Source organism: Mytilus californianus, unplaced genomic scaffold (genome assembly GCF_021869535.1).
Source record: "Mytilus californianus isolate M0D057914Y unplaced genomic scaffold, xbMytCali1.0.p SCAF_1, whole genome shotgun sequence".
NCBI lineage: Eukaryota > Metazoa > Mollusca > Bivalvia > Mytilida > Mytilidae > Mytilus > Mytilus californianus.
The window spans coordinates 54,004,312-54,068,652 of record NW_026262581.1 but is presented as its reverse complement, the minus strand read 5'-3'; the positions used below and the strand labels follow the sequence as shown (position 1 = coordinate 54,068,652).

Here is a 64,341-nt window from a genome sequence, read left to right as displayed (position 1 = left end):
GAGTATCTGTAGAAAACAAATTGAAATGTCAACTTTCGACGCAACATACTCTCTTTAAATCTGAAGTTCCCGCCTTTATTCCGTTCGACCCCAGTTTGTATTAGAATACTTTAGAATTTGGTCTCGTCCTGAATTTTCATGACATATTTGAAAATTAAACTCATTAAGGAATGACTAATATTTTTTTCTGTCTATGAAGAAATAACATAAAAAAAAATGTGGTGCACACTGAATAACCCGCATAGCGTGTTATTAACAAGTGTGCACGACATTTTTGAGGTTATTTCGAAGAGACAGAAAAAATATTACAGTCGTTCCTTATAATTTAATTTAAAATTCCATTTTTAAGCAGTAAATCATGAAAAGACGTTGATGACGTCACGGTCACATGACAAAATTATGTCTATGAGCTGATAAACAACAAACTTTCAGCCAATCAGAAGGCGTGTTACATGTACATCCAGAATTTAATTAGTCATAGATACAATTAGGATTAACGCCAAACGTGAGTTTCGTCTACAAAAGACTCATCAGTAATACCGGCGTCACACATCAGCGTATAGCACCGACGTACGCCGGGCGTGGTAAAAAACAATGTACGCTGCCAATACGCTATTAATTTTGGACGCTTTCAACTTGTCAATCATATCTGTATATTGTGTGCACAACGAGCTTTAAGCGTGTTAAGGGCGTACGAAAAGCGTACATAAGCGTTTATCGGGCGTTCAAGTAACGTATATTTGCATATGTCTTGCGTTTGTCTAACGTAGATGAAATGCACGACACGAAGAAAAAACGTCCAAGTCGTACCTGGGACGATTATCCGTGCTTTTGGCGTGTCTGGAACGTGTAATTATGGGATGTTTGTACAACTTTAGGATACACATGGTCTTGTGTTCCCACCTTTTTCATAACAATTCATTTCGAAATGCTAACAAAAGGAAGAGGCAGAGGTAAACCAGTATGTGGTCGTGGCCTGGGTATTGGAATGAGGAGAACGTCGGGAACAAGAAAGAGGGTGCAAAAAGAGAATACTGGGGACCAGAATCAAGAAGTCAGTCTACCAAATCTTTAAATTTAGTCCAGAAAACGTACCAAGTGATCCCGTCAGTCCTGATTACCCACCTTTCATACAGGAAAACGAACAGTCATCCGGAACTGACAATGAACATGATGAAGACCCTCCAGTACAAACAGTTGTAAAATCTGGAAAACCGAATCCACACGCAGATAAGCGAGATTGCAGTATCAAGGATCCTGAAGTGGAAAATGATCTTGTTACATGGTATAGAGATAAAAATAACCCATTCTTATGAGACATGAAACATTTCGACTTTGAAAATAAAGACAAAAACAGAATCATCTTGTTACCAAGGCAGCTGAACCTGGGTTAAACAGTGAGTTTTTTTTTCTAATTCACTTAAAGATAGAAAAAGTAAATAGCCTAATTAATATCAAATATAAATTTAAATATAACAAGTTGATTTTGATTTAATGGCAGAAAATGAAGAAATGCAGGCAGTAGAGATAACTGTCAGCAAGTTTTGTTAAATGTCAGAATACATTTTTGATACGCCACAGGTGCGTTTTATACGTTCACGGAGCGCTGTAACAACGCCAGGCGTATGTTACAAACACGCTCCGCATACGTCCGAGTAAAGGTCGAACGATCTTGATGCGTGTACAACGTGCCCTAAACGTGTCTCAAACTTGTCTGTAGCGTTTTTCAACGCGCTTGTAACGTATGTATTACGTGCGTGTAGCGAACAGGTACTAGTATACGCTTGACAAACGCTAGAGCTAAATGAAAATTTTTATGTTGCTTAAAAAATTTCCTGGAGTTGTAGCGTTCACCAGGCGTTACCTTTGCATTTCGACGTACTCCAAACCTATGCAATGCGCGTCTAACGATTACTAAGCGTTCTTCTTGCGTGCACCTAACGTATACGAACTTAGTCAATTTTCTCAGTACGTCTGGTGCACGTCGGTCTATACGCCAATGTGTGACGCCGGCATAACGCTCGAATAAAAAAAAATAAAAAGGCCAACTGAACGTTAAGCAAACAACAATTAATAAACTATTTGAGTTATTAGGATCCAGACAATTAATTGCCAGATACCTCATAGTAATCAGTCTATCCGTCCGCCTGTAATAAAAATTAAAACCCCTGTGAGATTTAATGAAATTTGTCTTTATAATTCACTATTACTAGAACGTTTGTCTCTTTCATAATATCCACTCTTTTTTGCAAAACTAGTACGTACAAAAATCGTTTCCGCTCCTTAGAATTATTCTTCGCCACTGAACTTTGTTTCGCGAAATAAGCGTGAACAAACTGCTGGCAAGTTATGCTGATGCATCACTAGTGTTGTTGGAATTCAGTTATAATAAAATGAAATCTTTATGTTATTTGTTGTGTTGCGTAAATGGTAGAAAACCATGGTTAAATGATTGGTAACATTAGACTGACTTATTATAATGGTAAAGTAGCTGACTAAATTATATTATATGTATTTCATTTTATTCGAAAGGCTGCTACACCTATATACACACTTATCTTATTCGTGTGTTGTTTTATTTATTTGAAGTTCTTGAGAGAGAATCAACAATTTTCTTATAAAGATTATGAACATATGACATTATTTCAAATGTGAAAAACTAAACAGGAAGATATAGCCTATTAACGACAAACTAGATGTTGTTGGAAACGGTCACATTAAATAGTATCTTAATTTTTTTGTTCCGTAACAATAAGTAATCTCAATGTAATAAGATAATTATTCTACTTGTAACATATTCATGTGTTGCGAATAATAATGTGTTCATATACCTTAACGTCATATCAATATCAATCAAACTGTATATATACCTTATCACAGTAATCGTTGGAACATCAACAATTATGTCTTATTCAGTATTCTTTTACGTTCGAACGATTAAAACACCGAATTAATATTCAACCGACTTGACTACTGTGTTGTAGAACCATTTGTTTTACTAGAAGATTTTATTTTATGAAGTATTATGTCGTTGGATTTTGATTTCTACGTTGATTCAACAACATCATTCGTTCTTGGAATGATTGAAACCTGTTGTGAAGATCGTCAAGTCGAAAATTACCTTGAAATTAAAAAGAAACGTATCTATTTAGTTTTTCAGATTAGAATTATACTTGGAATAATTTTCAATATCATAGGATTTATAGTTGTCACTGCTGCAAACAAGGACAACTACAAAGAAAGTAATGCTGCTTTAGGACTCTTTATTCTCATAATTTCGTTCACACTGATTTATTATGGAGGCTTTTTATGTCTAACATGCCTGTTGCATCAAGTTTTACAACAAGATGGCGACGAAAAAGAGACGGGTTTGAGGGTAATGATAATCTATAGAGTACTTGAAATAGAGTTTGATCTATTCATTTTGTTCTACAGTCTTATTCTATCAGAATGGGAAATGACAGACTTCGCAATAGCAACAACCTTGCTTGCAACTTTAGATATTGGTGCGTCGATTACCGCATTAATGAAAAACTGTTACGACTCAAAAAACCGCATTTTCTCTATCATATTAATCATCATCTTTGTATTTTCTCTATTACTTTGTTGGTTTGGTTGTTTTTGGGTTTTTTGTAATAAAGGACGGGAATTACCGACTGATGTAGAAAGAACAGCACAAGTGGCAAGACCAGCACAAGAAGAATCTCCGGCACTAGTAGCATCTCTGGCACAAGCACCAGAAGGCAGGACACAATTACAAGAAAGCCAGGCACAAGCAACAGAAAACCATACACAGCCAACAGGAAGCCAGGAAAATGCCAATGAAAGTTTGTGTGCAAATGCGTGTAAAATATCTACAAGCTTTTGGTCCCGAACTGTAGTGGTGCAGCCTACTTCACTGGCTACCATTATAATAGGCCATTTGGATAGTCAACCAGAAACCGGCCAAGGTATAAACATTGTACACAAATGTAAGGATAAAAAAAGTCCCAAAGAAATTTATAAAAAACTAAATGAAGAACTTGAGATGGTTAATGAAGCCGCATTTTCAAAAGTTGTAATCTCCTTTGGCCTAAATGTTGGGGACACCGACATTGACATTGTTATGTTTTATATGACCAAGACAATTGAAAAAGTGAAAAATAAATTCTTTCGAGCAGAAGTCGGTATTTGCAGAAGCAAACCTCCACCTGAAAAAGGTCAAATGTATAACGATTTAAACACTTTTATTCAAAAATTATGCAAAGAAGACAAACATTGTGACATAGACACATCTAAATTTGACAGTAACGATGTACATGGTGTCAATGAAGAAGTTTTGGACAAGTTAACCTTGCGTATTCAAAACTTTATTCAACGAAGCTGTGTCAGGTCTGAAAATACATAAAACCTCGAATAAAATCAACGGCATGCATGATTTCTTATATTCAAAAGGAGTATTATTTTTACCTCTCTTATTTGTTCTTTGCTTTTATCTCTAGATTGTTTTATTTGTATTGTAGCCAATGAGGTAATCAAGATATTCATTTCCGAGTGAAGTTGTCTGTTACGCCTCGAACATTTTCTGGCAAATTTTTATGCATAAGATATTACTTTATATACTTTTTGACTTAATAACATTAAAAAAAATCTATTATTTTCTGTCTTTTATTGCGATTCGAAGCGGATATATTCCACAGCCTTTCCGAATGTAATTTTCGATTATTTATATTACCGTTTCATCCCCCCCCCCCCCTATTTATTTTCCTCCCAAAAAATTAAGAACTCATGGTCAAGGTAGCCTTGGTTCAGGCACAAAATGAGTTGGGATTTTACTATCGGAAGAAAGATTATTTCAGCCTGGGTTCAGGCACAAAATGAGTTGGGATTTAACCATCGGAAGAAAGATTATTTTAATTGAATTATACGATATATCACGCTTGTAACCTTTCTTCGTCTTTCGTTATGAATGTTTCCATCGACATCAAATGATTAGTTAATGTAGAATACGTGGACAACTTTTCCCCAAAATTAAACGGAATATAATATTTTAGTGTAACGAAAAAAAAACTAAATTTGCAAAGAAAACAGCCCTTGATGTATGGTGAAATGAAAATAATGCATTTTTTTTTTTTATTATTCATTAGTATGTTGTATCTGTAAGACTGTGAACTTGTATGTTAATTCAAAATTAATTAAAATCAGTTTCATTTGAAAATAATTATACTAGAACACCCTACAAGTTGTGAAACGTACACGCGATAGAATGCGACAAGAGTAACATTGCTATCTATAAAAAAAAGAAGATTAAAGTCGTCCTTTTTGTCGAAAAATACAATAGTTGAATTTTTGCCAGCAAAATCAATAACAATCATATGGATTAATTTGTAAGTAATTTTAATTTCCCTTTCTGAAATATTCCATGAAAGAAGATTCTTAACAGTAAATAATTTAACTTGCAATTACAGGTTCGCAGTAAGTAACCATAGAAACCGTAGGAAACAATTATGATATAAAATAGTGAGATGTTTTATGATTGCTAATAAATCAACTATCTAAAGCTACTAAATAAAATGGATTAGGCAACTATAGGTTACCGTAAGGCCTTCGACAATGAGAAAACCCTATACCATTTAGTCCGCTAAAAAGGCCCTGACATGAGTAACATTTTTAAAAATCGACGGCCTGATTTATGGCAATACAATAAACGTTAACCAAATATAACAGACAGCAACCAACGACAACCACTGAATTACAGGCTACTTACTTGGGATAAGCACATATAGAATTGGCGGTGTTGGATATGTTTGCGAGTGCTTAACCTGGGAGAGAGGTGTAACATCACAACACAAAAAATATTGTAAAAAACAGTTGGGAGTGGCCTAGCTCATCAGATTGGCACGAAACACAAAAACAACTAACATGAAGACAAAAAAACACAAAGAATCTATATAAGAATACTCGTCGTAACTGAAATCTAGTTAAAAGCCAAGAACAATAAATCATAAATCATGTTCTATAATATTGTATCAACCAGTACATATCCAACGAATTAAGTGGAAAGATGTCACAAACAGTCTGAGATAATCCTTACCTTGTACAATGCCTAATTAAAAGTACATAATGTTGACAGGATGAAGAACCATAAGTTTTCGTAAATGTATAGCAAAAAGCCAATACATATGTAGTTGTGTTTTAGTTTATTAAAAACAAAATCAATGTATGAGAGATATCTACTGATTAGACACATCACGAAAAATTATCGTGAAAGAATAAGTAACGGTGGTCAAGCATTGCGATCGGACCATGAAAGATCTGGTATCGGATCGTGAATGTAATTAAGTGTAACACTTATTACAAAATCTGTAAAACAAATCGGCTGTAGTTTCAAAAGGTGGAACAAATCAGAAAAAAGAAATATGTCTGTCAAAACGATTCAACTTCCTTAATAATATTGTACACTATTAAAAAAGAAAAAATGCAGTACTTTTTAAGAAAACACAAAAGGCGACACATAATCCTATGAGAATCATTAAGAAAAAAATCACGTTTTGTTTCTATAATGGTCACATTCCGATATATCATGATATATTTGCAACTTTATCTTTAGTGTGTCAGAGAGTCCAGTAAGATAAAAAAAAAAGAACTTACCAACTTCACCCGCGTATGGAGTATACATTTCTCAACTCATACGATATTAAGGAGCTTACAGCTGCTACTCAGAATTTGTAAAACGTCATCAAGGTCTGAGCAAAAAATTAATGAGCCAGGGTTTTATGGAAATAACGTTTTGTCCTTTTTCTCAAAAAGTTCAATGGAAAGTACTAAGACCTAATAGATAAATACTCAGGGTCTACTTCACAAATAATACAGGATAGTCTTAAGTTAAAGATTCTAGGTCCTGACTTTGTAGAATTTTATCTACTTTGCAGTTTAACCTTTATTGGACTTTGTACTATTATGTTCCATTTGGTCGTATGACTCTTGGCGTGGTTCGGTATAAGTGCATCCAGTTTCAAGTTTTTGGCTTTTGGCGTTCTTTAAGCGAATAGGACCAGAGATGCGATTCGGACATATGAGGTTTTATAGTGTTGTTTTCATTTTGTATACCCTTGTATTTATATTTTACTTATTTTGTATTTTAACGGGAAAGTGTATATGTCATAATGCTTTACTATACTGACTGAAATATAAACTACAAAAAAAAAATTTACTTGCGTCTTTGTTTGATTTAAATGTAAGTATGTTTGAATGTTTAATTCAGTTGTGTTGTATCTCTGCTATGTATGTTTACACAGTTTTGGCTGCTGGATCCCAGTTATGGCCACGTTAACCAATTATGTCTGTTTGGGTTGCCCACCCTATTTGGCAATATTACGGAACATTAAACAACTGTCATACAAGTGGGCGTTTTAGTTAGCTAGAAAATCAGGTTTAACCCACCATTTTCTCATGAAAATGCCTGTGCCAAGTCTGGAATATGACAGTTGTTTTCCTGCGGGTTTTGTTAAACAAAGTTTTTCCCCCAATTTTTACAAAAATCAAAAAGGATCTTCGTTTTAGAGATATGACTGTACATACAAATTAATGGAAATCAGATGAGACAATCTTTAAATTTTCATACGACATAAAACTTGTGCAGGACGGACAGACGGACTTGTATTGTTATAATGCAACTAATCGGTGTAGTATTATAAAAAAATCAGATCAAATGACATTAAACTATCAAAGCCTTTTTCGCAAACAAAAGTGAAGCGGAATAAGTCATGCAAATGCAATCTTTTGCTGTAACAATTACAAATATATATTATGATGTGTTTAAGAAAGGATTTGATCGTTTTCGTGGATTTTTGTAATAACGAATAAGCCGCAACAGATCTTTCACGATTCTTTTCATGATCATTAAAAAGCCGTACCCGATCTTTCACGATCCAAAATATCAAAATTTTACAAATATTCCAATTTTTGCAAAGTTTCTGATTAAACTAAAACTAAATAACATTAAGAATTATTTAAACAGTAATATGGAACGATATTTTTAAAATTCAAAATTCAAAATATGAAAATATGTTTGTTTACATTTTAATTTCTTTGAAATTTCGAGGAGCAATCTGCCTTTTGTAGTTTTGTAAAAACGGTGTACTTTTAAACCTTGATTTTTCTCGGATACTGATCATTATTTTGAACCATTTTGACAGACAGTTTTTTTACTGACGTTGCATGTGTCTTCTCGATAAGATTTCAATCACGATCCTATACCAGATCTTTCACGATCCAATCGCAATAATTGACCAACGTTACTTATTCTTTCACGATCATTTTTCTCGATATACCGAATGACAGGCGTGCACATAACCTATAACAAAGATTTATATTCATTTAAAGTAAAGGTATATGGTAAATAACATACATATATATACCATATACTGAGCCCATATCAGATCAATGTTTAAATCTTTGCTTTAGGTTATGTGGCTAATGAGTGGATATCAACAATTAGTTAAATTCGTGTTTATATTTTAACACGCAAATGGTATTCTTTGACCCTCAAAAGAATAAATAACAGAACTGATTTCTAACTTATATTACTCCTTTCCTGTAGAATTTTATATTTTATGTTAAATTTGCACGATTTCCACATAGATATAACAACTACAGTGTAGTTGTTTTTTTTTTTTTTTTATTTATTTGTTGTTTTTTTATGTTATTCGCTAGACAGCGAAGATACGATGTAGCATATATGTATAATTTTGATTATACTTGGAATACTTCCACTAGACATTTGCGGAAACTAGGTCTATACCTAGAATTACACTTTAGACTTAAGATTACAGGTGACAAAAACAAGGGGTCATCTCAAAAAAACAAAAGCAAACCAACAATACAGATACAAAATAGCAAATGGTGTCTTCTATAAAAAAAAAAGGATGTAAGCAACACGTTAAAATTTCATGTGTCCGAAGCGCTTTTCTGGATTTATCATCAGGACCGCACAAAGCCGAATATTTGAAGACAAGGATTTATAAGGACCGAAGGTGTAGATAGATGTATGATATATATAATATCAGCAGGAGCAATAGACTTTCCCCGCGAATCAGGGTACTTTTAATGCAATGGTTAGTATACGAAAACCAGCAAAAATATTGTTCAAAGGATACTCTACAAACTGTTTCATTTAAAACAGTATTGTTGGTGTCGTTTTTTTTTTGCACGATTACAAGTTAACTTTTTATCCACAACTGTTGCCTTGCCGACTTAATTAGATTGTGATTTTTTTAACAATTTATTCTCGCCTGCTACACTTTTGCATTTTTTATCCCTAACAATCAATTGAATAGATTTGCGTATAAACTTTGTGTTGAAATGAACAACGTCGCAGTGAGAAATCACGGGCTGTTCCGGGGGTTGGAACACCCCTTTTCTTGCAGATCAATGCTTTTGAATAGGGACATATGGTCGGACCCCCCTTTATCTTTGGTTGGAATCCCCTTTTGAAAATGGCTGGATCGACCCCTGTGTCGTCAGTGCATTCTATATTACAATTCCATGAAAATAGTACCAGTCTCGGAACAGGGGTTAAAGCTCATGTTTCGAGCATACAAGTCACACCCATGTTCATGAGGGATAATTATCGACACCGGGAAATAACCTTCCATACTTAATGATTCCCAAGATCTCTATTATAATAATTGCATAAAAGAAAAACAACTTGGAACTCGTTTGTCATTTTTTGTTTGTAGTTGTTGAAAACATAGATAGCAAAGTTTTAACTATTTGAGTACACCTATTCTTACATTTCAACTGAGTCTGGCGAACAGTCTAAAATATATTTTCGACATAAAGAAGTTCGTTGATAACTGTTTTTTTGGGGTTTTTTTCTCGAATAGTTGTGATATTTTTTCTATTGAAACCAAAAACGTAGACAAAAGTGTTTGTCTTATTCAGGAAAAAAATTTAAAAAATCAAATTTATGCCGAACGTCAAGTGATATTTCATGAAGAATACATAGCTCAAAAACACCTGTCCGCAGTATTTCCTCATTCTCTTTAAAACAAAAACAAAAAGAGAGAAAGTATGTCTTAGCATAAACATGCTAACATGCTCCATGGTTGATTGCACCTTTCCTAACACAAAGTATTGCTGACTTTTTTTCAGCAATTGTCCCAATCTAGCTACTGCAACGACGATTGCGACATTTTGTGTGTCTCATATTAAATTTATTTTTAAAATAATGTTAGTTCATTCTATTATATTTCGTACTTTTCAACCTAGATAACACCGTATACAATAATTAATGTTAACACATTGCTGCAAATATATTAGAAAAAAATCGTTGTTTAACTACAGAAAAAATCACTATCGTTACATTGTTTTGGATCGACGGTTTATTTTTACAGTTTGAGAAAGCCCAAGATTTAAATTCTACCTGTAAGTGTAATTGTAATCCTAATCGTAGGTGTATGACAGTTTCCGCAAATGTCTAATACCATTAGCTTTATACTTGTTGATGTGGCTTACAAGGACAAGTACCGGTACATTGAAACTAATGATGTTTTAGGATTCATGTATTTTCGTGGATTTGGGAAAATTATATCTTCGTGGATAAATTATTTCATGGTTTCGACAAATTTTGCATACACGTCTATATGACTTGTACTTCGTTGAACACTGAAGCTCATGGTTCGCCCATACCATTAAAATCCACGAAAAGTAGTTTCCCGCAAATAATAATGAATCCACAGTAATAAAAATTAAGTCCCAGACTTCACTGTTGTCAGTAAAAAGTAATTAATAATATGGTGATATAATTGTCCTTGCATATCGTCTGTTAATGTCAGCGTCAGGTCCATCACTTGCAAGTCCTATAACTCTGGGATGAAAAACCATAAACTTTCAAAATCGAAATAGTCCTGATTCACCAAAACCTACAACAGCATAAAGCTTGTAGTAAATTGATCCAAGATCAGGTGGCTGACATGTAGAATACTACCTTTTATTAATCTGACCATCAAAGTCCCATAACTGCGGATTGACATTTTTTGTTTAATCAAACGGTATCTCTGTAATGACGCCACCAATGAATGTTTAAATCAAAAGGAAGCTTACTTCTGTCAATCCTAATGTTGCATTCAAATTTTGTGGGAATTGTTTAAAGTGAAATTGAATTTTTGTAGGAAGTTTTTATGGACAAAAGTACGGTATGCCATAATATGTCCCATCTAAGACGGGCTTATAATACCACACTTATGAGTAGATGTACAAAGGAGATAAATATCACCTTTCCCATTATTCCCATTAATTAACAACCCGATTAACCACATCTCACTTAAGAGTATGATACAGCGAAGCACTTCAAAGCTTTTTAGAAAAGCTAAAACTGGTAAAGTCTTTGATTTGACCCGACCGGGATTCGAACCAACGAGGCGATCACGCTTCCCCGAAACCACTGATATGGTAAAGAATGATTGAGGAAGAACACAAAAAGCACCAACATAACTTGATAGCTTTATTTACAAAATCGCTTTATTATTATACAGCAGATCTACAGTAGAACTTTCCGACTAGAAAATGAATTAAATACTTGGCACTGGACGTTACATAAATAACATTAAATTTATTCAACATACCTATTAATTATCTCAAATTTTAATAGTTTAAATTCAAGAATTTTCTTAACACATTCTATCAATGAATTAAAGTAAATTCAATATACATACGTCTTTGATAAATGGACTTTTTTCAATAGACAAGGAGCTATAACTCAAACTTAAATCCTAGTAAAGACTAATTAGAATAAGCATGCATTTTTCGAATATGGGGCGTTTATTTATTTCATTATTATTTTTTTATGTATATTCTATTTCAACCATTTGACAATTTGGGTGTACATCATGAAACCGTTTAGCATTTTGGGACATGCCTTCTGCCTGACTGATCCCAGACAGGTCCAAGTATGTCCAAGCTGAAATCAAGCCACGCTGTCATGGTTTTAATCTAGCGTACCGTTAAACTGTACCTACTCCCATGGGATAGTGCGTATATAAATTCTAATTCAAATTCTTAATTTACCCTCAGACACATTGAGTGTACAAGAGGATATTCTCACTAGAAAACAGACTGAGCAATTAACTGATCTCACTTAATTCATGTATTTCAACTGGTCAAAAGAAAACATACCCGCATCTGCATAATAAATCTAAAATAATGGCGATATCATAAAATTGTACAGTAATTAATAAATTTTATTTGTATTATTTGTAGATTTCACAAATATTAGCGCATTTTTCCCGTGGTTCTACAGTGAGAATAATTAACTTTGTTTTAGATGTCCCGAAAGGGGATGTGGAGCCGATTTATTTGCTTGCTTGCTCTCATAATAGAAACAGGAAGATGGAATGGAATTCCTAGAGATGAAAGACAGTGTCATCTCTGCTCCTTGTCAATTGGAAATAAATTTCACTATCTATTTGAGTGCTAGTCTGTTATTGTTTAAAAAAAAATAATTTGCATCTTGTTACACGTGTATATGTGTTTGAGTGTTTCAAAATGAAGTATTGTATTACTTTAGTTGAATCTTCTCCTTATAATATAGCCATCACTGCCAATCCCTATTTAAATTTTTGAGTGAAACAAAAATATTAAGAGGTTATTTCTATTTTTGGAATAACCCTCCTATCCAAATTGAAATAAACCCCCTTGCCAAAATATAAAAACAAAACAAAAATGAGAGAGGAAATTGTAGAATGGTGTTATGTGGTAAAATGTATAGAATGTACGTAAAAAGCTGCGAAAAAATGCAGTTTTGTACTTGAAATTTTTAATAAACAGAATTTCGAGAAATCAGAAGTAAGGGCATACGATACATAATTTTTCTTAAAATTTTGACACAAAGTCAATTTTGATATGCACTACTAGAAATTAAAAAAATATATATATCTCTGAATATAGATCAAACAATTAAAATATGATTGTATTCCGAATAAAACGCTAACGTTAGAGTGATTCCCCAAAAAATATGGCAAAAGGAACAACAGTTAATTAAATTTCCTTTCCTTTTGTTTAGTTCCCATTTCTTGATTGTGATGATCCATGACTCCTTCATGTAATGTCTCATATGGTTCACAATTGGTTCGATATTTATATACATGTTTGTAGTAACGTCTCAGGTAAAAATGTATTTTTTCAGTTTATTCTTATGTTGGTGTGTGGGGAGAGTTGGAGTGCTCACAAACCTGTTTAATCCAGCTACATTCATTTTGTGCAATTCCCAAGTAAAGAGCCTGTTATTCAGTGGTTGTCGTAGGTTGCTAACTGCCATATCTTTTTTTTTTCGTATATTGATTTTAGTATAAATAAGGCATTTGGTTTATATTCTTTTGAATTGTTTCACATTTTGAAAGCTTACTTTGTGGTATGGATTTTCCTCATTGTTGAAGGCCCTTCGCTAACTTTTAGTTGTTCACATACTCGGTTTACTTTTTTTTTGAGGGGGGGGGGGGTCTCTTGTGGATAGAAGTTTCATTTGCAATCTTACAAAAGCTATTATTGGGGTAAGTATTTTTTCTTGGACTGATTTTCATTAAATCTTTTTTCTTCTTATACGTTAACAACAGACTAGTTGAACCCCGCAACATGTCAATGTATATGAATAAAGGGAGACGTTGGTTGGTATACGCCGATCATACAGCATTCCAATAACACGAAAAAACAAATGACATCTGGAAGTGAACGTACGCACTTCAACAATAACATAGACATGCGTACAATATATTATATCCAGTACTAAATCGACCAAATTTTAATAAAAAAGAAAAGAAAAGAAAAGAATAACAGAGCCTATCAAAGATCAGTCATCAACACCAAATTCCCATAACTGACAAAAACACATTAAGATATGCCAAAAGACAATCATGTACGTGGTAACTGACTGGAACAGGGACATGAACGTTCCTGGATTCAAGTGTTCTATTTCAATTCCGATGCAACTGGTTTGGCATTATCTACCTGCTTTAAATTAAGTAACATACCTTTGTACATTGTATTAAATTCTATTTTTATAATTACACATCTTTTGTTGAAACGATATAAAAAAAATAAAACAATTATAGGAACAAAATTTGAAATCTAGATTTAAATTTGTGTATTTGATCAGCTTGAATGAGACAATATATAAAATAAACAAAGGAAAATTGCATAAACCTCTTGAACTAACAATTTACCTGACCAAAAGTTTACCTGTCAATTATCAGATAATTATAACCGAAATAAGACACATATTTGTGTAAACATACGACAAAGTGTTCTTCAAAGACTTCGATTGTTTGTAAACTAAATCGTCTTCGATTTACTAAGTAAATCACCCTTTATTGTTGAAAGTAAAAGATTGTATAAATATGTTAGGCCATATGAGATGAACACGATCGGGATATATAAGATAATCAAAAAATTTCAAAATGTAGATATAAAATCGATTGTTTCAAGAGGTAATTAAATGTAAGTACATATTAGATTTTTTTTTTAAGAAAACGGTTAAGAGGTTATAACTGTTATCTGTTTGATTTACGAGAATTTTCTCATTGATATTATACAATTTTCACATTTAATAATGGATTGCACCAATTATGTACATTCAATTCATAGTCGATCATACATGATTTACTACAGTGAACTGCATTTAATCCTTCATATACTTACTCATATACATATTTTTCACTGCGAAAGAGCTGTGATGTTATGAAATCGCTGTATATTAGGAAAGTTTACAGTTTCAGGAGCAACATGAGATTTGTAACCTTAAGTTTATATATTCCGTCTGAATTACTTGTTAGATTTTTCCTGTGCAAGTGCTTTTGTTTTCCTCGTTTCCGAAAGGAATAAAAACATTTGGTGTATTCGTCATTGTAAAAGCAATCTGACATTCTCTGGAAGACAAACATTAAAAGATGTAGCTAGAGACAATCACTGACCTTGTTCCCAACTTAAAACAGGAAAATGAACATAAATAGGAATTAATCTAGTTATCTTGAGAACTTGGTCATTCCTTTTATTCTCGGTCAGTTACAAATGATATATCGGAAGAATGTAACCTCAATATTATATATGTCGTACATAGTATATAGTATAAAAATAAGAAGAGTGGTATGATTGCCCATTATATGAGAAAACTATCATATAGGGGGCCAAGCACATACAGCTTGTGCTGGGGTTTAAACATGCGTGTAACTGCTCTTTTTGGACAGTGCTGTAACAGTACAACACTAGAAAAAAAACCTGTTTAAGTCCGTTGAAAAGAGCTCGACTTTCTAGAACGGGACTTGGCAACCCCCAAAAAATGACAAAACATACGAAGTACCGATCCTAGACTAGCACTAAGTTTTTCTTATGCAATAAAGTAATACAAATTAATATTTTTTTATTTTTACCATGCAGTTAATCAGTATCATTATCACTGCTGATAGTCTTGAAATCTTCGCCAATGTTATCTGTGAAGCATGCAAAGCGTCTATCTCAAACGACACTTCATTCTATAGGTTATTTCAGTTAATGTCAATGTTCCAACTGGCCCGAGAATTCAGTTATTTCGTAGTGCATTTCTTTTAGACAATAAATTAAAATTAAAAAAATCGCACCTGCTCCTCCTCAAAAAGTTTTTTTACAGTGTAGTGTACTACTTTTGGGACAAATAGTATCAAAATTATAGAAAAGTTTACCAGCTCTAACTCAAAATATGGACAATTCTATGTTGAGGGGGTCTATAATTCAGTTTGACAGCTTCAGGCATACTAATTTTGACCTTTTTTAACTGGACCAAATCACTACTTTACATAAAAATTCATCACCCCAATTTTATTAACATGTAATTTCATCCCCCTACTTAATATTTCATGCATAAAATATAAGGAAATAAATTTGGAAAGTGTTTGAAAAAAATTGGCAAGTTATACACTGTCCACACTAGGGACTATATTACTGTGTCCTCGGACCAACTTCCAGAGGTAGACAGTGTTGACAGTGTTGAAAGTGTTGACTGTTATTTAGTATCAACATTTATATGAGTATTTTTTTCAAATTTTATTTCACCACTGGATAACGGAAATGCAACTTTACGTACTAAATTTCAGTGGCATCTGAAGTTTGTATCGTAATGAGGCTCGTAATTCTGTTTTTTACTCACATGTTTGTCCATTTTTATAAATTGAGTGTGCAATATTTACCGAAAATCGGTTATACTATTTTTTTTGTACTTTGACTTACACATAATAGTTATTTCTAACCTGTAGCTTAGTGCATTCTGTAATTTTATAGACATCATCGCCGAAGTTTTTCTCTATCGTTATCGGAGACACGTGCAAAGAATATAAGAAGAGTTTTCTTGGTTGGACGTACCAAATAACGTGAACATCAGGGTTTCATATTTTGATTAAACTAAAGTGAATAAAAAAATCTCTTCACTTTGTGTACTAATAATCACCAGAACTGGAAGTAGCAAGAAAGGACGTCATTATTTAATTATGATTGATTGATTGTTTGTTGCTTAACGTCCAGTGGCAAATATATTTAATTATGTTGCAACACTATACGAATTGAATTCATAGATTTAACAATAGACATTTCATGTAAAAAACACAGCGGTAAATGTAAATAAATATCCGCCTCAAGAAACCTGTGCTATAAAAAGATTTTGTGCAATAGATAAACTTTTGATAAAAAAATGTTGACGAACCAAATTACAAAAAAAAAATACGCCACAAAATTAAGTTCCGAAAAAGTTACTTGTACGAAAATAAGGCTCTCCCAAAATGCACTCGTTTTACATTTTCATCAAAATTGACATCTATAACAAATTTCATCCCTGTGTAGTAGTTTTGTTTCACTCTTTTTAATTAATTAAAAGTAATTTTTCAAAGTGGTGTTAATTTGTAATCATTTGCAAATGTGATAATTTAGCCTGTGAATTAAGTCTCATTATTGATATAAATAAATGATCAAACACACAAAGTTCATTTTAATAAAAAGATGTGTTAACATTTTATCTCGTCGTCAAGGAACAGTCATAAAGGCGTTAATATTGAGTACTTTGTTGCAGTTATTATATGAAACAATGGTTGAAAGATTTTAAATGGTTTTATTGTATTGTTATCCGAACAATGTCACATAATTTAGTTAGTAGTAAACAAATACAGTAGGTTCACATAAAGATTAGATAATTGCTGGTCAGGAGTTTTTAAAATATCACAATAACCTGTAATCATTAGTTTGGGATAAAAGAATTGTTCGTGACAAAAAATGTCAATAATATTAAAATTGCTTTAGCGTAATATCATTTAGTATGATGTCTAACAGTTTGAACATTTAATTTCCCTATTGCCTAATAAATTTTCCTTTTTCATTTAATTTAATTTGAGATAGAAATAACTGATCAACTAAACAAATTTCAAAATTTAAATTAAGGGATCATCACTAGATTCCAGCAACAACAAAAACAGGAAATGTCGTCTGCTTTTTAATCATGTATCCTGTACGTATTACTGTCTGCTTGTTTATGCTACATTGGCTAGAGGTATAGGGGAGGGTTGAGATCTCACAAAACATGTTTAACCCCGCTGCAATTTTTGCGCCTGTCCCAAGTCAGGAGCCTCTGGCCTTTGTTAGTCTTGTACATTGTATGTGTTTTTAATTTTAGTTCATTTATATGTTTCGGAGTTTAGTGTGACGTCCATTTTCACTGAACTAGTACACATTTTTGTTTACGGGCCAGCTGAAGCCCGCCTCCGGGCGCGGGATTTTTCTCGCTGTGTTGAAGACCCATTGGTGGCCTTGGGCTATTTTGTGCTCTTTGGTCGGGTTGTTGTCTCTTTGACACATTCCCCATTTTCATTCTCAATTTTATCCTATTGAAACGATCTGTTGACTAATGAAGATTGCTCCCTTCACAGACGACTACTGATATGTTCCAATAGTCGGAGCCGCAATCCCGTCCACTTTTCTTCGATTGTGACATCACTAAATGAGACTTTTTGTCGAATTTGTACTCACAATGATTAACACGACGGGTGTCACTAGTGGAGCAGGATCTGCTTACCCTACGGTAGCACACGAGTTCACCCCAGTTTTTGGTAGGATTTGTGTTACTCAGAGTTATGTTTCTATGCAGTGTTTTTCTAACTTTTTGTTTTCATCGTCTTTCGTTTTTTTCCATGGTGTTGTCATTTTTTCTCGACTTATGACTTTGACTTCCCTTTGGTATTGTTCACCCTTGTTTTATATTTACAGCCCCTTAAAATGTGAAGATTGTATGCTGAATAGAATTTCATAACTCAAGGTGCAAAGAGACAGACATGAAAGTAAAACAACTAGCATTTTATGTAATCAAGATGAAGTTACTTATGCAAACCAATTAACTCTTTCTTGCTATAGGAAAGTATGAACTTACTTTGAAAAAAATACTGGCCGTTTTGCAAAGACTGAAAAAAAAAGCTGAAGCTATTCAAATTCCTGTGTCACAAAAAAATAACAACCTCTAGTTGTTTCAATAACCGAATACGGTAAAACATATTAAAATATAAAGTTTCTATATATATTTTTCTTTTACTTTTTGAAACGTTACCTTAATGGTCACACTAAGAATGTTCAGCAAACAAAAAAGTTATTTAAAATGTGTGCTCATAAAAAAGAAATTTGATAGTAAAAAATCTTTAAATTATTTTGTAAAAATAGACCACTTTTCGGTATCTGAGATTATTATCCGAATTATATCAATTTTGTCATGTATAATTTATATTAAGCACGGACTTATAATGTTATATATCAAATTGCACAGAATAAGAAGAGGGCGATTTCGAGGACAAACAGGAAAGGGAGAAATGTAACATGTACATTCTATTGTGTCCTACTGAAAATGTTTGACAAGCAGAGTTTAATAAAAATGTCAGAATAATTCATGATCATGATGTGTGTTGTCACCCAAACTATTCAATAATCAGACTAAACTATGTTTAATTTTAACTATGTATCATGATTTGTCGACTATTAATGTAGTATTTTATCAGATATACCCTTTAGTTCTTCTCTTATCACTTACTTTAATAATGGGATCTTTTTGTCAAATTTAAATCTTCACGACAAATCAATGTTCGTTCACTATAATGCAACTTTAAAACTTTAAATTTGACACAATGAGCATCATGCTTAACTTAATGTTTCAAAATGGAGTTTATATCTTCTGAGATTTTCTCATGTCAACATGTAAGTAAATTCGAATTTATTTTACTTTAAATTGTATTCTGTTATACATTCAATTTAAAATGCATTACATGAATGTACACTGGGCGTGCAATTTGTATTAAAATAACTATAATTTTAATAGCTATAAGATCTTCAAAATTGACTTTCAAATTGGTATGTAACAGGTGGTGCAAATTGATGCTTTTTTCAAATTATTTTTTAATAAAGCTCATTATTGATTTACTAAAAATTAAACTGAAGGTAAAATTAAAGCGATGGTTATAAAAACTGTTTTCTGATATGGACATTCCACATTTATTCAGTAACAAAAATGGGCTCAGCATACTTTATTTATAGTCAGTATTACATATATGACGTAGAATCAACTGAAGTAATTGGTGTTTTGTGGGGTTTGATTTTAAACAAAATATATTTTGATCTGAAAGAACATTAGACTAACAACAACTGCATCAAGTTAGTGATAGGTTCAGCATATAAGTATTTTGTTAATAATACAGATGTGGGGTAAATATATGATTGGGCACTTAAAGTAATCTTTCATTTTTTTAATCAAAAGCGTTCGATATAAATGCTGGTAACAACCGAGGGGGTCTGGAATAGCGCAGTAGCATGCTCGCATCGAGTGCGGTAGGTCATTGGCTTAACCTCGGATCAAACCGCAGACTTGAATCGTGATATTTGATATTACCAACTTAGCAAGCGACATTTAAGAGTAAGAGCAATGAATGGTTGACTTGAATTCAGAATAGCATGTCGGGGTATGATGTCATATCTTTAAGCTAGCACGTTAAAAATCTGGTTCAGCGTATCGTCAAGTTGGAAGCAGGTGTCATAATCATATCAAATAAACATGTTCTCTTCCTTATTTCTATGATATATTTGACATTGGATGTGAAACACCAATCCATGCATTACCACTGACTGGTAATCACCAAACGAGAGCACCATTATCTCATTTCTGACAGCATGATCTATATATAACATTGAAAGGTGTAAATTTCACTCGTATATCTACTTAAACTTACTATAGGTAATATTTCAAGAAACATTTGGTGGCAAAACGACTGATATTATCAATTCACAAGTTCTTCCATCGCCCTCATGAATTGCTTTATCGTCATGATATCACAGTTGCTAATCTCACTAGTCCTCTGTAAAAGATCCCACGAGTCCACAGATGTAAAAATAGAAAGGTACGGAAGATACCAAGGGACATTCTTAACTCATTAGACGAAGAGAAGCTGACAACGCCATAGCAAAAAAACAAAGAACGAAGAAAAGACAAAGTCCACAGAACACTTCATAGAAAACTAAACTGACCAACACTAACCCCACCAAAACCGGGGATGGTCCCAAGTGCTCCAGAAGGGTAAGCAAATCCTGCTGCACGTGTGTCGCCCGTCACAAATTCGGTGATCAGATAGTTCTCATTTGTTGATGTAAATCAGACATTATTTAGGTTTGTAATTAACCTGATTTTGACTTTTATTACTAGATGCGAGTTATATGGTAATGGGTCCATGCTTTTCTTCTTCGGAGTTGGTGCTATTTCGTCTGTTTTTAATTTCCATTGTGTGTTTGCTGTATACCTTGACCAATGAGACTACCTGGACATTGAATTAACATGTTAACTTTGTTTTCAACTCCCTCAGATAAAATTTGACCTGGGGCGATTTTGTTAACATAAATTTTTTTACGTGTTCAAAAATTTGGCTTCTCAAACGTTAAACACCAACAATCAATCCAATGGTTAAGACAATATATGTATGTAAGTTCCCATAGATACCAAATGATTTACACCTTTGTTGATTATAGTAGTCTGTATGGTGACCTATAGATTGAGTTTGAATTATACCTATAAACCCTTCGAAAGAGTTTTGCAAGGGTTCTTTTACGTACATGCCGAGAGCTTAAAAAATGTTTCTATCCCAACACGGACATCGAATATTACTACTAGGGGGTGTTTAACGCCATTGACTACCCATGAGGTACATTGAATATAAAGTCCCTATCCAAATGTATTACATATGGTGTGTAGCATTCTTTTTTTTCATTGGTTATTACGATCACGAGAGGCCTTGTTTCTATTTTTAAGTATATGGACGATGTTTCTTTTTATATATATATATTGACGGTCAATATTAAAAATCTTTCAAAATACAATGTAGAATACAGAGAAAAAACATTGAAGTCCATTTCCATTATACACTATTTACATAAAGTTACGAGGTCAATACGTTATATATGGACCTGTTCAGATTATATTGACCGAGGACGATGTCCGAGTGTCAATATAATCTAACAGGTCCATATATAACGTATTGACTGAGTGAAAGTTCTTAATTTATATATATATGGACCTGATATTACAATATGTAATATAAAGATTAAGAACTTTCACTCAGTCAATACGTTATATATGGACTTGTTAGATTATATTGACACTCGGACATCGTCCTCGGTCAATATAATCTGAACAGGTTCATATGTAACGCATTGACCTTGTCCATATTAACAAGGCTGTTGTGCATCTAGGCATGCACAATTTTGAGTATTTATTTAAAAAAATAATGTATGAGAAGAGGCCATCCAAAACCAAAATTATGTGGGACGTTGAACTATGTAATTTCCTTCGAGTATAAATGATTTCATTTTGGTTAGAGACGTCCTTCGATAACAAAATTACAAAAACGTATACAATTTACAATATTGTCTTCAAGAGCAATATTCAGCACTGAATATTTTTTTTTATATTTAATTGATATATTCAAAATTGTTGATAATTTGTGTGAGAATATATTATTGTAATATAGACTCTTTAATATTCAAATATTAGTAATCATTAACAATTTTCAGATTTTAACCTTGTGAGTGAAACACAAGCAGGGAAAATGGTCCTACCTCTTTGAAAGGAAGAATACGTTGCACGGAATCGAAATATTTCCATACTGTACTTGATATGCACAAAACAACAACATGAAAATATATTTTACTTTTCATGTTGAAAAGTTGTTACAGTCTAACGTAGAGAATAACTCCTAAAAACCTTGGTCTTGGGAAATAGATTTACCGCCCCACCCCATTTTTGTGTTCCTTTTTATATTCGTTAAACCTTGGTTCATCAAAACCAATTGCTTCCCCCTCGGGCACACACACACAAACACTTGCATACACATACACTTACACATAACCTGCACTTGCTATTGCAAGACATATAGAAAGTTCATGAAACATTTTGACGTGAATCAAATGTTCTTTTGATATGCTTGTATTACTTGAATTACTATACGCCATCATGACAAATTATTTTTCCATTTCAGTTTATAAATAGATAGGTTGCGTTTTCTTCTTCAGACTGCGATATTCTTTATTTACTTTGTCGAACCACGAAGCAAACGCCATCCTAGGACTTTGCTTTTTTTCTCTATTTTGAATGCGAATGTCTTTAATTTTTACATTTTTCTCAAATATACTACCTACAAATCATTTCCAATTATTACAAGTAGATGTTAAAGGGAAACATTTATTATAAACTGATACAATCATATTTTTTTGATGAAATTAAATATTTGTAGTGCTATCTAGTGAAATGTACAAAATCATGGATATCACAATAATTCTAAAGCGTTCATTGTAGTTTAAAGGTAACGGTAAAGAGATTTGTAAAAAGTATTATTTATTGTAATGCACTTCTGAAACTCTTTTGTATTGCGATATTCGCAATGAAATTTTGAAAAAAAAAAGCAATAAGCTGAAGCAGTCACAAAATATATAAATAGAAGAAAAGATTATGTGGTGTATTCATCAATGACACAACCAAACGACACTTAATACCAAATTTACATCTATTTCAGGTACGTGGCAACTGTAAGGAAATCCAAACCTGAAAGATGTGAGCCGCTAAATCGACAGATGACGGTTCGGATTCTCAGACACGAATATCTCCCGTCTCTTCATCGACAAAAAACGGAAAAACTTCCACAGACACGTCTTCGAGATGAAATTAATTTGACGCTTGAAACTGTCCTTAAAGAGGACATCAAACCTTTGGAGTCAACAAAGAAACAGTTTCTTATATGCATGAATGCGCTTCATGGGAATTTGAAAACAAACCCGTTCAAACTTGAAATGAAAGAAAGTCCAATTTATTGTGGAGATATTCCACCATGGAAACCTTTAGATCCGACAATACCTTCGTATTTAGTGCCTTTAAAAGTCGGTAAAATGGAAGGGCGTCAACTTGAAGCGGGATATGCAGTGTTCCCGATGCCAAAGGAGAAAACAGAATTGAGTGTAAAGGTTTATAATTTAGAGCTCAGATCAGAAGATCGACTTCATCTTTGTCCTAGAAAAACTGTTATGTCGGTTTTTAAGGTATTTTCGTGGGCAATACAGAAATTAAATCGACACTATACTTCAATGACCTTTGAGACTTCCGCTACAGGACGAAATAGTGCGATGATGGACCTTGATTTAAAGCTCGAATTTAGAGACGACGTGCCACATTTACTCCTGATTTTACCAGAAGGTCAGCTTGTCGAAATTATCCCTGCAATAGCTGTGACAAAGCGCGGCCCATTTTACATTACACGTCCATTTGAAAATGATATTAATCCAAACTCGGATATGCGATGGCGGATAAATTACTCGATGAATGAGGAAGCCATTATGCGCGCCATTGCAACAGGAGATAAGCTACACAGATTAAATGCTGCTAAGCTGCTTGCCTACATTTGTAGGAAGGAATGGCAATTAAGATATATTACATCTTATCACATTAAAACGGTTCTTCTGCACGAGTCAGACTTTGAAATTGATTCCACTCCGCGTTGGCAAAGATTTTCCATGGATGATTGTTTAAAAACTTTAATTCGACGTCTTCAAGATTACGTTAGACGAAGAGAACTTCCACACTTTTTCGATGAAGATATTAACTTATTTGAGCATATTCCTCTCCGTGCATTCACATTTATGAGGAATGCTTTAGATAGATTACTTCGAGAGGATGAGGAATTAGCCAGAGTTGTTCAAAGAACACGACTTCCAAAAATTGTGTATTAATCATTATTTGTTAAACTATTTATTTATTTATTTCATTGCCAGTTTTAACTCTATTAAGGTAGATGCATTTTGTTTTATTGTTATCATCATTGCATTGGTTTTCAAGCAGAGCAGCCGATAAAAAATACATTATTATGCCATTTCAACAAACTTCCATCTAGGAAAGAACACATTTAGGAGACACGTTTTGAAATGTTATTTGCGATTGTTTTCTCCACAAAATTTTCATCTTTTTCTGAATATATTCACAATTTTCATTCAAAATATTGTGATGGCTTATAGAATTTGAATGAGACAACGAGACGAAAGAAATTGAAATTTAGATATACGGTATTATATACATGTGTATATATATATATAGGAAGAAATTAATTCTTGTAAAAATTTAAACAATATCACGAGAATACTACTCCAAATCTTTTTCATAGAGACATAGAGATTTATATGCTTTCCGAACGAGAAAAAAATACCTCATTGACTTCCATTTTTTTCTGCTTCGGGAAACTTTTCACATATTAAAAGTGTTTTCCGAATGGAAAGTTTCCCCGTGTGGAAGTGGATGTCAAGTGGTAGTTTGAACTTATAAATGTGCTATGGGTTAGTTATTGTGTTGTAGATGATTGGTATTAAGGTGATTATTGAGAATAAATCATTTATTATTTTTATTAAAAATAAAAAAGCTTGTTTTGAAATGTCCTTAATTTATTGCAGCATAGTATTACCAGAGCAATTCAGTATGTTCATGTTTAATACCATTTTTTCATTCATGAACGCAGTCCACTGATTTTTTTTTCTTCTGAAACATGAATACAACACACCCGATATTAAAGTTTGATGTAGTTATCTATTTTGTTTTTGTGGTCCCTTTATTTTCAAATCGACAAGAGGCAACTCTAAAATAAAATAAAAACACAAACAAACTAACAGGCCATCTCCTAAGGAGACAATAAAAGAAGATTTGTGCAAATTCTGAAAATATTAGCTTATTTCGACAAAAATGACTCCAAATTTATGCAAAAAGAAATATCATTACAGATCCAAACCAAACGTATTGGAAGTCAAATAAAAAATGTTTATTAATACTAAAAACAAATAATCCTAAACTGGTCATCTTCAATTTGCAACATTTTGGTTTGCACTAACATAAATTATAGCTGAGCATTTGGTCAAACTGTGTTACTTTTAACAAAGATCCTGTCAAAAATGACAGGAACATGACCAGCAGCTCCAAGGAGACAGTATCTTACGTTGACCATTTTAAGTAATGTGTGGTAACGAAATCCCTGACTTAATAATTTACCAGTAATACATAGATTACGCTCAATGAAATCTAATTACAGTGTTGAATTGGTAAGCTTTTAGAATAAGTGTCGTTAAAGGATTGATAAGTTTACCCGGATCGTATATAAATTTCCGGGCACGGTTAACAACATCGCCGTAAAATTTAGGATGTGCTATTCCGTCTGAAATAAGTCTTTTACAGGTACAGCCAAAAATTTGCAAACCAAATCTTAGTATCTATGGAAGAATTTAGTAAATGTTTTAAGTAAATTGTGGTAACGAAATCCCTGGCTTAATAATTTACCAGTAAAACATAGATTACGCTCATTGAAATCCAAAACGTCACTACAGATACGGACATAACGAACGAGTTGGGATATATAAACACCGTAAGATGGTGCCAGAGGAACACCACCGTCAAAAAAAGGAAAATTAACAATAGGGAAAGAAAAATCATCCCTTTTGTCATAAATTTTTGTGTAGAGTTTCTGGTGTAAAACTGAAATATCTAAATCTAGGAAAGGACACTTATTGCTATTAAAGGTTACTTCAGTTGGAAAAATAAAAAATCAAACCATATCATTTAAAAAAAAAAAAAGAAATATTCTTCCATTCTCGGGCAATGCAATTTCTAGATTCTACAATGAGATTTTATTCGCTTAAAACACCAGATAATGCTCCTCTATAGGTTTCTCAACCGGTAATATATCCAATGGATACCCACGTAGACAAGTGTGTTTGTTGTATCTTAAATAACCGGGTTTTTTTTATTCAAATATGTCATGAATAATTAAAAGTATCATGAACATGCATATCCGACTTTACGTTAGCATGTTAAAAATCAAACAACAACAAAAATGAATTCATTTTTTTCAAACATAAATCTCACCATAAAACATATATTTATAAATATTGTAACAAGTAAAATACATTAACTACATCCGGGTATATTACGTTTATGATCACATGCATTTAAAAGTGGATTCCATCCTGTCGTTTGAGGGCACTGCATTTCAAAGTTCTGTCCATTGGAACACTGTATGAACTTTGTACAGTCTGATGGATGTACCATATAAAGGGCGGTCCCTTGCTGACATGGATTAGAGCTGGTTACAAGTTGATGTTCTACAAGTATAAGTAATGCATTAAATTTTCTTTATATGAAATACATTTTGCATACACTTTTATACTTGTTACCTTTAGTGAGCACTTTTTTATACCAATTTAAAATGGAACTGTCATATAATTCATTTTCGCCTTCTTCTATGTACTCGTGTAGAATGGAAACGCCAAAACCCCGACATACAGATTTCTCGAAATATAGATCCCGACAAGCAAAGAGATGAAAGTTATGCTCAGCCTAAGTTTAACAGCCACCCTCCTACTTCAGTTGTGGTAATAGAAAATTAAAACATTATTCATACACGATTTAGAGATATGTGCAGTTCTTTAAATGCGGATCACCAATGCTAATCCCGCTTGCAGCTGTGACTATCCCGTTCAAGATTGTATGTATTATGTTGTCGAGTGTCCCTTCCAAAATAAAGCAAGAGACATTGTTTTATTATCAATAGAAAGATATGTCATATCGATCGAGCTGTGACGGAGACTTTATATCCGAGCAAGATGTTGAAATATTGGATTCTGTACAACTATTTATCAGAAAAACACAAAGATTCCGACCATCCGATCAACTTCTCACTTACTCCAGTTTGCAAATTTTTGTTGTCTTTTCTGTTTTCATATTGTATTGCACTTCTGTATTTTTTTGTGTTGGCATTAAATGCTAGATGCAAAAGGCTGACGCAAATATGATAAACAAATTCTTAAAATTTAAAAAAACCCACAAGTTTCAGATATCTGACAGACCAAATTGCACTGTGAACATCTGAAGGTTGTCATTTGATATATTATAATATCTTTTGATTTTCGAATTCAAGGGGTATATAACTGGATTTATAGAATTATCTCCCTTCTAAGGTAAAGTAAAAATATATAAGTGTTGATTAGAAAGTATTACTTTCAGATGATTTGATTTTAAAATTAAACTTTTGTGCTCAATTCGGCATATCTTAAATATTCTCATCATCAATTACCTTGATCATCCTGAATGATATCACTGCAAGACATTTTCTGACACGGGACCATAATAACACTTGATATCTTGCAATCATTCTCTGAACATCTTCTTGTTTTAACTCTATGTGTTGTGCCAATGTCACATGAAGCTGAACATTCTTCATCGTACCAGTCGGACCATGAAGTACAAATAATATCACAAGTTTCTGCACAAAGAAAGATAAATCGATTGGACTGAAGGTTTAAAAATTAACCAAACAAGATTACATGCGTTGTCGTGCTAAGCGTAGTATTATGAATACCAACCCGTAATTTAAAGTATCATAAAACTGGAAGTAGGTGTCTTAAGATCCGACAAGCTATTGACTAAATATGAAATTATTCTGTTTCTGTTTCGTTGGAGGAAAGTGTGACGAAAGTTTTAAATTCGTTCAATATATTGAAACATTTTAAGTATCGGCAAACAATAAGTAGGTGTCTGACAAATCCAAAGCATACTCACATAATACAATTCATCACTGTCAAGCTGCTGACCAAATATTTAGTCATTCTGTTTAGTATGTACCTGAGAAAATGGGGTGGGGGGATGTGTTTGATGAATGGACGGACAAGGTGAATTACTCTTATAATTTATCAATTTCAGTGTAAAGTTTTTTGACGGAAATTTACTATAATCCTAATCGGATTTAAGAACGCACCAAACGGGCCCCCTATTTTAAAGATAAAGATAGTTATATCTTAAGCATCAATGAACAAGACAACAATATACCTCAATGTAAAAGTCATTTCGATGTCAGAGTTTGCTAAAACCTTCAATTAAAAACTTTTAATACAAAATTAACATAAAATGAATGATTTCTCGACGAAGGCATTTTGTTATTGTATCATCTTTTAACTGGAATCATGATCCGACCTTTATTCATGTAAATTACTATATAAAAATAAGGTGATGTGGTATGATTGCATATCAATCAAAGTTCAAATAAAGTGGATATAAGCAATTATAAGCAACCGTACGACCTTCATCAATGAGAAAAACCCATACCGTATTGTTGGCTATAAAAGGCCCCGACATGAAAAATATGAAACAATTCAATTGAGAAAACTAACGGCCTAATTTATAACAAAACTATTTACGAAAAACAAATATGACAAACATCAACCAACGACAACCACTGAACTACATGCTCCTGACTTGGGACAGGCACATAAAGAATGTGGCTGAGTTAAACATGTTTGTGAGCGCTCAACCCACCCCTAACATGGGACAGTGGTGTAACAGCACAACATAAGAACAACTATAAAAATTAGTTGAAAATTCCTAACTCATCAGATAGATTCAAAGCAGAAAAACAACAAACAAAAACACAGACCAGACATGACAGGGTATTTATCCATCCCTCATCCCCTAACAACAACAAAACGAACACTAAGTACAGGTCTGAGAGTACTCTCAGTTACTGACAACTAGTTCAAAGCCAATAACAACTAATAAAAAAAATTATGTATCTAAGACTAAAATATCAATTAGTACACATCCAACATCCAATGGATTTAGTGTAAAGACGTCATTAACAGTCAGAAAAAAACATGACCTTGTGCAATGCCAAAATAAAGGTATCGACAGATTGTAGAACTGTTAAAGTGAATACGTGTATAACAATACTATTTAGTATGATTTTGATTTACTGATTAAAAAAATCAATATTTGTACCAAAAAATACAATATTCAAAGATCTAATTACAGTGTTGAATTGGTAAGCTTTTAGAATAAGTTTATTTAAAGGATTGATAAGTTTACCCGGATCGTTTATAAATTTCCGGGCACGGTAGACAACATCACCGTAAAATTTAGGATGTGCTATTCCGTCTGAAATAAGTCTTTTACAGGTACAGCCAAAATTTGCAAACCAAATCATTGTATCTATGGTTTTAAGTAAATTGTGGTAACGAAATCCCTGACTTAATAATTTACCAGTAATACATAGATTACGCTCATTGAAATTCAAAACGTCACTACAGACCCGGGCATAACGAACGAGTTGGGATATATAAATACCGTAAGATGGTGCCAAAGGAACATCACCGTCCAAAAAAGGAAAATTAACAATAGGGAAAGAAAAATCATCCCTTTTTTTCGTAAATTTTTGTGTAGTTTCTGGTGTAAAACTGAATTCTCTAAATCTAGGAAAGGACACTTATTTTAAAACTTTGCAAGTCATATTTTGTTACTTAAAGATCATTTACCGATACATGAATATTTTGAAGAAAAAAATCCCCCAAAAAATGAAAACATTAAATGCATAACACATATAATTTCATGAGCTATTGGTCAAAGTGACACTTTAAACAACCGACGAGAGAAATCGTATTGTTTATATGGAGGAATATAAAAAAAGATGCATGGAATTCATCCAATAAATTTTGCTCTAACTAAAATACACGCATTTATTTACATAAAAAGTATCAATTCGATTCACAAAAACAACAGTACCTGGACATGTTGTGTTGCGGCATTGTTTCGATATGGTTTCATAACCAGGACACACATCCTTATCGGCGTTGCATATTCTGGTTCTATTTTTTATAACAGTTCCAGAATCACATGAAGTTGAACATGAACTTTCCAGCCAATCACTCCAGTTACCGCAAATTACATCACAATCAATTTGTTCTATTAAAAATAATAATATAGAGGTTACAAATTAAATGTTTACTGTTTGAAGTTTCTAAATGTATCAGAAATTAGCTTGCTGCTTCAGGGTTTTTGACTTACATCCCATTTAGGATCGATGTTTAAATGGAGCTATCATAATTTGGTTGGTCGTTATGGTCTATCTGTTTCACAGATGACCAGGGATATGTCCAATTTTTCGTAGCTACAATTGTGTCCTCTTTTTATCGTCAATATTCAATGCAACGTATCACCATATTTGTTTGACATGAGCAACACGACGCCTACCTCTAGTGAAACAGCAACTGCTTAATAAAGTTCAACCTTTATTTTTTTAATGGGTTCGTGTTACCTTTCCTTAAGTTTTTTGTGTAGCTTTTTCCTTTAGTTTCATTTTATTTTTCAACGTATCTGCTATTTACACCACAGGGTCGATGCCACTGCTGGTGGACGTTTCGTCCCCGAGGGTATCACCAGCCCAGTAGTCAGCACTTCGGTGTTTGCATGAATATCAATTATATGGTCATTTTTATAAATTTCCTGTTTACAAAATTTATTTTTCGAATTACTAAGAAGTTTCTTATCCCAGGCATAGATTACCTTAGCCGTATTTGGCATAACTTTTTGGAATTTTGGGTCCTCAATGCTCTTCAACTTTGTACTTCTTTGGTTTTATAACTATTTTGATCTGAGAGTCACTAATGAGTCTTAAGTAGACGAAACGCGCGTCTGGCGTATTAAATTATAAGCCTGATACCTTTGATAACTATTTACACCACTGGGTCGATGCCACTGCTGGTGGACGTTTCGTTTCCGAGGGTATCACCAGTCCAGTAGTCAGCACTTCGGTGTTGGCAATGAATATCAATTATATGGTCATTTTTATAAATTTCCTGTTTACAAAATTATGAATGTTTCGAATAACTAAGGAGTTTCTTATCCCAGGCATAGATTACCTTAGCCGTATTTGGCATAACTTTTCGGAATTTTGGGTCCTCAATGATCTTCAACTTTGTACCTCTTTGGCTTTATAACTATTTTGATCTGAGCGTCACTGATGAGTCTTATGTAGACGAAACGCGCGTCTGTCGTATTAAATTATAAGCCTGGTACCTTTGATAACTATTATTTCATTCATATGTAGAGACAATCTTTATTATTTCTGTACTATCGCATTCGGTCACATACTGGTTTTAGAATTTACAAGAACGGATGGTTTATAAATTTTGTTAAGTCCTAGGGTTTCACGACCGAACTTTCACAAAAATGTACCACATGCTTATGTTAAATGCGTTATTCACATCCGATATAACCGCCAACATGTTTAACAGGATTAACTCGGTGGGTGTGACTAGTTGTATTTTAGACACTTCCGGAGGACATGAATTGTTTGTCTTATTGTCTTTATTTATATTATGATCATGGTGAAGACAGTCTTTCTTCAACTGATGCTAGTTTATTGCCTCCTTTAAATCATCCTACTATTTTATCAACTATCGCATTCACTTTAGCTTTTCAATCGTGCCCGAGTCGACTTAATTTTATATAACTTCTAAACAAATGCAGTTAGTGTATTGTATATAAAACGGTAATAATACATGTATATAATATGGTTTATCATACAGTATCTTTAACTTAAATGTACAGGTGTTTATTTTAAATCCTTGTTTACCTGAACATTGTAGTTCTGTACAATTTTCAGCTTTCGTTTCTTCATTTGTACAAATAGAAAGATTACATGTCCTATTACTTGTCGTGAGTTTGGTACCATTACCACATGTAACTGAACAGCTTCCATCCCCCCATTTTGACCATGCTGAACATTCATCTGTACACAGATCTTAAAGTGCAAGACAATATAAAATAGTTTGTTACTCAAGAAAAAGCGAAGTTAAGTATACGGCAAAGAGAATGCATCTTTAATACACTTTAAAAACACATCAAAGATACCAAGCTTATGATTTTGTACTCCAGACGAGTTGTATCTTCATAAATCTCATACGTGGCACTCAAATCAAGATAGTTGAAAGGTCAAATAAATATTGAAGACATTGAAGAAATTTGAAATCCTAATATTCCGATAAGGCAGTTAATTACTTGAGTCGCAAAACCATAGAGTTTCAAGTGTATTTACCATTATATGCACAGTCAATCTACAAGTACATACATTTACAGAATTAAACTAGTTATTTGAGTACTCAACATTCCCCTTTTCATATTTAATTTACATTTTCAGCAGAACAATGATTGATTGACTGTCGCTTTCTTGACATCCAGTGACAAATATTTCATTCATATTCTGAACGAGAACAAATGAAGTTTATTAATACAAAAGACAGGTTCTGCAAGGTGAGTCGGCCGGAAAACAGCTAGAAAATGCGAGTATTTTGGATAAGCAGACATTTTGCCGTGCAACAGGCTAGTAAAATTCAGTTCAGTATTTCACTGCATGTACCTTTTTAAAAAGATTGTCATAAATAATCACCAGTCAGAAATACTGTCAACAGTTAAAATATATTAGATCACTGCTCTCTTCTTACATGATTACATCCGTTGGAAATCTTCGAATCTGACATAAATATTTTGGAGTGAACTCAATAAACAATTATCTGCTATAGCCATCGCGGGATTATGCAGAGTATGAAAGTTTATATCAGAAAATACACATGTATAATATTTATGTTTCAAAATTTTACTTACCTGGACAGGAACTTAACGTACAACTATCCAACTGCTGACCGACTACTTCACAATCATCCTGGGAACAAAGTCTCCTCCTTGTTTTAGCTTGAGTCCCAACGCCACAGGAAGCTGAACATTCGCCCATTAATGACCATGTTGACCATTTCGAACATATCAAATCACATTTTTCTGTAATTGAGTAAAACTATTACAAATATGCAAAAAAGTAACCTCGTTGGTAGTTGTGTTAATCAGGTTATCTCTAATGTGTTTTCATTTGGATAATTTTACATCTTATTGTTTGTTATTTAAAGAATTTCGTTTTGTTGGCAGATCTTTGATAGTCTCTATTTAAATTATTCACAATGTTTAAATGCATGACATATATCATAAAGACATCTGTCTGTTGTTAAAGACAGCATGTTGACCTTCAATTGTCTTTGGTTACTTGTGTCGTTTGACCTTCAATTGTCTTTGGTTGCTTTTGTCGTTTGAACTTCGATTGTCTTTAGTTACTTATGTCGTTTGACCTTCGATTGTCTTTGGTTACAAATGTACTTGTGTCGTTTGACCTTCAATTTTCTTTGGTTGCTTGTGTCGTTAGAACTTCGATTGTCTTTGGTTACTTGTGTTGTTTGAACTTCGATTGTCTTTGGTTACTTGTGTTGTTCGGTTGCTATCTAATAGACATGTGTCCAAATTCTCTGGCTTTATTCATATAAAATGATATTCCTTATTGGTAATTTAAATTAATTAATAAGGTTTACTGTTAAGGCATACATAACATGTTTTAACTTCGTATGATTAAGAAGCAATTAACTGGGAAATGCATTGAAACAAAAACAGATGAAATCAACAATTGATTAGGATATACAAATTTAGTTCTATTCAAAATGAAGATGTTGGTAATATTTATATCAAAGGGCCTCTAGCAAGTAAAAATATATCTACGAATTTGTGTAGTTTTATCATACTCCAGATTCTGCTCTTCATGCCAAAAAGTTTGTTTAGGTTTTTAAATTAATATGTATGTTAATCTGACAATAAACTGTTATTGAATAGTTGTTTTGCTTTTGTAAGTACCTAAGTACTAATGAAAAACCGCTTAAATTGAAGACTTTCAGTTTTGCCTTGTATTTATTTGTCCATTATATGCCTAACATACGTTACAAAAAAAATAACAATCGTTAACACAGAAGTCTGAGGTTACATAAAGAGAGAGAAGATACAAAAAATAAAACAAAAATACCGAACTCCAAGGTAAATTCAAAAAGGGGAAAGTCCATAAAAACTGACAATCAAGCACATCAAGCCGAAGAAAAGAAACAACACAAGGACTGAATGAATAAGACAAACAGGCAAGCATCAGTGAAATTTGAGACAAAAGTCTACATGCCCCACTTGCATTATATTTGCATAGTTAGAGTAACATGAAATCGGAGTCATTTTTGGCACATGATTTTAAAAGTTTACATAATGATTAATATGTGAATTAGTTTTTGTGACCACAATTTCATGGTAAACTACCTTAACCAAAAAACTTTTACCAAATACCGGACGAACGAACGGATGGACGGCACAGACCGAACAAATATTATCCGTCATTACTACCGAAAATGGGGCTTAAAACACAAAACAAAAATTTGAAGTTTGAGCAATATGAACCCCTCCAAAAAGTGGAGTCGAGATTCAATTTATAATTAAAGGAACTTCAAAATGTAAATTTTACCGTCACAACTTTGTGTATTGCAAAGAGAGGTTGTAGTTTCTGTGGGTTGACATTCAGGATGATCACATTGTCTAACTCTCGTCCAGATTAAAGTTCCACCACCACACATGACAGAACAGTCGAAACTCCTCCAGCCAGTCCAGAGAGAGCAATACTTGTTGCAAGTTGCTGAAAATGAAAATCATTAATTTAAGTATAGATGAATGAATAAGGTTGTGCAAGCTGTAAATCAACAACTTAAGTCAAAATATATATCGGCATAAATTTCATAATACGTCAATTTAAGTCTAGACGTTTCTATTTTGAACTGCGATTTTTTTATTTTTTAATTTCAACATAATCGATCATTCTCTTTCTTTTATGCTTTAAATAGTTTTCATGTAACAACAAGGTCGAGAATACTAAGAATTACTCTTTAATAATTGCTTATTGGAGACAAAAACAAATAATCCATACTTTATTTTAGTATCTGATGTATCTCGCATATATTTAATGCTTTTGTAAGTTAACGTTAGTAACGTTTTAATATTCTGGTAAATTAGTAATTCAAAACTCACAAGTCGAAGAGATACTGATTAACCCAATTAAATATGTAAAGTTTTCTACAAATTAAGTAAGATCATTCATTGCCCGTCAAATAGCTTTATGAACAGACCAACAACAAATCAGACAATCAAATAAAGCATATGAAAATAATAAAAAGCAAAAAACAAAACAATAAAAAGTAAGAAAGAAAACAAGAAAGAAAAATATAATTTACTCCTTTGTCTTGAGAATAACTGAAAAAGTATCATGAACTTTGGATATACGATAAAACTTTGGAAGAAATAAAAGACAAAAATTAAATCCGAACTAAATTAATATACTAAGAACTCGGATCAAACTATGGACACCTTGCTCTGTATAAAAGTTCATTTCAGAAAGTTTGAACCGTATACACATGTTCAACAACACCATTTATTGAGGAAAATCCCCGTGTACAATCGGGAATATTATTAGTTACATAGTGTGTTAGTGACCTAATACGATATATACGGGGTCAGTAAATTCCATATGGGGTGAGAGCGAATACGATATATACGGGGTCAGTAAATTCCATATGGAGTGAGAGTGAAGCTCGAATCCCATATGGAATTTACTGACCCCGTATATATCGTATTAGGTCACTAGCACACTATGTAACGAATTTATCTTACCGACTATCTTTATTTGTTGAATTTAGACTAGAGTTGTCTCATTTGCAATCATACCACATCCTCTTATGTTTATATTTAAGTGTTCAAGTGTTCAATTTTAAGAACCTTCTTCCATTGGTCTGCACAAATCAAAATTAATGTCAACAATAACAATTTAATATCAACAACCTTGATATAACAATATTAAACATCACTTTCAATACATTCAAATAAGCAAATAGTGCCAAAGTCATAACTCCACTACTAACTGTGTATTGAAATAAGCCCCGCCTCCCTACTAACCTAATATGAAATATACACGGTCTCCATGCGGTCGCTTTTAACCAATCATATTCCTAGAAATGTATAGGAGGTAAAATAAAACTGTTTATGGTTGTATAATCCCTCGAAAGTAGATACAAAATTTTGAGTTTAACAGTCGGTTTACAGCTATTCATTTAATTATTTTGCTACACTTCCCTTTTATGCTAGACCTTTGTACGTTTTATTTTACTTAGGCTTATTTGTTATTTTCCTTCTTCATCTTATTTACATGTATATCTTTATAACAAATAATATGCATTTAGTCCATACTCTTTAATTACACGAGACTTCTATATCCCCATTGTTATTAGAATGTCTGTTGTTTTAACATACCAGGACAAGGCTTTTGGTTTAAACATGGCAAAGATTTTTTCTCCATGCTTTGACAATCATCATAGATGCATGTCCTATTTCTATGTTGTATTAATGATCCCTCGTCACAAGTTTGGCTACATCGGCCATGATACCAGTCTGACCATGCACTGCATGTTGAGTCGCATGTTTCTATAAATATATGAAATTTTCAAATCTTATTAAATTTGACCTCACATATACACAAATTTGATTATGGTACATCATATATTATATTGAATTATTCAAATCTATTCCCCGCGATATATCCTTTGTGTGCTGATGCGGCGTAAAGCATTCATCAATCAATCAAACCTATTCCCCAACAAAATTAATGTGTTTGTTACAAGTCTAGTATTATTCCTCTTTCTGATGAAAAAAAATGGTTCAAAGTTAAATACATAATTTAAACAGCAAGCCATTAATTCCTTTGAATTCTTGTACTTTTATTTATAGGTTTTTTTTATTAACATTTATTAAAGTTACAGTCAAAGGCTTTACGGTGATCTTATTGTCGTGCTCTTTAGTTTATGATTGCGAATTTTTTCATATACATGTAGCAAATACAGCTCTAATATACCTTCACATGTTTTACGTTTACAGATTTCCTCATATGAATCTTCCGCCTTGCATTCTGGTATGTTACATGTCCTATTTCTTGTTCGAATTTGTTTGCCAACATCACATGACTCCGAACAGTCGCCGTCTAACCAGTTACTCCAAACAGAACACGCAATAGTATCGTTACATTCTACAATACAATTTTCAAGTATATGACTATGATCAGATACTATAGCAAAATGTAGATTAATTGCTTGAAGCTATTCAGGTCACAAAAACCAGAATAATAAACTGACTGGAAGAATTTTACAATTGTACATGTATTTACGACCTGTTTGTTGTTCAAAAAGTTTCAAATGAATTCGAGCATAACAATTTGAAACAAATGGTGTTCTTAATGACGATTTTTTTGTCTTCAAACAAAACAAACAAAAAAATAGGAAAATAAAACAATTGGTTTTTGGTGAGGAGGAAAAACCTTACCAGTGCCAAAACAAGTTACCATTTTCTCTTAGTAAACTGAAAACAAATCATAGTTAAAAAATTGAAAACAACACGTTTAATAATTTTATGCGTCTGAAGCGCTTTTCTGGATTTACCTTCATCAAGAACGCTCAAAGCCAAACATTTGAAATCCGAGGATGTATAAGTACCGAAACAGTTAAGTAGTTAAGTGATTGTTTCTGTAATTCTCATATTTTTTTTAAAAAACATTTAAATTATGTCATTGGCGTTTAATTTTTTCACTCACCAATACATATGAAATTATTACATGTTGCGGAATAAATATCTTCTTCGAGACAATCTGGAAATGTACACTTTCTTGTTCGTTGTCGAATTCTAGTTCCACCATTACAAGACTTCGAACAAGGTAACCATGTCCATGTTCCCCATTGTGTACATGTTGAACCACAAGTTTCTATAATGAAAGACAAAATTTAGAATAGAATACTAATTCATTGTTTAAGATGAAAATGTAATCAAAATAATTTCAAATGAAGTCGTAAATAAAGGCAACAGTAGTATACCGGTGTTCAAAAGTCATAAATCGATTGAGAGAAAACAAATCCGGGTTACAAACTAAAACCGAGGGAAACACATCAACTATAAGTGGAAAACAAAGGAACAACAGGAACACTGAAGTGCAACAAAAACAAACGCCAACATACATGGAAACGAACTATTTGATAACAACTGCCATATTCCTGACTTGGTACAGGACATTTAAAGAAAAAAATGGTGGGTTGAACCTGGTTTTATGGCTAGCCAAACCTCCCACTTTTATGACAATGTTAAAATATATCGCTAAAAGATGTTTAATGTGTGAATTATATTGTAAATTCAAAATATTTTGCGATGTGTTTATTTTTCAGGAATATGTTTCGCAAAAATAAAAACTCGTAGCATTATTTGTATGCAGCATTTCTTAAAATCGTAATATTTAATGGAGCATTTTTGACCATTGTTCAGTAATCGCAATAATAAATGCTCGTAAACATTTCTGAATTTACAGTAGTTGTCCTCCTTCTAAATATTGAAGTAGTTGCTCCTTACTAGAAAAAAAATTAATAATAAATGGGAAGTAAATATTCATACCTGTACATGTACGTGTTTTGCATTCACCTATGCTGTCTTCTGTATCATTACAAGACGGAAGAGCACATATCCGCATCCGTCTTTGTTTTGCGGTACCATAGTCGCATGTTGCGGAACAAGTCAATCCTCTCCAAGACGACCATGGTGTGCAAGCATCATTACAACCTAAGGAACCAAATACATACAAACAATGCTAAAAAATATATTCGCTACTTCGTTTCAAAATTACAGACTTTTTAAAAAGTTAATATAAATTAATAGTATATAAATAACAGATCTAAAAAAATAAAACAGAAAAAATGAGGGGTCCGTGTCCTTGTTATTGAGATATAAGCCATTGAAAATTTGGCAGGAGATGAATCTCTCTACATTTCTCCTACTTTTAACATTGATACCTTTTTTCTTACAAAAACAATGAATAACAAGAATTTTATAAGATTTTGAAAATAGCTTTTCAAACTATGACCATGTGAGAGAAAACGAACGATTCGGACGCACCAGATTTATAAAGTGTTATTAACATTCCTGAGTTACTAAGCGTAAACCGATAGATACATTTGTTAACAGTTTTTGTAGTGTTATTATTGAATCACCTTAGTCATAGAGTTTGGACCTAAAAGTATGGAAAGACAAGATAAGCACTTTGAAAATGTTGTATTGATGGCAGATTTTTCATAGGTTCTATTTAATCTATTTCACATCATTTTTAGTCTTCGATTGATTTAGAGCTCAACATAAAAAGTAAAATAACAAAAATACCGAACTACAAGGAAAATTCAAAACGGAAAGTTCCTTATCAAATGGCAAAATCAAAAGCTCAAACACATCAAACGAATGGAAAACAATGGAATAAATTATATTATAGACACCTATTGTTGAAGCCTATCTGATGACCTATAGAAGTATTTTGGTTGTTTGTGTTTTAGCTTGCTGTCGCATTGGCGTATACCATATATCTCCTTTTGTTGATGTAACAAGTATTATTTTAGGGATTATTCAATAGACTTTGTTACTTATCAAAAGGCACAACTCGCATATTGATGTATTATAATTTATTCAAAAGTTGAAATTTTCACACACAAAAAAAAACCACCTAGTAAATGTCTATAATAGTCATCTAAAATGCTGAGTAGAAAAACTTTACCACTGAACATTTGCAGTTTCTGATAATAAAATAATTGAAAGATAACCGTGTCCAACTGAACTACTTCAGATCGACATAATGATTAAGAATTCTTCTTAGAAATTCTGACACGGTCAACAATTTTCACTTCATGAAATTATTAATAAATATGTATTCATTTACACTATTTAACAGTGTTAATACATGTGTAGAAAACCGTGCAATTTGACAAAAACAGCAACATTTGTATATAAAGATATAAATGATCCATTAAACAAAGTAAGCAACAAACAAACACAATTATGATCTACAACACTGTGAATTATACTCACAAAATAGTCTACAATTCATATTTTCCGATTACGTCTGTACATGTAGTGTTTAAATTTTTGGAAAATTAGATGTGTCAATGGTGAAGTTACATCGTAAAGTGCGTACCCCTTATCCGTTATCTTTCGTCAATCTTATTTGTTCTAGATTGTTCTCGAGGCTTGTGAGGGTGTGTACGTGAATGAGGAAGGCTGTCTTATTTACGTATACCATACACTTTCTTTTGTTAACAGTAATTAAATTGAGTTAAGAAGTCATGAACTTGTTTGTCCCATTTACGCATATCGCACATTTCTTTTAATCATTATACGTCTATTTGGTGTTCTTTTTGCAAAACCAATTCACAGTTGAATTACATCTACACATCAACAATTCTCGATATGTAGTTATGGAAAACATACTTACAGACACCAAGATTACAATGAGATGATGCATACTCTATTGATGCTCCTAAACACTGCAGTTTTGGTGAACATTCTCTCGTCCTGTTCCGTCTTTGTTCACCATTACCACAAATTGAAGAACATGGACCAAAATCAGACCATTGTGACCATGAATCACATGAGCATCCAACACATGGTTGTGTATTACATGGTTTACTCGCTTGGTCTTTTTCAATACAACCAATTGACCCCTGACATTGCCTCGTTCTGGTCGCAGTAAGTGTACCTCCACCACACATTAGTGTACATTTTCCTTCATTCCAACCACTCCAAGAAGAACATATTTTTTCGCATCCTGTAAATTTAAATATTGTTTCAATATTTCAACACATTCAATATCAATTGTTCTTAACTTTTTTCATTGAAATGCTTTGATGACGGCATGTACCAAATTTCACATTGAAGTTATAAAGGAGTCACAAAAATATTAGAAATTAAATATTTATCGACAGTAGGTAAACGGTGTTTACTCAGTTCCTTCAAAAAGTTTTTGCTTAATTTGCAAAAATGATAAAAAAAAGTTTACACTAATGAAAATGATAACTTGCATGTGTATGGTGACTTCATTTCAGGTATTACACCACTGCAATGTGTCAAAACATTAAAAGGAATTAATACAATATTATCATGATTTTTTTGACACATGGTTCAGAATGAAGTTTTGTTAAGGTTTATGACCCCTTCTGTAGCCATGTGAATTACGAATTTTCAAACTGCAATAGTATCAAAACAGCAAAGATACTGAATATTAGAGAAGAGCCATTTTGTACATATACAAAGGGGAAACTTCGTGCAATGCATTATTATTTTGCATTAAATAGAAAAAGGGGATTTTGTGGCAAATAAAACCAAGATTTTTGTAGAAAATCCACAGACTTTAATACAGAGATTTTTATTATAAAATTTTAAACATAGATTACTCACTTGTTTTTCTATGATGTGCTAGCGTTTATTGTTTACAAAAAGTCCAAAACAACCTTTAAATTCCAAAAAACCTCGTGCTGAGTCACTAAAGTCGAGTGCACCCTAGAAGGTGTACTTGAATTGGTCCATATTTATATTTGTTTAACCAATATCAAAATTTATAAACTTGTTTTTACGGAAATCATTTCTAGCACTGCATGCAATAATCTTTTATCTATCAAGCACCAAATTGTCAAATATGAGAGTACAAGGGGAAAGGCTATGGATTTTCTATAAAATTTCCATATGTTAAGCATTAAATCAACACAAGGGTACATAATCCTTAATTCGATAGAATTGCCAATACCACCAACAACACAATTAATCACTGAAGAACAAGCATGTTACAACTACAGAGTAGAGAGTACAACCTTCATCAATTGGCAAACTCCATTTCGTACAGTAAGTTATAGAAGCCCGTGGTGACAAAATTGAAATAGTATTAAGCTAATTACATGAAACGTAAAAAATAAATAGAACAACAGACAGTAACCAACGACAGCCAATAGACTCCTGGCTTGGGATTGGAACATACATACGGAATGTGGAGGAGTATGAAATTGATCAACCCTGTAGCTGTCCTAAAACAGTTTTGCAACAGCACAAAATTAAAACATACAGTAAAAATACGTTGACAAAGACTTGATTCATCGGATACTGTGGTATTTTTAACAAATTGCATAATGACACAAATTTCCGATCAAAAAGCAGTCACATTTGCGAAAAGCTATTTCAAAGCCCAATTTAAAATCTACCATGTTTAACAAGACTAAAGACTGTTTTTTTTTTCACCGAGAATTGATATAATTTATCTGTGGTAATGTAATAAATTGCATTTAAAAAATTGCTCTATTCATTAGTTTCAGACTGTCGTGTGCTATAGAAAAAAACAAGAAAAATGTAAATATTCAACAAAAGTCTAAAATGCACAATCTTTATTTACAATTTTTCATTCTTTATTATATATTTAATTCAAAAGCTTTATTGAATAGGAGGAAATGACCTGTTATAACAGTAAAGGTGTAAATCATGACAGGCCCGAGGAATCCAACAAAGAAATGCATCAGATTATATCAAAATATCTACAAGGCGATTTTATTTTGTAAGGTTTTAAAGTAAAAATTAATTAATCGGTGCAGTTGACGTCATTTCTGCTTAAAAAGATACATATCATTAATGAACATCTGTTGTTACTGTTTTGATACTTGTTTACTATCTGTTTATTTACTTCGCATAATAGTTACATATCAATAACAACCAGTTTACATTAAAAGTAATGCGATTTCTTTTATTTTGTCATTCTGTGTTGGTTACAAGTTTATCGTTCCTGTTAGATACTATTTGTTTTTAGTTGGGGAAAAATAATACCTAGTGCTGTGCACACTTCTATTATAAGTTCGAATTGTTCATGTTTATCCCCGTATTTTTATTTCATTTTTGGGGTGACAAAACATGAAAAATGATCTGTTAATTAAACTCAAACATATAAAATTAAAATTATGTATTGTACATACTTGTATTATGTACAGTGTATGTGAGTAAATTGATTTGCAAATCGGCGAAGTTACAAGACTCGGCCACATATGCAAATATACGACCGTTTAAAGTAATATTTAAAAAAGTAACCAAACTTTGCGAGCAAGGAAGAAAGACAGCCATATTTGTTCCGAATCACATTTTTTTTCACAGGGTCATTTTCCAAGAAATACTTGAGCTGTTGCTTTCAGTTTTGCTACAGTGCTGTATATGAATTTTGAACAACCTGGTTGGTATTGCATTATACATACTAGGAGACGTTACCATGACATCGTACATGTACCTAGCCTTGTTTCATTTGCATTTCTTTTGATTCCGAATATTGTATTTCCGATGGTTGTGAATTTTGAATCGTATGCTTAGATTTACGTACATATAATTCTGACCATGTAAGAATAGTGTTTGTATTCTAGAAGACAGATTAGTAAAAACAACTATGTTTTTTTCTGAATCCTATTTAGTACATGGAATTATATTACTATAAAAATAAGAAGATGTGGTAGACTATAGGTCAACATATTGCAAATTTATGTTTTCAAATAAATATTGTTTACGTTGAATGTTGAATGTTTAAACTGAAATTTGTACATTATGATCATATTTCAAGTGCGCAGTATGCCCTGAATAGAAGTCAATTGCAACTAAAGTACCAGTAATTATTTCGACTTAAATTGACACTTTACTAATGAAGTTATCAAATATAGAGATTTTATCATGAAAGCAGGAAAGCCTCACAGCCTTACAACATCTGCTACAATGATCTTTATGCTCTCACCTCGTACAGGACCAGCGGCAAACATGTTAAGTAACGATGTAATGTATATTTAATTACCGCAGAATTTCATTCATCTTACCTTTTCAAACGTCTTGTACAATAGTTGATGTAAGGAACAAAAAGATTATGAAACAAGATGCAACATTTACCTTGTAAAATAACACTATAGGCGACACTATACTGTACTACATAATGTAACAACAAGTCATAAGACACTTTCTATCTATTTTTACTTGTGTGGCCTAGATAAGCGACAGTAATGTATATTCATTATTTATTTTTGTTTGTTTTGTTTATTTTTATTAACTTTTAGTTTTGGTAAATTAAATTCCAATACCTTTGGAAATACACAAAATTGACAATCGTCGATTCTTGATAATTTGGTGTAGTTTTAAGTACATTGTTAATTGCTCATTGAACAATAAAAAAGAAAGGATATAGGGTATCCATCCATGACACAAAATCAGTATATGCACAGCAAAGGAACAGCGATTTTATTGCTGTTATTCATCTCACAATCACCGTGTGGTCTTTAACATGGAGCAATAAAACACTTACTGCAAGTTTAAGACGGTCCCTAGTACCGGTTTGAGTGGAATTCTTTTTTTTTAATTTTATAGTGGTGTAAAAGCGTTGACCGAAGTACATTTTGTATGAAGGTCGGAAGCGCCTCCTTTTAAAAATGTACGCACGATCAACGCTTTAACAACCCTATGAAATTATAAAAAGAAGCATTCAATTCTCACAATTACATTTGTATGTTATAACCATGAAATTAAGGGTTATATCGATCTTTTTGTTTATTTGTCTATGCATTGTTTTAACATTGTCACGGATAGCACGTGTTGTCATAGCTGTTGTATTTTATATAAAAATATATGGAAGTGCCTGGTGATTGTTGTCAGCCAATCAAAATTACGGATTCTAATGAAACATACATGTAATGTAATTATATACTAGAGTTAGTGCGCGACAAAAATTCTCATTTTTCGAAGATTTAAATGCTATAACTTTGGGACGACAAAAGTAAAAACTGTCAAAAAGCATACAGACCCTCGGACTACAATTCCCAATGATTTAGTAAAATTTGAAGTAAATCGCTCACGCTCAATATATATTTTTTCTATACTGGAGGTAATGCATAACATGTTTACGCCAACGAACGGACGTACGGACAACATTATACATTTATTTTTTACTATTATGTATCAGTTGATGACGGGTACATACAAATCTAAATTGTTTAATAAACCCATTTATCAAAATTTTGACAGAACATATGTAAAATAGAAGAAAACAGAATTCAATAAAAAAAAACATACATAATTGTCCGTTGGTAAACTACGAAAAAACATTTAATTGACTTTTGCTACTTTTTCCTTCTGTCATGAAAATTTTTAAAAGTGACGAACCTCCTCTGGTTTCTAACATAAATTTTATTTTCACAAATCAGTATGATAACTTATTCCAGCAGAATGGCGTAAGATGAGGGTAGGAATGGACTTTACCGTCAGGCGTCAAACGGTCATTTTCGGCTACTGTTAGCGTCAAATAAGTTAAAATTTTATCGTGATTTGTCAAAATATCCTTATCGTGATTCGTCAGAGGTCTCAAATAATTATCCGTTACCGTTATTGTTGGAAAGGATTTAACGTCATTCGTCAAAATCAATGGATTTTTTTTTATCGTCATAAAGAAAATGTACATTTTATCGTCACGCACCAAAAATTACCGTTAATGTCATTTGGCAAGATTTTTTACCGTTATGCGTCATGGAGGTACCCCCATTACGACCCTCTAAGATTTAGCAACAATTACGAGTCGACGTAGAAATAAATTAGGTACGTAAAATATAGTCTAACTGAGGGGAGAAAAAAACGACCGAATGAACTCTGAGACTTTTGTCATAAATCATATATGAATTGTACTATATGTTGTTTAGTCTTTAGTTTTATATGTTGTGGTTTGTAGACTTGTTTGTCTTTTTATCGTTTTCAGTTTTTTGCCATGGTATTGTCAGTTTGTCTTCGACTTATAAGTTTGAATACCCTTTGGTATCGTTCACCTCTCTCTCCCTACCTGTTTTTTCCACCGATCTCCCCATCTTTCATTAGCAATACTTAAGAAACAGGTTGGTTGGCGTCAATAATATTTACTGACAGAAGTAATTTTAAATGATTTGCATTGTTAAGATACATTTATTTGAAAAAAATTATACATAAGGGTATAGAAAAAACAGATGAGTTCTGTGGTATTTTTACTAGACTTAGTCTGTTTAACTGAACTGCGGTAGAGCAAACGTCTATTTTCTGGCACATTATGATAACTAACTATAGTTAAGTCTTTATTAAAAATTATTAGAGTGCACATTTTGCATACATGAATTGTTATTAGACTTAGAAAGTAAAAAGATCGGTGTATGTATACCTCTAAGATGCATTGTATAAGCAGTACACAAAACCAAATGGGGTGTCTATTTCTACAAATCACTGCTAATATGTTAAGGTCTTTAATTCTGTGACACTAACTCATTATTCCAGATTTGTCCTTTTTTTTTGGTAAAATCAAACTAGTTTGAGTACTACAAGTATGTAGTTACGTGTAGCAGTAACTCATATTATCACCGCTTGTTCTCAATTAACCCCATGTTATGAAAGGACAACATATTTTTCCTATCATACTTACCACATTCTTGAGTATTACAGACTTGATATTGTGTAGCCTTTTTAATGCAGATGGTGGCATGTGTTGTGTCTGTATCGTCATCGTCACATTTTCTGACCCGATTCCTTGATTTTACACCACCCCCACAATGAGCAGAGCATGGTGTGTATTCTGACCACTCTTCCCACTCTGAACACATGCAGTTGTTTGATCTATATTGAAGTAAAAACATATGTAACTTTCGGGTAAGCCAAATTTGGCGCAAGTTTTTAAGAATTGTGTAATTATTGACGAGGGCCTCCAATTGTGTTAATTCGAGTGGCACCTATGTATACGTTACGCTCGTCTGACGTACGCAATTAAAAGTCTGGTACCATCGATGATTCTTCATTAAACCAATTCAGGAAATGGAAATTAACTCATCGTTTAGTTTTATAGTGGACTTTGAACATCCGTTACTTAATCCTTTCAGTATAAATTGTTAAAGATTGATGCTTCCGACTTATAAAGCTTATAAACACCGAAACTGCATGGAAAAAGGTTTCATTTAAATTAAAAAATAACAAGAGACATGGTGCATTATTCCATTACATAAAATCCCACCATGCTCTTGACAAGAAAAGCAAAAGAACATCGCTTTTACACGTTGATGTTTTTTCCGCTGTTTAAAGGTTCATTTCTTCAAACGAAACGCTTCTTTTTCAGAAGTAAATAGTTATTGAAGTTGATGTCGATCTTCCGTCTTCGTGCTGGATGTCTAGATTACACAGAATCCTTATTGAGCGAAATATGGCAGAGGTTAATATACTCTACCCTTTCCAAACATTCCTCAAATTATTTTGGGAGAGCCAAAGATGGCCATTATAGATATTGTGAAAAGCTACCTGCGGTGTTAATCAAAATTTGATAATCTTCAATCACAGCCATTAACATTTCAAAAAGTATAATAATGTTCGACATTTCTGCCTTTCCACTACTATTCCTTATTTTAGATTGAACGGTCTTTCTCGTCTTTTCATTAAACAGTTTCTTCCTAAAGTTGCTTACATCTGCGTCATTTGGTCTCTGGTGGATAGCTGTCTAATTGGCAATCATACTACGTGATTTTTTACGATCATGAGGTATTTTTATGCTGAAAATATTTGTTTTTTGGCATGTCGCTTATTGTCGCTCTTTGATTATTATTTTAATTGTCTCCTTGGTATCGCCTTCTGTGTTTTTTTTTATATGTGTTTGTGGTGTTAAAATCACTAATATATACAAATATATATTATAACCTATAGTTGTTAACTTATACGTCAATTGGTCTCAGGTGGAGAGTTGTCTCATTTGCAATCATACCGCATCTTCTTATTTTTATTATACATATGTGTGTTACATCTGGAATGTGTGCTGTATACTTACTCCTGCGAAGTCAGACAATCACTTGGTTTGAAGAATAAAATCACAATTAGCAAATTATTTCCAAAAATTAGCATCGTTCATTGGTGCCAATACATATTTAATTACTCCTCTAGCACAAATTAATAAACCATCGGGATTCATTTTTTGTTAATTTGATAAGTGCATTTCTCAAATAGTGTAAAGTTTTCCGTTTCACTCCTAATATAGACAAATCATGTGCCTTTTTTAATAGTTGAAGTAAAGTTTGCTTCGCATGGAAGATTTATCTAACTTAAAATCTAAATGTGTCATCTCTTATTCATTCATGATGGTTTTTGTCTGCAGGAGGATTGGATGAAAGTAAAACTTTATTTGTAGTTAATTACACATTCAAAACTGTTTACAGAGACATTATGTTTATTTTATATAGCGTTCGGTCCAAATTGTACCCGTGTTTTAATTTGCTTGCTTCAGGGGATTTATTATTTTTCATCGAAAGTTTTATTTTGTATGAAATATTTATAGGTTCGTTAAATATCAATTAACTTTTACCAAATTTTTCCAAAGGTAAGATAAAGTTCAGTAACAGGACAAAGGTTAATGTCTGGGATAGGCATTTAATTACTAATGCTATGATTTGTATTGAATACAAATTAACATTATGCTTAAAATAATACGCACTAACAGTTCACCTAAAATAATTACAGTTAAGACTATTTCAGTTATCAGTACTAATAATGTACAGTAACTGTCCAATTTTAACACAATTTGCATTGATTTAAAATAATTTATCTAAACTGCGGATTCAATAAAATTGTACCCTTTTTAATAGTAGAAGTCAAAATTTCTCGCTTTTCATCACGGTCGAGATATATGGCAGAACTATCCCATTTTATTAATTTCTATTTTGTCCTGGTCATAAATATGCATGTAACATTTGTCACTGGACGTTAAGCAAGCAGCAATCAATCTTTTAAAATCTATCAGTGAATAGGTATAGGTTACCAAAAGTATGATCTTATCCATTCTATATTTAGCAAACATTACAAACATTGAATAAGATTTTAATTTTATTGTCAAATATAGTACATTAAATTAGTGTAAAGGCAACATTCTTCAGCGCTAGTGAAAATCAAGGAAATAAATAATCAAATTCAATTAAAAAACTTTATAGACTTATAAATCAACTTATATTATTAGGGACACAAAAACAAAAACACTTGACAAAACAGACTATAGCATTTATAAATGTTAAAAGAAAGCATGTTAAAATTAAACAAATGTACATCCATGATAAGTGTTTATAATTCTATTATAACTGTTATATATAAGAATCCTAACGCTTTTTTGCCCTACAAAACAAATGTGTTGTTATCTGTTGAAATATTCAATTTAATAATCTGATATAATAACTAATAGTCATTTTCATTATAAAATTGTATTTGATATTTAAAAATAATTATAAATAAACAGGCTTTGGCGTGAAAAATCATCTTTCAAGGGCAATAACTCCTATAACTGATCAGTTGATGATTTCGGTCATGTTTGAACTATTTGTAGGTGTTATTTTGCTGAACATTTTTGCTATTTGAAGTTTCTCTAGATATCTGTCCTAGTTTTTGCAAAAAATTGAAAATAATATGGTAAAATTCATCCTTTAAGGGCAATAACTCCTATAAATAATCAATTGACGATTTCGGTTTTCTAATGACTGATTTGCAGGTCTTACTTTGTTGAACAATTTTGCTGTTTTAAATTTCTCTCTACCCATTATAGTTTCTGCTAAAAAAAAAATGAAAAAAATTTCATAAAATGAGCTTTTAAGTGCAAAAACTCCAATAAGGGATCAATTGACGAATTCGGTCCTTATACTTTACTTTGGTAGATCTTACTTTGCTGAACATGTTTGCTGTTTAAAATTTCTGTTTATCTATGACAGTTTTCAAGATGATAAACAAAAACTGGGAAATTTCATAAAAATAATTATTTCAGGGGCATAAAATCCAAATTATCTAGCAAATAGATCTTAACCTGCTGATCATTTAAACTCGATCAGTTTTGCTCTAACTCTTTAAATTTTGTGATATAGGCCAATAACTGCATTGTACCACGATGTTTTATTTTTACCCATGGCGGCCATGTTCGTTGGCAAAGCGGAATAAAATAACATAAACTTTATACTGGATACCATAAGGATCATCCAAACCAAGTTTTGTTAAAATTGTTTCAAAACTTTCAGAGGAGAAGATCTTTGAAAAAGTTAACGACGACGACGGACGCCAAGTGATAGCAATAGCTCACATGGCCTTTGGGTCAGGTGAGTTAAATTATATCGTGCTAAAGATGTATACGCTTCCTTAAAAAGACTTAAAACTATACTTCTATCTATCAGTATTTTAATGTCTTCATACATTTTTTTAGCTTCTAACGAGAATGTCGTCGTTCTTAATTACGTTCAAGATTAGGATTTAAACGAGATACAGGATAAATTTCACAAATTTTTTAAGCATAAACCGTTTTTATTTTACTGAATCATGGAATTTCTACCTGAGCTGGGGCTTTTTCGCATTTGTTATAAGTTGACCCACATATATAAGCACCTTGATTATTTGCCATTTGCAAACAAAGAAAACAAAATTTCTGTTTACATGTGCATTGCATTTGTTTACAACCATCAATGTGTTCAATCATAAGTCCACACTTAGGACAAGCTCTAATTGTTGGACAGTTTATTCCACTAATTTCCTTTTCCTTGCATTCACGCAATATCTTTTTCCTTGGATCTTCACTTGGACAATTAAAATTACCGCAGTCAGTACTTATTGATGTCTGCCATGTCCGACGACAAGACCAACAGAATTCGACGGCAGAATTGCCCTTCTTTGTACAAACCAAACAAAGAGTGCGAACAGTTTCCTCATTTACACGTGCACAAAAAGACTGACATTGCAAGCACTGTTGCATTCCAATAAAGTTAGATAGATAGTTCATAGAAAGTTTTGTTTCAAATTCTCTTTGTTCTTCTGCAGTAAGTGCTGCGCATTTTTTTACAATACTAAATTCCCACAGCTCGTCGCATGGTTCCGGATTCATGTGAGGGCATCTGAACTCTAATTTTCCACTTAGTAAAACACTTCTGCAATATTCAGTAAGGGATTCAGCACCTATAAAACGTAGTGATAGAGTACTCTTCATATTGTTTTATTAGTATACATGTATATATGTAGTTTGAATACTATCATTGTTGTGCTATCGTACAGTTTAAGATAAAACTCAAACATTTGAACCATCTTATAGAATAGAAACTGACCAATCGTAGATACATGCTTCTGTATTAGTTGTTATTGGCTTCAAACTAGCTTTCAGCAACTGCGAATGCTCTCAGATCTGTACTTTGTGTCTTTTGTGATTTTGTTAGCTTTTTTGTGCTTTGTATCGATCTAATGAGTTAAGCCCTATTCAACTGATTTTTATAGTCAAAAAACTTTGTTCTTATATATGTTGTACTGTTACACCACTGTTCCAGGTTTTGGGGAGGGTTTGGCAACAACAAACATGTTTAACCCCTTCACCTTCTGTAGGCCTGTACTTTAGTGGTTGTCGCTTGTTGCTGTATATCATATTTGTTTTTCGTTTATTGTTTTGTACATAAATCAGGCCGTTAGGTTTTTCGTTTGAATTGTTTTTCATTTGTCATTTCGAGGTCTTTTATAGCTTGCTATGTGGTATGGGGTTTGCTAATTGTTGAAGGCCGTACGGTGACATGTAGTTGTTAACTTCTACGCATTTGGTCTCTTGTGGAGAGTTGTCTCATTTGCAATCGTACCACATCTTCTCAATTTTACAATGTTTTTGTCGGATCATTATTAAATTACTTAACATAAGAAATTGCCCAAGATTTTAAAAACATTTTACATTTGCTATTAAAATTGATGATTTATTTTCTTAAAAATTAAAGAAACTCAAAGGATTATGGTTTGAACTTTAAACCGAACATTTACATACAAATTTGTCATAGTAGAAGCCGAAAAAGATAGTTTTCGAAAGTATACCGCAATTTTGACTAAATGACATATTTTACACGACACAATACCGTATCAATGGTGGAAAGTATTTAAATATTGTTAAATTTGGTATGCAATGATGTATTAAACATTTGAAATATCATCAAAGTGGCCACTATTTCACTCCATTGTACAAATATCAAGAAAGATCATCCGGGACCTGAAGCTTGAAGTACGAAATTTAAAAGCAGCTACTTTAAAACTTTTTCGGTCAATTAAACGTTCTAGATTATAGAAATGATACCAGGGTATATGAAATAAGGCCAATGACCACGAACAGATAAAATAGATACTTGTATACAATTGAATTAACTAACGTTTCGCCAATCAGTGCCGTATCCATTTCAAAATGCTTTTAAAAGCGTAGTTAGATTTGAATGTAATACTGAGGAAACGAAATTTAGACTTATTATTTTTTGTAAATTAAGCCTGATTTAAAAACAGTCAAGAGTAAAGTGGGGTCCGATTTCCACCCAACTGCCCATGATTTATTCGCCACCGCAAAGCTTTTTATCAAAATGCAAGAACAAGTAACATTTAAACAAAGTTTCAAAGAAATACAAATTCGATGCTACTGAGTAACCTAATCGAAGATGTAGGTGAAAACATCAATCGGGAATGTAAAACTAGAAAAAAAATTACGAAAATAGAATTGAGAAAGTTAATCATGATATCTGCAGAACTACGTTTCCAGTACAATAAAAACAAGCATTCTGAGAGTATTGCATGGCAATACATAGTCCCCTACCGGTTAACAATTAATTGCACTGGAACAAAATGCTAACTTGATCTATAACTTATCATGGTGTAAACTATATAACAAATATCAAGTCAATAGCTTCAAGCATGACGAAAAAATAGTGGAAAACTGATTATTTATTACAGATGGACGGAGTGCAAACCTAAAGCCCCCTTCGACTTCGTCGGTGGAGGACTAATTAAAACTATTAGACAACATACAAAAAGAAAATGAACACGCAATGTAATGTTGGTGTAAAAAAATAAGGAGAAGGTTTTGAATATGGAAAAATCTAATATTCAATCTATCTTTATTCCATAATCAGTAACATTCATGTGGTTTTGAACATATCTGGCCTTCCAAACATTGCATGTAGTCTCAGAGTGTAACTTATGCAATTGTAATGATTTTTTTCAAATGCACAAATGAGAGAGGTCCTTTGAATGCTTGTTTGTTTTGGTCGATTGGGTCTGTCTCAATGGCTTATGATTTATTTTCATTTGTTCTCTGTTCATTTTTAGAACAAATTTATTGATAAATAGGCTTATATAGTCTCAATACACAAAAAACGCATTACTAAATTTCAACTGAAAGTTCACGTACATGTATCTCAACTTTTGAAGTAAGATATTGATCTAAAATTGATTCAAATGTTGGATTTTGATTTTCTGATCTTTTAATCTTTTTGAAGGCTTTTTTCTGTGTGTTTATCAGACCAAAAAGAACTACGCATTAAGCATTATATTTCATAATTATAACTTTAATTTCTGTTACCTATTGCATGACCGCATGGCATTCTTGCTCTTTGTGCACCTGGGTCGTCTTCAAAAGTAATTATATCAGGCTCTGGGGAAAGCTCAACGTCAGGATCTATAATAAACTTTTTTGATGGGATGATTTCTAATTTCTCTGGATGAACGACATCCACATCTTTTACCGACCAGGATTCTCTTGTAAGATCAGCTCTGTATGGTCCTTGCTGAAGACGTAATACCACAACCAAATTTCCTTCATTCAGGATATTGTAGTCTGACAACATTAGCTCTTTCTTGTTGCCTTCAACATTGTTGAGTTCTTTACCTTAAAAACGTTGTCAACAGTTATACGACATTTTGCAAAAGCTAAGTACTAAGATAATAAAGTTGGTGGTTATGGAATGAACGCGCTATACAAAGGAATAGGCAATTGTTCGGAAAAGCGACGGATATTTGTTACAACTTTTTTTGTACAGAAATCAAATATTTTTTCAACCCTTTCAATACTTATGCACGTTTTTCGTTACAGAATTTAATTTTGACATACATTGCACGGCCAGTGTCATGTGCTTACTTGTTGTGATTAAATTTCAGTTCCTAAATTCCAGAATTTTTTTTAAAAGGGAGAACAAATTATCTTGTCCGACTTCATATGCCTTAGCACTTTGGGGAAAGAAAGCAAGTACATTTTATAATGAATGTTTTGAGGCAAAATACTACCATTTTGTCTCGTCTTTATTTTTATGAATATAAAAGAGACGTGGCGTAATGTCAATATGACATCAACCCAACGACAAAAAAAAAAACAAAACGATAGCTAGAGGGCAACATAAAGTATTTTTAAACAATAGACAGGTACAATGCAACATACCAAGCTCTAGCTTAATCCCGAGCCTAGTATTTAACTTGTGATTATTCAACAGAAACAATCAAAAATTTGCCATCAGCACTCAATTTTCCAAATAACAAACACGCCTGGTAAACCATCAAATCTCAACCAATTGGTAAAGCAAGAAAAAAGATTACTGGCACTTCCTGTTGAGCTTTTCTGGTATAAAATATCCGAAAAATAGATAGGGTAGGTCGACTTTTCGTCAATTTATCGTTAATTTGTGAATATTTTGTTAAATAAGAGAATGTCATGCCATAGATAACTGAATGAGATCTTGTCTCGTTTATTACCCGGACCAATATAATTCAAAATGACACCGGAATCACTTTTTCCCCGCAGGTAAGTGCGACTAGCTCAGTGAGTTTTTGACAAAATGACAGTGAGTTCATCAATAAAGCTAACGTATATATCAGTATATAAGTGTTTTTCTCTTAAGGTTCATCATAACAAATGGACAAATATGGCCGTATTTTCACCTCAAAAACTACTCTGTGTACAGACTTACCTGTGCAGTTTGGAAAGTTTTAAGGCCTGGCATCTACTAGATATATAAAAGTTAAATGCATTTTGTGTTTCAGAAAGACAAAATCGTTTTTGGATTTTGATGGGCATTTTTTTCCTTCCTGCAGAAGGTATAAAAATAAACAAACACCTGAATTGCATTTGATACTGTCCACTCAGTTACTACCTTTAACTCACCTATAGATGTGTAGATATCTATTGTCCATGCCAATCAAGGACAATCAATACAATACAAACCAGTTGTTACCTGAGAGGGAGCATCTCAAAGTTGTATCCCAATTTAGTTTATTTTTACACCTTCTGCAGGAATGAAAAAAAATGCCCATTAAAATCCCCAAAAGATTTTACCTTTCTGACATACAAAATACATTTAACTTTTAAATATCTAGTGGATGCCAGGCCTTAAAACTTTCCAAACTGCTCAGGTAAGTCTGTACACAGAGTAGTTTTTGAGGTGAAAATACGGCCATATTTGTCCATTTGTTATGATGAACCTTAATCAATATGAACGTATAATAACAGTTTTTCCTAATTCTGTACGAATATGATCTTATTAAGCTGAATTATGTCATGTTGAGATTGTCTGGTATCGGTTGTGATATTCTGGAACAATGTTGAGAGCTTCTGTTGAAAAAAACTTTCAACTAGCAAATTGTCAATCGGACACGACCGTCAAAATTCACGAACCTTCTGTATGGTGGTTGTCATTTTAACTTGTTTTTAGTTTTGACATTGGTCTAATACAGATACTAAAGAGTAGTGATTTTTAAAGTCTAGAAAACGAGATGGAAAGTCTAGCTCTGATTGTGAAGATTTAAAGTCTATAGCTAAAAATGTAATGTTCAGCGCTGGAGCAGTAAAGTCTAGTGTAAAAGATGTATAGTCAAGTGCTCAAGATGTGAAATAGAAAAACAAAGGATATGGAGTATCTATCTATGACACAAAATCCGTAAATGCACAGCAAAATCACTTTTATTGCTGTTCTTCATCCCAAAGTCACAATGAGGCCTTCAACACGGAGCAAAACAACTCTCACCTCACTGCAAGTTTGAGACGGCCCCTAGCACCGGCTTGAGCGGAATCCTTTACCAAATTAATTCGGATAGACTTTGTAAGATGTAACACCACCTTATCGGGCCAGGTCAAAAAGAACATACCGGAAAGAAGTACATATTTAAAACAACTTAGTTCCTACGCATATGTGTAAATATCAAACTATGTAGAATATATTTTTGTAATTTAGGTGTCAAATGAAAAGCGAAGGACTGGTGATCTTTGTAGAACACATTTTGACTGATAATTTTGAATAATACAAAAAATGTATGAATGAATTCTTAAATTGCCTGTTTCTCAGATATGAATTATCTGGTTTGTTGTATCCAAAGTTGCGGTAACAAGTACGATCTGATATGTAGATAATAGTATTATATTGGTCTCGCCCCCCTTATATGTTTGAAAGTGACAAAATTAACGTGGATAGGATTTGGGGCAAAGAATAGCGCATGGTGTGCGTCTTATTAAAATTTTAGTACACAAACTGGCCTAAAATTGAGAGAATGATGTGGCACACATAAGAGAAGTTAACCTATAGCTGTACAATGTAACCTATGGGAATGCAACAAGAGTATAAATCTCAATAACCGAAAATTATACCATAGCTATCTATGGTATAATTTTCACAATTATACCATGGTTTTGTTGTATTTGGTATTCGAAAAGAAAAAAAGGAAGATAACAAGGCCTATCCGAGGCCGCCTGAATTTTTTTTAATAGGAACAACAGAGTCAGTGTGGGGCCACTAAGCTAAACTGCCCGCTTTGCACCAGCCGATATAAATGAATGCCTAGGGTGGGAATCGAACCCACATACACCAACTCCGTTGTCCTATATTTTTAAATGAACGAAAATTCGATTCAAGAACAAAGTTTAAAAAAAAAAAGTATTTATAAATATATTATTATATTATACTTGAAAATATAATTCGATTTTCGGTTATTGAGATGTATACTTGGATTGTAGTCCCTTAGGCTCAACTGTATAGCTACATGTAAAGGTTGAAATTTGCCGTGGCGGCTTTTTAAGGGGGAGGGAGGGGGAAGGCATGCCCCTTTCAAGAAGCTTTATATATGGTAAATGCATAGATATTTCGTATTATTACTCCAAATATTGGATGGCTAGACCCCCCCCCCCCCCTCCTTTTCAAAATCCTGGATCCGTATCCGATTTTATATACATCTTAATTTAACGATTTGCTTAAGTAATAACTATAATGTTGGGCCGTTAAGAATAGAAAGCGTCTGGTTACTCTAAATAAAGGTGAACTTTTGTTTAAATTATCTATAGTCTACATGTGATTTTTAATGATCTTTAATCGTGATCATTTTGAAATCCTTTTTAATTAGATTAAATTAAATGTACAACTTGGGCTTCTGGTACAAATTAAAACATGGAATGATTCATCCAAACTCTCAGAAAGATTCTTGTGAATTAAATTTCCACAGAATTATAAATTAATACCAAAAAATTAAAAACATTTCAAATATTTTGATAAAATAAAAAAAAAACGAACCCTTTGCAGTTCAACTTTATCTCTGGGTTCCAGAAATCTTTCAAACTATATCTTGCGTCCATATACATACAGAACATATAATTCCTTCAACAGTTTTTAGTCTGTAACGTTACCCGTCACCAATGTGGATGTGCATCCATCGCTGTCGAAAAATCTTGTCCAACTGATTTCCCCGCTGTTTCAGAAGCCCGTGCGTATTTAATAAAGTAGGCGGAGCTTAATGTGTAAGGTCCTAAAAGGGTAATTTGACCAATTCTTATCAAAATTATTTTTGAAGTTAATAAACAAAAATATATGAAATATACATTTTTAAACAACAACATATGCAATAGGTTAAAACAGATATTTCATATATTTTGGTTAGTTTTGTGGTGTTTCGTAAATTATACCATAGTTTTTTGTTGAAGAATAATAAAACTTTCAAAGGGGGTTTATATGAACATCAAGATTGTTTTTTTGCATGTTTTATATGCCATTTTCTGTTTGACAGTCCGTTCGTACCGGTTATATGTCCAGAAATCATTGAAGTGTTTTCCAATAAACTTTTCAATACAATTTTATCAAAAAATGAGGTGAAATGCATGTTTTATTTGACATCTTGATAAATGAATGTCAATGGTTTCAGAAAAGGTATCGCTCAAATAGATTGAAATTTTAATTTGGACCAAATTTTGGGGACATTTGTTACCTTTTCATCCCACTTTTTGCAATAATTTGTATCAAATAAATGCAGATTGTGGCCATGGTTACATCAAATAGAGATAACATTTCACCATTTTAACCTATTGAAGATGCTGTTTTCATACATATGCATATACATGACATTTATTTTTAACAGTAAGCCTTATTTGTTAGAAAGATAGGAAGTGGTTCAAAATTATGAGTGTCAATTTTATTTTTTTTCTAACTGTGTATTGCTACATAAGTCAAGCGCCAAAGAAGCAAGCCCAGCGCTGGAGAAGCAAGGTAAAGCGATGGAGATGTAAAGCCTAGCTCTGTAGTTCTAAAGTCCAGCCCTGGTGATGTAAATCCTAGCGATGTAGCCCAGTCGATAGTAATAGTGGACGACTTCGTCAGCAGTGGAACTTTGCTTCTACAGCTCTGAAAGTTTAGATCTACAGAACTGGACTTGACATCACCTGCGCCGGGCTTTACACGTACAGCGCTTGACTTTATATCGACAGCGATTGTCTTTATATCTTCGGTTTTAGATTTAACGTCTCCAGCGCTAGACGTTCCATTTGAAAACCACTATACAAAAAGATTATGAATTATGGCGGTTGTATCCGACGCTTCGCTATAGTTGAAACTTTTATTCGACAGAAGATCTCAACTTTGGTCCAGAATATCACAACAGATACCAGACAATCTCAACCCGACATACTTTTTAAATTATTCAGCTTAATAAAATCATATTCGTAAAGAAATAGAAAAAAATGTTATTAAACGTTTTTATTTATTAAGAAGAATACTTATATACTGATTTCTCTAATTCTTCGTCAATTTATCCCTTTCTACACCCATTGTATAAAAATTTTTTTATCAACGTGTGGTTCGTTTGATCTCAGTTCTTCATTGGTTTAAATCCTATTATGACGTCGAATTTTCTTGCTTTCCTCTGAATTTCCTATTGTGACGGCATGAAAAAAGGCGACCATGCCTGATGACGTCACATAGAAAGAACACATCTTTTTGCAGATCATTCGAAAAGAAGATTTAAATTTGCCTGCGTATTGTTTGAAAATCATTAGAGAAACAGATTCCACCACCCAATCTCGTGTAATACGATATTTATCCACTCTCGACAGTTAAATTTTAAATATTTAAAACTCTCGGCAAGCCTCGCGTTTTAAATTTGAAAATTTAACTGTCTCGAGTGGATAAATATTGTATCACACTCGATGCAGTGGTAGAATCTATATTTCTCTAATTTTTCGTCAATTTATCCCTTTCTGCACCCATTGTATAAAAAAAATTTAATCAACGTGTGGTTCGTTTGATCTCAGTTCTTCATTGGTTAAAATCCGATTATGACGTCGATTTTTCTTGCTTTCCTCTAAATTTCCTATTGTGACGGCATGAAAAAAGGCGACCATGCCTGATGACGTCACATAGAAAGAACACATCTTTTTGCAGATCATTCGAAAAGAAGGAATAAATTTGCCTGCGTATTGTTTAAAAATCATTAGAGAAACAGATTCCACCACCAAATCTCGTGTAATACGATATTTATCCACTCTCGACAGTTAAATTTTAAATATTTAGAACGCTCGGCGAGCCTCGCGTTTTAAATTTGAAAATTTAACTGTCTCGAGTGGATAAATATCGTATCACACTCGATGCAGTGGTAGAATCTATTTATATACGTTAGCTTTATTGATGATCTCACTGTCATTTTGTCAAAAACTCACTGAGCAAGCCGCACTTACCTGCGGGGAAAAGTGATTCCGATGTCATTTTGAATTATATTGGTCCGAGTAATAAACGAGACAAGATCTCATTCAGTTATCTATGGCATGACATTCTCCTATTTAACAAAATATTTACAGATTGACAATAAATTGACGAAAAGTCGACCTACACTATCTATATTTTTGATATTTTATACCAAAAAAGCTCAACAGGAAGTGCCAGTAAACTTTTTTCTCGCTTTACCATTTGGTTGAGATTTGATGGTTTACCAGGCGTGACAAAACACATTATAATATGACATACGACAAATACTGACGATTGATTGATTGATTGATTGGTGTTTAACGCCACTTTCAACACTATTGTGCTATTTCGTGGCGGTCAGTTTTTTTTTTGTGGAGGAGGCCGGAGTTCCCGGAGAGAACAACCGACCTTCGGTAGGAAAACTGACAATCCTAGTCAATTGAGATCGAGTGCACCTGCCCCGTGCGGGATTCGAACTCGCATGATCAGTGTTGACTGGCTAGTGATACAGTAGTTTGACTACTTAGACCACTCGGCCACTGTGGCCCCCAAATACTGACGAAGTTTCTGATTAAGTTATTATGGTGAATTTAGTCCTATATTCAAAGTCGAACTAAGTCAAAACTTACATAGGTAAAATACTCGCATGTCCTCCGAACTTATTGATGTCTTTTGGTGAATAAGAGACTTCAATTCTGTAACACTTGAATCCTGAAATGAATACAACTTTTTATTATTCACATCCATTTACATTATGAGTTCATATAATATTGAAACAGATATAAAATATGACATGTTGAAAGGGTATTATTCACATATATATTCACAGAGACATTTTTTTAACACGACAGGTGCCACATGTGGAACAGGATCTACTTACCCTTACGGGGCACCTGAGGTCATCCCCGGTTTTTGGTGAGATTCGTGTTGCTCAGTCTTTAATTTTCTCTGTTGTGTTTTTGTACTGTTGTTTGTCTTTTGGTCTTTTTCTTTCTTTTTTTTGCCATAGCGTTGTCGGTTTATTTTTAACTTATGAGTTTGAATACCCCTTTTGTATCTTTCGCCTCTGTTTTAAAATAATCGTTTTCCTGTTGTTGCTACACCATAGCTTTGTTTATCTGTTGCAAATATTTTGGAAAATTGGTAATTTGAACCTCGAAGACGGAAAATGTTGAACATACATTAGCAGTTTTAACCGTTAAAATTAACTTATTCGAGGGGAAAGCGGAGGTATTATGTTGATTAGTTATTTCATTGGATTCCTTCTTAGCGGTAACTTGTGTGTGTGATGTGTGTGTTGTTTTTTTTTTAATGTTGAAAAACTCATATGACATCTCTTTAAAACATGCTTAAAAAACGCAAAGAAAGATGTTTCGCTGACATGGTTTCTACAAACTATAATATTGACGTATTTTTTTTCGAGAAGGGCACGATGTTTTTGACAGTTGAAGGGACCTGAGAAATTCAGAAAACAGGTTTGAAAATCAATTCAAACATAAGCAAGATTTGTCTTTCTTTCTCATTGTTGGAGGCCGTACGGTGGTCTATAGTTGCTTACATCTACGTCGTTTGGTCTCTAGTGGATAGTTGTCACATAAGCGAGCATACATGTACCACATCTTCTTATTATTAAATGTTTACCTCCTCAATGGTTAAAGCAATAATTTTACTGTCAATTCCATGTAAATATAAGTTTAACATCATGTCCATTGCCTCACAAGTATCTGGAAAATATTTCAAAACAAAGTACATTTATAAAGACACTGATTGCCACTTGATTCTTTTACTTTCTGTATCTGGCAATTTACTGCTACCAGAAATAACCTTAGGGTCCTAGACATATAGTCGATACAATTTAGTTATATTTTGGTATTGTACAAGTTTTTCTAAAACTGTTTATGGCGTCTTTACACGAAATCAATTGGGTGTATTGATTGATATTTTAGTCTGGCAGAACATGATATACTTATTATTTTTATTGGCTTTGAACTAACTTCCATTTACTGCGAGTTCTCTTAGATTGGTACTTTTTGTTAGGTTAAGTGTTTGGTTTTTTTTTTTGTTCCTCGTGCTTATTTGGTACATGTAAGTCCGGCCATTTCCAATTGATATTAACAGTTTATGCATCTGCGGTGTTGTCATACCTCCTCCGGTTAGGGAATGCTTGAGCTCTTGCAAACATGTTTAACCCCACCACATTCTTTATGTGACTGTTCCAAGACAGGAGCCTGTAATTTAGTGGTTGTCGTTGGTTACTGTCTACCATTTGTTTTCTACTTTTATTGCTTTAGCAAAATTCAGGCCGTTGGTTTTCGTGTTTGAATTCTTTAAAATTTTGTCATGTCGGGGCTCTTTATAGCTGACTATACTGTCTAGGTATGAGGTATGGGATTTGTTCATTTTTGAACGCCGTATGGTGACCTAAAGTTGCTTACATGCAAACAGTATAAATCAGTACACATCCTATGGATTAAGTGTAAATTTTTACGTCAATAAACAGCCTGAGAAAAGCATGACTTTGTGTAATGCCACAATGTAAGTAGTACTAGTTAGAAGCGACAGGATGTAGGACACATTAGTTTATGTTTTAATTAATTGAAAGTGTGCCGATTATAACCAATTCTGATAATTAAAAACGAAGTACAAATTTTGGGGGCATGATTCCGGCATGAAAACAGAAATAGATTTTTTTTAAAACAAGGCAAGGTACAGGTAGATCTGATTACTAACATATCATTTTAGTCTTGTTTTTCTCATTTGTAGTAACGACGCAGTTTTTATATCTTTTTTTTCAAATTTCACTATAAATCTCGTTTGGTAAAAAGTATAACGCTTGCGAAAACAATGGAAAATGAAAATCAATGTTGACCTACTTTGAATATTAAGGATCAGCAATAAACTACATGTACTTTAAAATTCGTCGTTAATTCGTGTTAAAGAAAATTTTGGGTTGGTTTTTACTAGTCAACCGCAGAACTATATCATGTATACAGTAAATTTAAATCAAAAATCATTTCTCAAAAAAAAAGTGTGAATAACTCTAGTAAAACAATTAACCAAGCTTACCGTGCTTCCACATGAACGAAGATAATGTAACAGACATCTAGTTTCTCTTTTATGTATCCATAAATTTGATTTTCAGAAAATTAAAGTATTTGCTTATCGTATGATTTCATAGTACTATTTTTAGATACTAACTTTAAAATTAGCTCGGGAAGTTTCGTAATTTTGTAAATTTCCGGGCGACATCAACTTTCCATACAACCCAAATTAAAAAAAAACAATAGAAATAAGTTGAACTTAAAATTAATAAAGACATGTCTACATTATTCGTTAATTGATAAATGCATGTTGTCAAACAATATTATGTAATATTTATTGAATGTAAACATGGTATCGTGCCGAATGTTCATAAATGACACTTTATTGTAATTTAACATTGCTCTAAGAAGCAAAAAAAAAAGATTTTTTTCCCTCTGTATAAAGAAAAATCAGTGATCGATTTGTATGTAGCTGATTTCTTAAACTACCTGGTACCATTGACTAAATAAATGCTGAAATGAGTGTGAAATTAAATTCTCAAATATGTAAATCGATTAGATCTAGACAGAGACTTTTCTTCTATGGTTGATATAGATGTCTATGTTTCAGGTCAACGATTAGACATTGTTGATAATTGTAAAAAGCGTCTTTGTTTATGTAATTAATAATTGGCTTGAATAATTTAAACTAGATTAAACAAATAATTTGTCTTATAATATATTCTATCAATTATACGAAAAGTATAAAGTCTTTACTTACGCTTAAAATATCATATGTTCTTCCATTGTTTTGTTTATTGTTGCACTCAATGGGATATTTGTAATGAAGTTTGCAGGACCATGAAACTGGCATAATGATATCATCTACTTTATTGCTACAGATGTTCAGCTGATGAAAAACCAAATTAATAATTGATCATTTTATTAATATTATTGAATATGTATTCATGTAGATATGATATGTTTTGTTGATTTGTACTTATAACTTGAGGACCATCGGTAATTATAGTAGACGTGCACAAACAGGTTATCTTCTTTTAATAAAGATTTTTTATCTTTTGAATTTTCAATTTCACAAGGTGTGAATCATATCATTATCGACGAGAAAACAAATTGATGACCCAAAAAATCTTCTCCCATCATCCGATAGCTTTTCATGTATTTTTTTAAATTATTTTCCTGAAAGTACATATACTAGTATTGTGTCTATTCATATTCAAACTTCTGCCATTATTTGTCATTTGCTGGTACTCTTTACTGAGTACATAATCAAACATTTTTTTAATTTAATTTTATTTCAACTAAACATTCTGTTATACTTTTACCTTTCATTGAAGAGTGAAATGCTACTGGAAGAGGACCGAATCCT

The 64,341-nt window shown here is 32.7% G+C and overlaps 3 protein-coding genes across 5 annotated transcripts; 1 reads left to right on the top strand and 2 right to left on the bottom strand.

Moving 5' to 3' along the window:
• Positions 1 to 14,260: 14,260 nt before the first annotated feature.
• On the top strand, positions 14,261 to 24,977 carry LOC127721516 (uncharacterized). Of its 2 annotated transcripts, none has more exons than XM_052228283.1 (2): positions 14,261 to 14,472; positions 23,079 to 24,977. In XM_052228283.1, coding segments are annotated over exons 1-2 (1,209 nt in total). In that variant the 5' UTR covers positions 14,261 to 14,470; the 3' UTR covers positions 24,286 to 24,977. The 2 variants fall into 2 exon arrangements, with proteins under 2 accessions (XP_052084243.1, XP_052084238.1); XM_052228278.1 differs by lacking the exon at positions 14,261 to 14,472 and adding an exon at positions 19,092 to 19,224.
• Positions 24,978 to 26,456: 1,479 nt separating this feature from the next.
• Positions 26,457 to 46,777, bottom strand: LOC127721507 (A disintegrin and metalloproteinase with thrombospondin motifs adt-1-like). The gene is made up of 12 exons (XM_052228276.1): positions 46,593 to 46,777; positions 40,596 to 40,928; positions 38,738 to 38,902; positions 37,893 to 38,060; positions 37,161 to 37,331; positions 36,563 to 36,733; positions 34,731 to 34,898; positions 33,020 to 33,190; positions 31,992 to 32,159; positions 30,140 to 30,319; positions 27,663 to 27,851; positions 26,457 to 26,691 (listed from the first exon to the last, which is right to left on the bottom strand). Exons 1-12 carry the CDS (start codon positions 46,768 to 46,770, stop codon positions 26,498 to 26,500), a joined length of 2,256 nt encoding a protein of 751 aa, XP_052084236.1. The 5' UTR covers positions 46,771 to 46,777; the 3' UTR covers positions 26,457 to 26,497.
• Positions 46,778 to 49,011: 2,234 nt separating this feature from the next.
• On the bottom strand, positions 49,012 to 63,112 carry LOC127721492 (uncharacterized). Of its 2 annotated transcripts, XM_052228256.1 has the most exons (5): positions 62,998 to 63,112; positions 61,573 to 61,655; positions 60,561 to 60,642; positions 53,532 to 53,837; positions 49,012 to 51,118 (listed from the first exon to the last, which is right to left on the bottom strand). In XM_052228256.1, the coding sequence occupies exons 1-5, from the start codon at positions 63,032 to 63,034 to the stop codon at positions 50,487 to 50,489; spliced, it is 1,140 nt and encodes a 379-aa protein (XP_052084216.1). In that variant the 5' UTR covers positions 63,035 to 63,112; the 3' UTR covers positions 49,012 to 50,486. The 2 variants fall into 2 exon arrangements, with proteins under 2 accessions (XP_052084216.1, XP_052084224.1); XM_052228264.1 differs by lacking the exon at positions 61,573 to 61,655 and having other exon boundaries at positions 62,998 to 63,100.
• Between the last annotated feature and the right edge of the window lie 1,229 nt (positions 63,113 to 64,341).

Excerpts from the sequence above, each read along its gene's own strand:
- LOC127721507 (XM_052228276.1), bottom strand. The coding sequence starts at position 46,770 with ATGTGTTCAGAGTGGGAAGAGTGGTCAGAATACACACCATGCTCTGCT. Across the intron at positions 37,332-37,892 it reads TAATAATTTCATATGTATTG|AATGTAACGATACTATTGCG; the intron begins GTGAGTGAAAAA and ends ATTGTATTGTAG. Across the intron at positions 34,899-36,562 it reads AAACCAAAAGCCTTGTCCTG|CAACTTGCAACAAGTATTGC; the intron begins GTATGTTAAAAC and ends TTTCATTTTCAG.
- LOC127721492 (XM_052228256.1), bottom strand. The coding sequence starts at position 63,034 with ATGTCTGTTACATTATCTTCGTTCATGTGGAAGCACG. Across the intron at positions 53,838-60,560 it reads CATGCGAGTATTTTACCTAT|GTAAAGAACTCAACAATGTT; the intron begins GTAAGTTTTGAC and ends AACGTTTTTAAG. Across the intron at positions 51,119-53,531 it reads GCCATGCGGTCATGCAATAG|GTGCTGAATCCCTTACTGAA; the intron begins GTAACAGAAATT and ends TACGTTTTATAG.